This window comes from Antechinus flavipes, chromosome 5 (genome assembly GCF_016432865.1).
Source record: "Antechinus flavipes isolate AdamAnt ecotype Samford, QLD, Australia chromosome 5, AdamAnt_v2, whole genome shotgun sequence".
NCBI lineage: Eukaryota > Metazoa > Chordata > Mammalia > Dasyuromorphia > Dasyuridae > Antechinus > Antechinus flavipes.
Genome location: NC_067402.1, coordinates 229,175,008 through 229,247,096, shown reverse-complemented (window position 1 = coordinate 229,247,096; position 72,089 = coordinate 229,175,008).

Below are 72,089 nucleotides of genomic sequence, written 5' to 3'. Positions count from 1 at the left end.
GAGTATCCTTGTTTTAGCTTCTTAGAGATGAGTTCCGTCCCTCAGAACAAGGCTAGATCTCCCCTTTAGGGTTCTAGGGTTACATCTGAAAGGGTAGGGATGTCTTTTCCCTGATTATATCAACTTAAGCAAGTTCTTGTTCTCATTAAATACAAATGATTACTGCTTCAGTTTCATTTAACCAATTAACATCCTTTTTTTTTTTTTTTACAAAGTGAACTTTACTGCAAAGATGTAATAAGAACAGAATAAAATATTTCTTCCATTTATTTTCTATTTTCTCACTATGATCATAGCACAAAATGTGCTCCAAATTATCTTTAAACATTTTGTCCACACAGAAAACTTACAGTGGATGAGCAGAATAAGACAATATTGATTTTGAAGAGGTAACCCCCAAACTGAAAATCCTTAAAGGAGAAAACCTCCTTCGACTCTGCCTCAGTGAGGGGACTCACCCCAAACACAAACAGCTTCATCTTTGTTATCTGGGTGGGGTCGGCTCAGTCCCCAAACCCATAGAATTCAATTCAAATTCTAACCCTGGCTGAAACCCAGCGAGGAGCCAACTTGGGACTCCACCCACGAGCCCCCTTCAGCTTGTAGACAAAGCCCCTTATTATAAAAGAGCCAGATTGGAGCCCTCTCTTTGCAGAGGGTCTAAACATGCCAGCACGATGCCTGGCACTCCAAGGATTCTCTGTCCACTGGAAGGTTTCAAGTGTCCTCTTCTCTTTATCCTCATCTATTTTCTTAACTAGTTTAACCTTACTTCCAATCCCCATAATAAACCTCTTTTATCAATCTAGGTTTTCCGGTCTGTAAATTCCTTTACAGAAAACTGCTTAAGCCACCACTAGACCTCATTTTCATTTGGGTATCCCAAATCTAAACCTCATCAATTTGATGTAATAAATCAACTTTCTAAAACTGCTGCTATATTTAAACCAGAAAATGTCCTAATCTAATGTATTCCTCTCTTTTGCTGTTGTGGCATACTATGTTGGGTTTGATGAATATTCCAACATTCCAAAATGTATTGAATTAAAAAATCAGTGAAGGGGCATCTAGGTGGCTCAATGGATAGAGCATCAGCCCTGAAGTCAGGAGAACCTGAGTTCAAATTTGATCTCAGCTACTTAACACATCCAAGTCACTTAACCCCAATTGCCTCAGCAAAAAAAATTTAAAAATTAAAAATCAGTTCTTATACTTATAGATAAAGTAAAATGCATGTTTTTCCTGGAAAAAATTCAAATAAAAAGAAAGTACTGCTAAAAAAATTTTTCTCATCCAAAATGAGATAGATAGCTACACTCTCTATCCCCTCAGATCTTGGAAAGAGTGGACTCAACCTTAAAGCATTTATTACAAAGCATTCAAATAGCATCTAACTGATGGATGAGTCCATTTCTCTGCTTCTCCTAGATTGAATCAAGGAGGTACTTTTCTGTGTCTTGGAAAATGTCTCATCCATGCTCAGCCCTTCCACAGTTCCTCACATGGACTCCAGCTCTGACTTTTGGAGTTTGCTATCCTGACTTTTGAAAGCTTACAAAGTTATAGCCATTTTCTTCCTAAAAGCAGGAAGAATAAATATAGCAGAGAAGAAAGCAACAAATGAATTATGCATTCACAAACCATATGGCAGTCATCCCAGCTTAAGAGCAAAAGCTTAAGAATTTTCTCCTTCCTAAAGGCTTACATTAGTCCTTGTCTCTTCATTTGAACACATGCAAAAGGAAAGAGTAGGGCCAGTTAGTGCTTTTTGAATGCAAAATAATAAGCCAATTCCTACTGAGTAGCCAGTTAAAAGTCTGTCTCTTTACACTATGGTTAGCAGATGGGAACTGGCTACAGAATGCTCCAAAGTCCATTTGGGGATTCTATTAGCCCATGCACACTGTACATGCTCGCTCATCAGTTCTGGTTTGCAGTTCCACTATACAAATCATCTCTACTCTTGGACTAGTCCTTACAATTAACTACTCATCCATTTAACCAAAGACAAAGAATCTGTATTGTGTAAGTACTGATTTAATTTCCTCCATTAACTTTTTAGTTTCTCTGCAGATGGTAGACTGATAATACTTTTCAACAGATATTTACAAAACTATGTTGACAATAATTAGACATACAAAAAATGATATTTGTAAAATGCTTATCACAGTGCCTGGAACATAATAGGTGCTTTAAATGTTTTAAATGCTTTTTAAATGTTTCCTTCCTAAAAAGTTTTGTAAATGATTTCCTGGTAAATGCAAAGGAAATTAACTCAATGTCAGTAAATAAGCATTCGGATTCTGGCTTTGTAGCTAAATTTGTTCAATCATTGTTGGTTGCATCTGATTCTCCATGACCCCATTTGAGATTTTCTTGGCAAAGGAGTAGTTTGCCATTTCCTTCTCTAATTCATCTTACAGATGAGAAAACTGAGGCAAACAAGGGTAAGTGACTTTCCCAGTCACATACTTAATAAGGATATGGGGACAGATTTGAACACAGCAAGATTGACTCTTCCTGATTCCACCTAGTTGTCTTGTGACTAACTAGTTACGTAATATTGGGCAAATCTTCTAACTTATTTGAATCTCAAATTTTCATCATAAAAATGATCAAAGAATTGGATTCAATTATCCCCAAGGTTCTCTCCAGTCCCAACATTCTTAGACTATTTATTCCAGAACAAATAGTATTTCCCAACTTCTCCCTCATTCAAATGAGGAGACTAATGCAGTTATGCCAATCTAAAAATGACTTATTAAGCATCTACTTTATTCAAGGCATTGAGAATACAAAGACAAAATTCTAAATTTCTTGTTCAAAAGGAGCTTACATTTCTTGGACTAGGACCTAGGTCTCTCCCAGCCACCATCCCATCTAGGACTGACCATAATCCAAGTCTTTCCACAGCCCCAGGATACCAGCCTCTTTACCCAGGACTTCCTTGGGTCCAATACCCATAACAGGATTTACAGGTTATTAACAGAGAGAGCTCTCCTAATGACCACTACATCCAGCACTCATGGCCTACAACTCAGGGCCTCTTTTGGCTTTATTAGTTTCGTCATATGTCCTGATCTATGGTCTGTTGGTCATAACTCTAAAGTCTAACCTTCCTCTTAGAGATGATTTTTATTTTAATTACACTTACCAATTCTGGACACTACATATTAGGAAGTTTATTGAAAAGCTAGAGTTTTTAAACACAGTGTAATTCTTGATCCAGATAAGAATTGAAAAATATGCCATCTTCCCTTCATTTCAGAGATAGAAAAGCATGAGTGTGGAATAATGTTTAAACTGTAAGATATGACTGGTTAATTTGGCTGAATAGCTTTCATGTCTCACCCGTTCTGCAAGTGCTGCTGTGATGATGAGAGACTTAATCAAATATTATCTCCAAAGTCACCAGTTGTTCATGTGTTTAAACATGGACTTCTGGGACTATGTTTTGGAGACTTAGGAAGTGCTGTTAAAGGTTTCAAGTTCCAATTGCTTAAAGGTATCATATTGCTGAGATAAAATGGTAGGCATTGGAGCTTTATAATGCTGTCAAATATCAAATTAAGACTGATTCCATTTATGATACCAGAAAACTGCTGATGATTATCATAGATGGGTCAATAGTTATTGTTGAAGGCCAGGCCTGATTCAGGTCAGCCTGCTGCTTCAGGTATAGAACTGTAAGGAAATAAGACACTCATAAGATATCTAACAGTTAACAAAAGGAAGTTTATTCAACCATAGCATGGAAAGAATAGCCAGCAATATATATAGCATTGAGAGTTGGGTGCAGCTTTCCTATCTCTGTGATGGCTATGATACTGTGCTGGTCAGAAGATTGAGGGAAGAGCTCCTGACGACTTGTCAAATGGCTTTTGTACTTTGGTCAACTGAAAGACCAAGAGAAAAATAAAGTTATGATCACAAAAATGAAAGCAGAAACTGTCTCTTTCAGACTGCTATGACATCTTCCTTCTCCAGCTCCTCAACATATCAACGGGGTATCTTTGATACATTTGTTCATTTCTCCAATTCTAGAAAAATCTTTGGGTTCCTGGGAAGGAAAAATCATTATTCCTAATTCCAAAGATTCCCAACAATATTCATATAGCATAGTTCCTGATGATCTCTCAAATATGTAATAATAATAGCTTTCATTTATATTTCTACAGTCATAGGCACTTAGTTCTTAGAGCAGTCTTTAGATAATACCAACATTTGAGTTTTTAGAGATAACACAGGCCTGCTAGAGCTGATAGATCTGGAAATCTCATATTCTAGTACAAAAAACAGGCAAGTTCAACAAATGACCTTTGCTAGCAATAATCATCTTTAGTGTATTGTGGTGTTTATCTTCTTTAAAATAATAATGGTTCTCTCTAGGAGCAGGTTTTTTGGGGAGGTTTTCTGGAGGCAGCCTTAGTTTCATTTAAAAGTAATAATCACCCAAATTCAGCCAGGTGCTAAAAGTTCAAATCTTTTATTATGTCCTTCAAAATAGTCCGATTAGTTTTCTTAGAGGCCTCTCTCTCTCCTTGGTTCTAAGAGCTCTTGCAGTTTTGTCCTTTGCTTCTGCCTCTGCTTTCTTCAGCCTCCAGCCAACACCAAGGTGAAAATTGAAATGAATCTCTCTTGCCTTGGAGAGAGGGCTTGTGGGCTTCCTCCCAGAGTGCTTCTCTCCGACCCCTGACAATGTTCTGAAATAACTCACTAACCCGAAGCTAAGAGCCTCTTTATATCTGATCTCCCAAAGGTTGACTCCTGGAGGCAGGGATTAAGGCAGGTGTGAATTTGGATATCTCATACTAAAGGCTGAAATCTCCCAAATGTGTGAACTCCAATGAGTCCTTAAATATATTAGTGAGCTAGAGGATTTGCTAAGTATCCTGCTAAATTAGCACTTTGTAAGGATTCCAACATCTCCCTTTTTCTTTTGATTTAGAACATAGGTGGTCATGACCTCCCTGACTTCTCAAGGAGATGAGAACCCCAAAAAGAAGGTGATCACGCCTTCCCTGACTGCTCAAAAAAAGGAGTGAAAATCATAAAAAGAAGGTGGTCACGCTCTCCCTGACATTTCAGGAAGGGAGATGAAAACACCAAAGGAAATAGGAAGTCAAATCAAATTAGCGGGTTTCTAAAGGGGCTCACTTGAAACAGGTATGAAACAAGGTGTACATAAATCCATCAATATGGGAGGCATTACACATAATTACATAAGCACATAGTAATATAACACAGGCTAGTAGTAATGTAACAAATAACATGAATCAATATGAGAATTTGTACATGTCCACAAGTCCTAGAAATAGTCCAAAAGGAATCCATTGTCCATTAGTTCATGTGCTAGGAATCCAATAATTCCTGTAAGCTCTGAAGTACACACTTTTTCATCTCAAGGAAACAACCTCATCTTGTGTTAGGGAATCCAATGATTCCTGAAGATTTTAAAGTTATTTTAACACATTTGTCAGCCATGCTCTTTCAGTGTAAGATATTTCTTAAATCTTCTCCTTTGTATTGAGGCTTTTCTCTCTTTCTGTTTCTCTCTGATGGACATGTGAGTCAAAAAACAATTCTGGAGATAATAAGAAACAGATTTTACTGACTTAAGATGGTAGCAGATATCACCAAAAAGTATGTACCCAATGTGTGCAAAGAAATGTGACAAATGGTGTGACAGATTTGATGACTATAATAAAGCTTATGTGCATTGACTTGATTCCTGGAAGAAGACAGTAAAAGGTATAAATCATACTTCAGTAATGATTGATGATCTTACTTGATATGCACAAGCATATCCAACCAGAAATCAGTAAGCATCACTGTATTCCCTGCCAGGATGCACTCTGACTAAAGCAGAGACTTGGAAAGCAATCTACTCATAGAAATGGGCCTACTATTTATTATTTTTTATAGCACACCAGCACCCCATTTATGTACCACAGTTTATTTAATTATATTCCAATTGAGGGGGATCTACTCTTTCCCCCACAAAAAGTGCTGTTACAAATATTTTAGTATGTATAGGAATTCTCTTCTTATCCCTGGCTTCACTGTAGTATAGGCACAGTAATGGGATCTCTGGATCAAACAATCTGGACATTGTATTCACTTTATTTGCATAATTCTAAATTGTTTTCCAAAATAGTTATTGTATGTCTTCTTAATGCACATTTGTTTTCAACTTTCCTATGATTACCAGGAACATGAAGATCTAAACCTTTTTCATCTCAAAATGTTAAAAATTTCATTTGCTATTTGTGCTATATAACTATAGGTTTCAAGTACATCCCCGCTTTTGAATCTTGTATATCTAATTTGTTCTACTGAGAAGTTTTTTCTATTATTTACCTAGAACCTAATAGTTTTGATTATTATTGCTTTGCGGTTTAAGACCTGGTACTCCATCTTCCCATTTTGTTTTTCAATGTTTCTCTTTCAATTCAATTCAATAAACATATATTAAACACTTACTATGTGCCAGGTACTGTGATAAGTGCTAGAGTTATAAAAAGAGGCAAAAGACCCACCCTGCTTTCAAGGAGTTTACAATCTAGATTCTTGACCTTTTGTTTTTCCAGATGAATTTTTAAATTACTTTTTCTAGTAGTATACAGAATCCCTTAAGGTAATTTAATTGGTATGGCAGTGAGTCAGTAAATTACTTTAGATAGTATTGTCATTTTATGCCAAAGTTTAATAAGGAACACTTGTCTCTTTATTAGAATGTGCAAGTATTTCATCATTGTTTAATTCTCTCCAATTGCTTAAATGCATTTGCCTTCCTAGGTTTGTCTATATTTGTGGTTCAAAGTTTCTAGTCTTTTCATTAGTGATACTTAAAGACACTTGAATTCATGTTCCATTCCTCCTCCCAAAGGATCACATTCAGTTTTGCAAAGTAAGTTATTCTTGGTTGTTGAACTTTTGGACTATAATGTAACATAATTTTCTCGATGATTTTGTGTTTCTTGGTAACGGAATTATTTTAGCTACTTGAAGTATTTGTTTTAAAGTATCTGAAAGCTTGGGACTTTGGCTATAATATTCCTGGTACTTTTAATTTGGGATTTCTTTCTATTTTCATTTTCCCATTCTATTTTGCCCATAATGGATTATGGCAGTTTCCTTTGATAATTTATTCACCTGTAGTGTCAAGAATTTTTGTTTGATCGTGGTTTATGTGGAGTTCATTGAAGCTTAAATTATCTCATATTTTTCAGCTAAATTACTTTGATTATAGATATGCTAAATTTCTTCTTTAAAAAAATCTTTGATTTTTTTCTAATATTTATTATTGAGTTTATTGAGTTTATCCATTCTGGTATTCAGGGAGTCCACTATCTGACTGAAGTTTTCCAACTTTTGTTCTAAGCTATTTATTCTCTTTCAATTTTTTCCTCCATGTTAATAGTTTTTTATTTCTTAACTTATTTCTTCCAATAATTTTTGTGATTTATGTAACCAAGCCATTTTTTCTTTCCTAGATTTTTTCTGTACTTATAGTTTTATCTCCTGATCTTCTCTTAAGCCATAATATTTCTTCATTGTGTTCAGTGCCTTCTGATGTTTACTCATATTTGCAGCTTCAGTTGTAAGATTAGGACTTTATATCACAACCAGTCTCTATCCCCCCTAATGTTTATGTAGGCACTATGATCCAGTGCCCTCTGGAATCTGGAAGCTCCTCTTACTGCCACTCTGGATGGAGTGGCTAATTTCAGACCTCATCCTGTATCTTAACCCCTGGCTTCTATTTCAGTATCCAGGTGATCCATTATGGATCATGGCTTCCTTCTACATCCTTCTGCAGAAAGCACAATGGTGAATTGGTTTTATTGGTTTTTGTAACCCTAACAGATAATTGATGAATATTGGGAAATTACTTTGGTCTCAGATCTCTGCAAGTATTCTAGTTATCTGAATTCCCTGAAAAACACTGTGGCTAAGAGGCCATATGATAGACTCTCCTGGAGTCCTTCAATGTATAAGTTCCCCAGCTGACTTGTTTATTTAAAAAACATTTTATTATTTTTGTAAATGTCTTTTGTTTTATATTACATTTATCAGGAAAAGTTAATTCTTCCAATTAAAGTCTTTTTCATCTTGCAATTCACAGACAATGTCAGTCACTGGTAGTCAATAAGTTCCCTGTTCCCTATCAACAAGTGATTGGAAAACATATCTAGTGGGAAAGGTACTCATAAGACAAAGGTTTGTCTTCTGTAATGTTATCAAATTGATGAGAGAGAGGCAGGGTTCATTCAATACAAGGGCTCCCATAAATCAACCCTCCCCATCTCTTTATATATCTGATATATATAAATCTAAATGGAAAGTTAAGATATTCTCATGTTATATTGATACATGTTTACATTTATCTCCAACACTTCTCAACTTCTCAACATAAGCCCAAAAGAACATTTGATATACACAAAATATATGTAAAGTGGGTGGGTTTATTTCCCTTTTCACAGTGATAGTTAATATAATTATAGGAGGCACTGAGTTGTTAACAGAGATAATGAGATGTTAATGCATTCACAAGGTGCCTATCTCTTTATGAATGTGAACACCTTTTTTAAAACACTTTACCGTGATGCCTGGCATATAGTAGTTTTTGGCTATTTGTTGATGCAATAGATTATTACATTTTTATTAACTGAAAACTTAAATTATATTTAAAGAATTTTTTCAGTGGTTTGTTCTACTAGTGGGATGAAGAGGAGAAAAAAAATAATGTTTTTAACTGGAAAAAAAATTTAAAATAAAAAAATGAATATGTTGAATCCTCATCAGGAGGGAGTGTGTTTTGGAAAGAGAGAAAGATACAAAATGATGAGAAACAAATGTAAGAATCATGGAAATATAATGAAAAATCTCTTCAGCAGTATTTGGCATTTCAGCAGAGAGAAAATCTGGACAAATACAGGAAACTATTTTGCTTTTCTAGGACAAAGTTTATACAACAGATTTCCTTATGTAACATTTGTCATGTGGTCATACCAGGCCTCCTTTATGAACTATGGGCTCTCAGAAAAACTAACAAATAAATAAATAAAATGGATAACAGATTAAAGGAGCCACAGTAGTTAGTTTAAATGCCAGAGAAAACAGATCTCTCAGAACAATCAGTTCAATAGTGACTCAGCTGGAAGGGCTTGCTTAGGCAGTTTCTGAGAACTGACTCAGAAGTCTTCATTCCTCTTCACAGAGAACACTGCATTCAACCTCATATACCCTTGTTGTAAAATGGAAATGAGTAATGTCTACCTCAGAGCATTCACATTAGACTAATGAATGTTTTTGAAGTGACTTTGAGAGCTATTGATGAAAGATATAGCATTTTACAAAATAGATTGGCTATGTTTCTGTTGGATTAAAAACAGATTTTATTTTGGTTATCATTTGAATACCTGTGTGGTACCATGAAACTGCCCTGTGGTTTGTAGTCCCATTCCTTGAGATCAGAAGAGCATCCAAATGGGTCTCTGAACATGGGTTGCCTTTGTACCATGTGGGATTCAAGAACCATTAGCAAGAGCTCATTCTCCCTGTTGCTGAGACAAAGAGCAATCACTGGCTTCAGCAAATGTTTTTGTGAAATGGAAGTTTTATCTGGGATTTAGAAACCCTAAGAGGTAGTATGCTATCTATAGTGGATAGAAAAATTGCCCTAGTCCTGTTTTCAATATGTAGGGTTATATGATTCTGGACAAGCCACTTAATCTTTCAATGATCCAGGTAACTAAATCTGAAGAAATGAAATCATATATTCAGCCACCCCAACTCTTCCCCAAAAAAAAAAAGAAAATGGAAAAGGAAACATGAGAAAGGTAGCTAGCATCCAGATATGTAGGATAACACGTTTAGAGGACTATTGAATGTTACTTTGCCTCAAGTTTCCCATGTGAATGTGGGTTGCAAGAGAGGAGAAAATTGCTTCAAGGAAACTAAAAAAGGATAGTGGGGGAGCACTGAAGCAGTGAAAATGTCTTATCTATTAGATATGTCTTTTTAAAAAATCTATCAAATATGAAGGACATAGAAGTCATTCTGGTAAGAAAGCAGATGGGAGAAGGGAGATTGATTTCTGACCTCCTGGAGAGAGACTTTTATTGTTGATGGTGCTTCTGAATAAGGGCCAACAGGCATATCCCAGAGGAATTTTGCTGCCAAGCAAGACTGCAAAAAGAAAGCTGACCCAATCCTTTTTTTTTCCCATACTGACTGACTGCTCAGAAATAATATCAGAGGATCATATTGAGAGACTCAGCCTTGAAGAAAAGGGGAATTGTCGATAATTTACAAGAGATCCTGATTCTAAATAAGTATTTAAAGGGAAATGGGAGGTACAGCAAACAGAGAGAATCAGTATATTCATTGCCTCTGTATGGAACTATTGTTCTGATTTGTGTCCTTTTGCCTGCTTTGGAGAGTTTCTCCCTGCCAGCTATTCAGGAGTAGACTCTTTGTACTTTGTAGACCACCAAATTGAATGGAAACAGTGGGCAAATGTCTCCTAAAGTAGTACATACACACATTTTTTTGTGTGTATCATATGTGTGTGTGTTTGTGTGCATACACACATACATACATATATATGTATATATATATATATATATATATATATACACAAAATTATTTGCAGTAGATATTTTTAGAGTGGTATTATTTTCTGGTATATTGCAGCTCCACATTCTGGAGTTTAAAAGATGTATATATATTTTTAAAATTATGATGTATTTTTAGGGAAAGATTAAAATAAAAACTAAATGATCCTTAACATTTTGATGCATAATATAAATGTTTTTTAAATCTTTAAGAGAGGAAAAAAACCCAGGTGGGTGTGATGTAAGGCAATCTTGTGACTGGATCTTTATTCCTTGAATCTTCTTGCTGGAAGAAAAAATAAGAAGCATTCCTATTTTTTAATATTTCTCAATTATTTTTGAATGTTTTAAATTGGAAAAGAGCCCATCCAAACAGGAGGGAAAAGGCCTTATGGGATGGGTTTGGAATGCAACTTGACAGTCTATTTCCCTCAAAGAAAAGCAGAAAATTTTCTTCCAACAGACCAATGATTGAGGGAGCATTCTACCCATCCTCTCCACAAGAGGAAATGGATGGAACACCTCAGGATACAGAATGAGACCAACATTTTTGGATGTTGTCAATAAATTTGTTTTGCTTGACTATGTATATTTGTTACAAGGGTTTTGTGGTTTTTCCAATTTAAGAGATAAGGAAAAAATAGATTTTTGCTTTTTGAAAATATTATGTGAGTATATTTAAAAATAGACTTTCAATTTTTTATCTTTGTATTTCAGCATCAAGTACACAGTATTTGATATATAAGTACTTATTGACTGTTCACTTGATTAGGATTGATTTGAAACACTCTTCCATATTAATTTTCTTCTTTATGTTTTTAAGACACAGCATGTATTCCTCCTCTGAATATAACACTACAATCCTCAGATGTGAAGTATCTTCCCTTGTGAAGTCTCAAAGATTTCTCTGAAGTAAAATAGAATCTGTTGCCAGTAGGCCTTCTCATGGAATATGGCTTAAAATGAGAGTATTTTTATGTGGTCCACATCAAGTATTAGTCATAGTAAAAGGATCAGAAATTTAACTGAGTGCTCAGCTCTGCTTAGGACCCTTAGAGACACTGACAGCCTAAAAGATTTTCAAACTATGCTTGTTATTGTTGTTGTTTTTCTTTTGAACTTCAAGAGCACCAATGACATCAGAAAAAATGATGTCTTGACTTGCACACAAACTGAATTTAGATGAGCAGAGTTGTGAAAAGTCATGAGCCTCCGCCTTTTCTCCAGAGTCATTGGAAGTTCAATGGCAAGACATAGGTCAGAATAACTGGCAATGAATCCTTCAAATTTTGAAAACAATTCTTATCCCCAATAGTGTTGAGGTTTCCCCTGTTAATAGAACATTTTGCCATTAGTCAATTCAACTGGCATTCTAAGAGAGCAATCAAGCAATTAACAGGCATTTATTAAGCACTATATACCATGAACTGTGCTAGGTGACAGAGATACAAATATAAAAGTGAAAGAGCTTGTGCTCAAGGGACTTATATTCTATGGAAGGAGATAATATGTGGATAGGATATGTATTTGTGTATACATATGTACACATGTGTATAAAACATACAAAATAAACATGTACATATATGTATATATTTGTGTGAATATATACAAGTATTTATATCTAACATATAAATATCTAAAATAAATACATAATTATAGAGTAAGAAGCACTAATAACTGGCTATTGGCCAAAGATGATGAGGAGGATAATTGTATATGAGTAGAGAAAAGGGGAGATATAAAAAACATTGAAAAGTTAGAATTGATTAGACTCAGCAATTGTTTAGATATGGGTAAGTGAAGAGACAAAGTTAACTCCTAGGCTGCAAATGTGCAACCCCCTGAAAGGATGATGGTACTCTTAAAAGGAATTGGCAAGTTAGGAGGGAAGATAGATTTAGGAAGAAAGATAATGAATTCTGTTCTAAACAAGTCAAATTTAAAATGTCTGTGAGATGTCCAGATAGACAGAACAAGCAGGGAGTTGGTGATGTAGAAATGGAGTTCAGAAGTAAGATAAGGGATGGTTATGTAGGTTTAAGGAATAAGTGAATAGAGATGAAAGTTGAATTACTTCTTGGGAGCTGATGAGATCAAAGAGAGTGATGGAGAAAGAATCTAAAATAGAGCTTTTGAGCAAATCCAGATAGGAAATAGAACAGAGATGAAAAATTTACAAAGGAGACTGAGAAGGTACATATAAGAAGATAATCATGACATGAAGAAAGTTTAAAGTATCAAATGCTGCATAGAGAGCAAAGACAGAGAGATGAATAAAAAAAGATAATTGAATTTAATAATAAAGAGATCACTAGTGATTTTGGAGGGAGTAGTTTTAGTCACATGATAAGGAAATATGTTAGATGTTCAAGAAAATGAGAAATGAGTAGAAAGTGAAATAATTTATCCAGTGAGTAAAGATTTTCAAGGCATTTGACTGTAAAAGGAAGAGGGATTAAACATTTTTAAGGGTGGAGAACACCTGAACATTTTTATAAGAAGCAGAAAAAAAGATAGTGGATTAAAACAGGTTAAAAAATTAGGGAAAAAATCTTTTTTTATAAAGGATAGGGGAGTTTTAGATTGCATAGAGAAGGAATACAAAGAAAAATTTAGGTGATATAAAATCAAAATATATCAATAAAAATTATCTTAAAAAAAGAAAAATTAGAACAAAATATAATCAATAAAAATTATCTTTAAGAAAAGAAATTAGTGAAATAAAGGAAATAAGTTCCTAGAGATGAAGCAACCAAAGGCACAAGTAAAGAGATTGACATTGCCAAGGAATAGGATTGCTTCCTCCTCTGTACCTGCAGTAAAAGAGAAAGAGATGAGAGATTTTCAGTGAAGTATGAGGCCAGGTGCTCTACTGAGAGGAAAGGTAAATGATAACATAGGTGACTTGAGAAGAAAAACTTTGGAACAGACATTGTAAGAAAACTCAATCAGAAAAGAGTAATATAATATGGTTAGCATGAAGCAATAAAAACCTAAATGAGCCTGGCTAACATACATTCATAGAAGGGCCAGTTGGCTCAGTCATATGATTTCTCCCAAAAGCATTTGGCAGAACAGAGAAAGCAGATGGTAGAATCTGATATGTTGTTATTAATGAAATTCCAAGATAATGGAAGAGAGTCTGAATTTTTCTCAGGTATGAATGACCTGTATCTGAGAGAACCTGATGGAATGAGGGAGGAATAAGAGTGTATGATAGCAATAATCTTTCTAATGGTCTGGGAAGCACCAAAGGTGTCCTGGACAGCACTTGTAAAAATTAAAACTTCCCTCTTCTAGAGGAAATGAACATTGGGTAGCAGGATAGAGTTGGAGATAGTTGGAGTATTTTCTGAGTTGTTATCATTAGTGATTATTCGATAATAAGCATTCTCATTGGTCATCCCCATAATAATCTGAGTTCTAAGAATTCTGCTCAGGATTCAGTTTTTACTGGAGGCAATATAGAATATCAGATCAAAGTCTTTGGGGGTAAGCCATTTAGTGAGTGGTGGATCTTTATTCCTCAGAATAAAAAGCAAAATCTTGTTCATGGTCAGTCAGAAGGAGTCATAGAGGTGGGGAACAAATCTCTAAACTTCTTTTCTTTTTGTAACCACTATAGAGCCCTTCCTTCTTGGCATATAATAAAAATAAATGGGGATAATCATAGACTCTATCTGGGAGTTGCCTTTTAATGAGCTTCTCCTCTTCTTTGTGGTACATTGGTATGGGCTGGCCACCTCCACTAAAAGGTGCTCAGGCACCTATCAAGTCAATTATGCTTTGGAGATAAATACTAAATACTAATTAAAAGACAGAAAAATGATCACACTATTTTTATTGAGTACCCATTCCATGCTAGATAGTGTAAGGAACATGGAGTAAATAAATATAAGGCATGGCCTCTTGCCTTCAGGAGTATGCAATATAGGTGGAAAAGCATGACCAACACATATGAAATAATGGTTAGTCATATAGGACACTAACAAAGTCAAGTATTATCTTGGAGAGTAGACACTTTAAAGAAGTCCAGCACTGATTGAAATTATTGAAGAATGTAGAAGACATGAAAGAAAAGCAGTACAACATTCCAGGTAACATGCTAAGTGCTTTAAAAACAAACAAACAAATATTTCATTTGATTCTCACAACCATTCTGTGAGGTGGATCTTTTATTATTCCCATTTTCAGACAAGAAAACTGAGGCAGAGGTTAAGCGACTTGTCCAGGTTCATACAATTCATACAATAAAAGCTAAGATGGGATGAAAGCAAAGATATTAATTATTCAACAACGGAGTTGAATGGAGTGAGTGAATAGAGGTAGGGATGCCTTTTCAATGAGGCATCTAGGCTGATGAGAATAGAGGAAGGAAGACTTGTGGGAAGGAGTAAAAGATCATAGGAAAATATATGGAAGGAAAAGGATGCTGGATTGTAATCAATTTGATTCCTGGTTCCACCACTTATTAGCTATATTACTGCCATCAGTCATTGGTCATTGACAATCATTTTGACTTTCACCTTGACACCAGATTTCAGTGACTATGAAGGAGTCAACAAAGCTGATGAGCTTGCACAGCTCTGCTTCTCTTAAATCCAACTCAAGACATCAGCTTCATGATGCAATTGTCTTCTTTGAAAATAAAAAAATGAAGAACAATAATATAACTGGTAAGCCAAGAGTGCCACTGTCTGGATAACATGAAAGGAACCTATCATTACACCTTCTGGTTTCTAGAAATGTCATTTAGAGAAAGGGAACAGAAGGAAATAAACATTTATATATTGTCTACTACATGCCAGGTACTGTGTAAGTACTTTTTACATATGCCTCATTTGATTTTGAAAACAACTCTGTGAAGTAGGTGCCATTATTATATTATTATTATTTCCATTTTTCAGTTGAGAAAACTGAGGCAAACAAAGGTTAAATGATCAGGGAAAGGTCAACTATTTATTTCATCTACATAAAAGATATGTTAAAAACATACCAGGAGATAGATACTTAAAACATCATATATGAAGCATTTTCTAGGACTGTTAAATTGGCATTTTATATTTAACCCTAGTTCTACTTTTTGAATAACTCCCTCCAAATCTCTACATTCTAGTAAAGTCTGCTAAGGTCCCTATATTCTCACCTTCTTGGTAGTAACTCACTCAGATGTAGAGATTCCTCTTACAGTAAGTCAATTCCAAATAAGGGACTTGGGATCATCAAAGCTTTCAAACTCACAAACTTGCCACAAATATGATAGAATTGTCTATTTACTGTCCAGTCACCTATTTTCAGAGAAAGAAAAAAAAATCAGAAGAGGCATCTAGAGGCCCAAGCTCCAAACAGGCTTGTCCAAGTCAATTCATGTACTTTAACTGCCATATATTCACAGTTCACCACTTCCACTGGAGGTGGGAAAGGGTGACTCCTTTGTCTTAGACCCCTACGTCCCCCTAATATGAGGGAGAGAATTGAATTGAAACAAGAGAGGAAAAGAAGGTCAGCCATTCTTTTCAAGGTTCACCAAACTAGTGACTCTTCCTTCTTAGTTGTCACTAAGGAGATTAATTTTGCTCAAAGTTATGCTCCAGTACAGAGTCATATGGGTTCCCAGGAATTTGCTCTGGATTTTGGCCATGACATTCCTTGGTGAACTCAATTTTAGGATTTTTTTTAGAAAGTAATTCTAATAGAAAGTAGTTCTAATAGAACTAAACAGTTTATTTTATGAGTGCTAGGTTTTTTGTTTGCTTATCAGAAAACCTCCTGATTCTTAAATGATCTCTCCTTAATCTATGTTGCAGATTAGCTGGTTTTGGTAGTAGATGTCTTAAATTCAATCTGTTGACTTTGTTGTAATATTTCTTAGAGCATTACGGTGTTGTTGAGTTTTGTTTGTTTCATTTTAGTTTTAATGGAGTCGACAACTTAGATAAAAGTTTCTAATCTTCCATTCTAATTTATTCTTTTTGTAATTCTTATTTCTAGAATTCCTAGCTTAAAATTTAATCTTAAATTGGAGGATGGTTGAGTAAATTGTGGTATATGAACGTTATGGAATATTATTGTTCTGTAAGGAATGACCAGCAGCATGAATATAGAGAGGACTGGCGAGACTTACATGAACTGATGCTAAGTGAAATGAGCAGAACCAGGAGATCATTATATATCTCAACAACGATACTGTTTGAGGATGTATTCTGATGGAAGTGGATCTCTTCGATAAAGAGAGCTAATTCAGTTGCAATTAATCAAGGATGGACAGAAGCAGCTACACACAAAGAAAGAACACTGGGAAATGAATATAAACTGCTTGCATTTTTGTTTTTCTTCCCAGGTTATTTATACCTTCCGAATTCAATTCTCCCTGTGCAACAAGAAAACTGTTTGGTTCTGCACACATATATTGTATCTAGGATATACTGTAACCTATTAAACATGTAAAGGACTGCTTGCCATCTTGGGGAGGGGGTGGAGGGAGGAAGGGGAAAAATTGGAGCAGAAGTGAGTGCAAGGGATAATGCTGTAAAAAATTACCCTGGTATGGGTTCTATCAATAAAAAGTTATTTAAAAAAATAAAAATAAAAATTTACTATCAAAAAAAAATGCATGTGTAGGACTCAGCCTCCTCTATTCTTCAGATAGTCATCTTAACTGGAAATCCAGAGTTTTTTGTTATTAATGTTCAGTTAATACTTAGCTGCCCTAGGCACCCTATTTAACTTTGTTCTTCTAATTCTGATGGTACTTGTATATCCACACCATCATACTTTGGAGCACAAGCAGCTGCTCAGAGGGTCCATCTTTTTCCACTTCAAGAAAAATTTCTTATCTTTTGTTGTCATTTAGTTGTTTGCAGTCATGTCTGATTCTTCATGTCCCCATTTTCTTGACAAAGATGCTTGAGTATTAGCAGTATTTTTAATTTGTCACCTTTGAGTAAACATAAGTGCTGATCATCTATTTCTGTTATTTATGTTTACACTTCTAAGAGTTATTGGAGGTATGAATTGTTTGGCTAAGGATGAGACCTAGATACTCCCTCTCTCTGACTCCCACCCTTGTGTACAAAGTTGTAGAAAGTTATACTCTTTCCTGGCTTCTTGATTAAAGAATCCCCACGGATATGACTTTCCTTTTAGTCAGTGCCCTCATTAATCCCCTGGGTAAGGGATCTTTCAAATCGACTTTGGGAAATACACTGGGAAGGGAAGTTGATTGAGACAACTGCCTCAAGATAGGACTAATTCACACTCACGAATCAAACCTTTCACCAGAAGATTGTTGCTGTATCCTTTGTCCAGAATAGCTTAGGTTCATTTATTCTTCTCTGTTTTGAGGGAGCTCTAGTAACAAATACAAATACATATATGTGTGAACAAGTGAGTTCATACAAATATATATATTCAGCTTAAGTTGAAGCCCCTATCTTGTAGTCTTATCATTTAGAAAGAATGTATTTCTCTCTTTTTCTGTGTGTTTTTCTCCCATCATCTTTACATTAAATCCTTTAGGGATACATACACATGCATGCAAGTATAATGAACATGTATTAGAGAGACTAATTTCTTTTGAAAACACATGCTAAATACAAAAAATGAAAGAAGTCTTGATCAAATGAATATTAGAGATAGAGGTTTATTGTGAGAGAACAATATACAGGACAAGGAAGTAGAACTTTTTATTCTCATTAAGAGGGTTAGTGTGATAGGGCCAGCATTTTTCTAACATACCTTCCCTGACTTCCCCAACTTCTCTGATAGAAAACTTCCTCTTCCCAAACTTAGGTGACCTGATTGGTCCCAGCTTGTTGGTTTCCAAGAATGTGTAGTTTCCTCATAGTTCAGTTATACTCTATTCTCACTCTTGGTCTTGCTCCTGGTTTTGTTCCTGATTAAGAGAAAGTAAAAGTAGCAGCATTGGAGCAGTGGTATTGGATGGCTTCCCAACACAGTAAGTCTCCCATCCTTGCCTATTCTTTCTCTATATTGGTTGAAGCCACTTGTAACCTTTTTAGAGCTTTCAAATTTGAGCACAAAACTGTACGGGCTGTTTTCTGATTTCCACTCAAGTTATTGTCTTCCATTTATAAAATGAGGGCTAAAAAACAGAAAAAAAAATACAGCTATTCTACACCTCCTTATTGGATTTCATTACCCCATTTTAATGTGCTAAGTCTCATAATAGCTTTTAATTCAATCTAATTCAATATTTGTTGGATCAATAAACATATCTGATTTATGGCTGATGAACAAAAGCTAAACATAAAAAGTTAGAAAAGCACTATGTTATAGTCAAATCTATAACCCATCAGAGTTTCTCATTGGTTAATGTCTTAGGTTAATATTTTTATTCTACCATGCAGGTTTCCTGTTGTGTCCTGCTTTTTAGAGCTCCCAAGTTGGGGTGACAAAATATACCATTGCTTTATAGAGCCCCCATACCGTGGTGATTAAAATATACCTTCCTAGTGGAGAAGTGATGAAACAGGACTCCTGAGGGTGGTGGAAAAATGGATTCTATTTATTTCAAGGACTTTCTCCTTTATATAATATAACAAAAACAACACTGTGCACTTGGGACCACATAAACAACTCACTATTGTATGTAGTTTGCCACCTGGTATCACTCTGTTTCAATCTCAGCACAGGTTGTCACTCCCCCTGACTTCTCAGGAAGGCTGAGAGCCCTTAGGGGATATGGGGAGCCGAACCAGACAATGTTAGCAGGTTCCCTCTGGGCTGAAAGGTCTTATATCTCATCCAGAGTTTCTCCACTGACTGTGACCCTTTACAGTTTCCTATATATAACAATCCTACATTTGCAGACTTTTAAAGTTGGTATGAGCCATACAACATCATTTTACACAGTGAAACTAAATCACAAGAGTGACTTGTCCAAATATTATATATAAAGATTAGAAACTCCAATAATATAGGCCTGTGTTACTTCTTCTAAGATGCCTGGTATAATATCATTTAAGACTTAATCAATTCTTTTGTGCCAAGATGATAGTGATCCCTTGTTGTTCCACAGTTCTCTTTTAAAGTCCTGACTCAGTTTCCCTAATTGTCCTATTTAGTTACTATGCCTCAGGTTATAACCATTCCCTCTTCTTAATGTTTGATAGGATAAAAGTCTTATATCTTAGACCTTAGGCTATACTTATTCCCTCTTAATATTTAATGGGATAAAGGTCTTTATCCATTTTAGACATCATTAGCATATCAGGAGCCTCTCTAGTACCTTCCTTCATTATGTCATCCTAGATGCCTGCCCCCATTATGTCATCCTCATCCTAGGTTCCTCTCCCCATTAGGTCATCCCTATCCAGGTACCTCCCCCATTATGTCATTGGTCTTGTAACCCTATAAAAGAATCTTGTATCCAACATTCAGGGCTGAATTCTTTGAGACGATAGTCTCATTCAGCCCTGGGACCAAACCATGGATCCATTTGGTCCCAGTAAATCTCTCCATTTAATAAACTATTAAATTGTTCTCTAATCTCTATCTTGCTCATTTCTCCAACATTACCCCCTGATTTGTTGAATGTCTTTTGGCTAATCACAACATCCCTATGCCTCAGTTTTCTCTCATAAAATAGGAGTAACAACTTCCTATTTTTTGTTTTACATCTAACACTTTTGAATAACAGGTATATATACTTCTAGCAGTATGTGACATGTGAAGAGTTGGTGAACCAGAGAAATAGTTATTCTTTCTTTTCAGGGCCCCACTTTCAGAATAGCATAGTGTTCCCAATTCTTCCCTTTAAACCTAACTTTCTCCCTAATTACTACTCTACTAGTAGTAGGGCAACTCTACTAGTTGGGGGAAAAAATTTCCAGTAAGCCTTGAAGAGAAGAACAAAGAGATTGAAAGTACCTAAAACACTGATTTCAGAAGAAATAATTCCAACCATCTCCTCTCTACTGAAGGCTAAGTTATGCTGAGATTTCTTTTGGTCTGGATTCATTTGCTCTTTCTCTGCTTTGAGGAAGTTATTCGATATGAATGGGACTAAATAAAGCTTTCTCAAAAGGTCTGTGAGATAGAGTAGGTCAAGCCGAAGTCATGTGATCCCTATTCTCCGAGGTCTGCAGAGCCAGAAGATCAGGCCTTAGACCCCAAGTTGCAGGAAGTCATAGGATCTCTGAGCCAAGAGGTCTTTAAAGGTCAGGCCCTACATCAGCTATAGGAAGTAACATGCCCCCCAGGAAGCAGACAACTTCCTGGGTAGTGGCCATTGATCAATGGTGGTTACTTCCTTTTAGTTTATCCAATGAAAAGACTTGGGTCTTTGGCTATTTAACCAGATTTCCTGTTTCTGGCTTGTCAGGTAAGCTCATGTTGGAATCAAAGATCCTTCCCAGGTGTGTTTGGACCTCTCCCTGCAGGGACTAAATAAATGCTTTCTCTTTGGACCTGAAGATGCTCTGATTAATTAATTTGGGGAAAGGGGTCTAGCACCCAACCCACACAGATATAAATCAATAAAAGCCTCTTTTAGCTTTTAGTTTAGCTCTAAGACCTCAGACTAGTAATATTCCCACGGTTTATGAAATCTCTCTTCTTCTCCCAGGATACATAACCACCCCATCTGCCTCTAAAGATACACACAAACCTCTATTGTAATAATGACACCATAGTCTTAAGGACAGTGGTTTATTTTAAATAAAGTGTCAACAAATGAAATAAACAGGCTCTTAATTGCTAATACTCATTTATCTTTCCCTGAAGTGGGAATGGAAAAAAATTCATGGCTGTTGGGAGGAAGAGACAGAGGATAGAAGTATTAAATTCGCTAGGTTCTGGCTTCATAGAACAGACCAAGGAGTCTATATCTATCTGTCTGACTTACACTCAACCCCAGACACACAGCTCTGACATCCTTCTCTCCTTTCTTCTCACAGAATTATGGCTGAAATTACTTTGTTTTGGAGACTGTAGCATGGGTAGATAGTATATGTCCCTCCCTCTTCTCCCCCCCCCCCCCCATGTTATATGTGCACTTTCCTTGTCTGTCATAATGGTGCTGAAATTTCTCCCATCTATGCTGCCAATGCTCTTAGATGAACTAACCCTGCTAGGGTTACTTTACTGCTAGGGTTGCTTGCTTACTTTTCAAGAGTTTTCAGTTCTCCCTTCTCCTTTAACATCATGAGAAATGAGACTGTCCTTTCAGAAATAATCATGGGCCCCTTTAGTTCTTGAATCTCTTCTCTTTATATACCACTTCACTTAGTGATCTTATCAGCTTCCATGGATTTTATTATCATCTTTATATTGAGATTCTCAAATCTAACTATCCTGTTCCAAATTCTCTGTTGACCTCCAATCTCCTATCTCCAACTGCCCTTCAGAATCTCAACCTGAATCATTATCTTTCCCCTTAAACTCTCTCCTGCCTATTGCATTTCCTACCTATTCTTATTAAAATAAAGGGCACCACTGTTTTCCTAGTCCCTCAGGCTCACAACATAAGAATCATCCTAGATTTTTCACTATCTCTCAGTTCCCAATATTTCAATTTATTGCCAAAGTTTGTTGATTTCACTTTTGCAGCATCTCTCAAATATGTCTCCTTCTCTGCTTGACACTGCCACCATCTTGTGCTGCTCTCATTATTGTGCAATAGCAAGCTGGTGAGTCTGCCTACCTTGTCTCTCTCAACTTTATCCTCCATTTAGCCACCAAAATGATTTTTCTAAAGCACAGATCCAAACATGTCAGCCCCCTACTTAATAAACTCCAGTGGCTGCCTATAACTGCCAGCATCAAATACAAAATCTTATTTAGCATTCAAACATTTTATAATCTAGCTCCCTCCTTTCTTCCAGTCTTCTTATATCTTACTCCTTGAATATGACTTCCTGAATATGAATATGACCCTCTAGGGAGCTCCTTGAACAAGATACTCCATTTCTTACTATTGTCCACATGACTCTTTAGGCCACAAATTACAAGGCAACCTCATGAAAGATTGTTCTAAATCAGTGGTGTCAAACTCAAATAGAAACAGGGACTTAGAAAACCACTTATTAACATATTTATTTTATTTAAAAATTTCCCAATTACATTGTATTCTGGGTCAAGCAGTTATTTGAGTATGGCTCTCATGATGTCTGCTTGACACCTCTATTCTAAATCACTTAGTAATAAGAAAAATGCAAATTAAAGCAATTCTGAAGTTTCACCTCATATCCTACAAATTGGTAAAGTTGACAAAAAAAAAAAGCCAATAGTGAAGTTGAAGGGGTTGTAGAATGATTAATTGTAGTTTGTGCTGGTTGAAATGTGAAGTGATACAACCAAAACAATTTGAAATTTGGAAAACAATTTAGATTGCAAAAAAAATGACTAAAACATCTATTTCTTTGAATCTCCAACACTAGGCTTATACTCCCAAAAATCCATTGATAAGAAGACAATCTCCATATACAAGAAAATATTTATATTGGTCCTTTTTTAAAAAAGTGATTTATCCAGTCACATAGTTAGCAAGTATCTGAGATCAGCATTTTTTGTTATTTTTTTATTTTTTAAATAATATTTTTCCAAATTACACATAAAAATAATTTCAACACTAATTTAAAAAAAAATTTGAGTTGTAAATTTTCTCCTCTCACCTCCCCATCACTGAAATGGTAAATAAAATGATACAAGTTATGTTCAATGCAGCACTTTTTGTGATAGCAAATAATTGGAAACAAAGTAGATGCCCATTCATTGACAAATGGTTAACTCAAATGTGGTTCATTAATATAATGGAATATTATTGTGCTGTAAGAAATTATGTACATATTGACTTTAGAAAAGCATAAAGAGATCTACATGAACTAATGCAGAGAAAAGTAATTACAGCCAAGAAAACAATATACACAATCATAATAACAACATAAATAGAAAGGACAACCACATACCAAAAATTCAAAAGTGAGTATAACAAAATTATAAAGATCAAACATGACTCAAATGAAGAGATACGAAAGAATATGCCCTTCTTACTCCATTGTGGAGGTGAAAATCCATAAGTATTATTACACATTGCACATGTTTTAAGATTTATTCAATGTATCAGTTAGTGTACTGATTTTTTTTTCTCTTTAAAAAATGCTATTTATTCAATCATACTGAACCATGCTAAATTAGATAATTATTGTCTCTATCAATTCTAACGACTTAACACTTTGTAAGGATTCCAACAGTTTTAGAACTGTCAATGCTGAAAAATTACCCATGCATATATCTTGTAAATAAAAAAAAAATTTGGTTTCATTTTTAAAAAAATATGTGCAATGAAACTATGACATAATCCCAGAGAAATTCATGTGTTAGTTAACTTTAAAAGTATTACTAAATCATTATAAAGTGTGTATCTTAAGTATGTGATCATAATAATCATAAATGTATACTAACTTTATATTAAAATGATAAGGTAAGAAAGTCCTGTACAAAGTTAGGATGGCACAAAATTAGGACATAATGATTTGCAAAATGCAATCTTGCAAAAGCCAGCTTTTAGAGGACTTTGTTGACTACATGAGTCAAGAAACCTATAAATAACTGTGAATTCTTTATGTTGAGATCTCAAATGGTACTAGGAAGACTGTAGACTCCACCTTTGTTTTTTGTAATGTCTGGATCTGCTCACTGGAGGATTTTAGTACCAGCCTGAATCCTGATCATGGGTGAGGAGTGAACGGGCTAAACTCACATGGATAGTCAAACATGGAGTTTGTTTATTTCAAATTCTCTCTAATACACTTATATATCTATAGCACACTGCACATGCACTAATTATATACTGAGCATGTAGGATCACCTAAACAACTTGCTATTATTTGTAGATGTCTCTTGGCCACTTAGTATAACTCTGCTTTAATTACAACACAGGTTGTCACACTCCTTGACTTCTTAGGAAGGCCGAATTGTCCTTAGGAGAGATGGGGAGCCAAACCAGACAGGTCAGCAGATTTCTTGGCAGGGCTGGAGGATCTTATACCTCATCCAGAGTTTCCCCTCTCTCTATGACCCTCTACAGTTTTTTTCTTAATAAAAATTAGTTTCTTTACTCAGAGAGGCTTCCCAGTTTCTTTCTTTCTTTCTTTTTTTTTTTTTTTTTACAATAGATATTCAGTGGCAAAGCCAGTCTAAGAAACTAGATCAACTTATAACCAATCTATCCATCTATCTAAATCTTATCTGCTGGTTTCAATATACATTTATATTGGCCTTACCTAAAGATTTTTCACATCTAATCCTCTCAGCCCTGTAATAGATTGTCAACCTGTTCTAGGCAGACAAACCATCATCCCACAATACTTACTTTGGTTATTTTTAACTGAACAGCTTGCCTTCCCCTAGTTACTTTTAACTTTTTCTTCCTTCACATTCACTAAAAATTCTTATCTTTCACAAAATCTTCCTTAAAATCTGCCTTTTTTAGAGCTGAGAGAGTCCCTTAAATTCATTTAGTCCAACTTTCATTTTACAATTGGGAAAACTGCTGCTAAGGAGAACATGTAGTTTGCTCAAAGTCCTAGAGATAGTAAGTGGTAGAGCCAAGATTTGAACCAATTCCAAATCTAGTTCTTTTACTTGTACCACACTAATTCTGAGAATCACTAATTTCCAGCCATTCAGGTTCTCTACACTGGAGAGGTATCTATTCTCCCCTTTTATCACATTCACCACATCCAATCTGTTGCCAAGCTTTGTTTCTCTCGCCTTCACAGCATCTCACAACTATATTTATTATCTCTTTTTGTCCATCTATCCCCCTAATTCAGGCCCTCATAACTTGTGCATAACTTAAAACATATCTTCTCTCTAATTTTTTCTCCATGTAGTTGACAAAATAATTTTCCTAAAGAACAGGTCTGATCATGCTCCCTCTCCTGAAAACCTTCAGCAGCGTTTTTTCCCCTCTGGATAACATTACAAACTCCTTAATTCTTTGGCATTTAAATCCTTTAAGAATCTAATAATCTGCTTTTCCCTACCTATTTCCTTTCATGTATCTTATTTTCCAATTCAACTGGCCTATTTGCTGATCCCTGAATTTAACATTCTATCTTCTATACTCCTGTCCTATATTTTTGCATAGGCTCTTTCTCATGCCTGGAATATTCTCTATGACCAAATTTACCTTTTAAGATGGTTAGTTTTTCTTTAAGTCTCAACTTAGAATCAAAAGTTTTAAATGATGAAGATGAGCTCAGTTTTTCACATGCTGAGTTTAGGATTTCTAGCTTGAAATGCTCAATACATAGTTGGAGGTGGAAGACTAGAAATCAGGAAAGAAATTAGGGCTGGATAAATAGATATGAGAATCATCTACATAAAGATGGTAATTAATCCCATGGAAGGTAATGAGATCACTAAATGCCATAATATAAAGAGAAAAGTGAAAACGATAGAACACAGAGACTTGAAGGACATTCATAGCTCCTGGACATGACCTGGGTGAAAAACCAGAAAAAGAGAATTAAAAAAAAAAAAAAAAAAAAAAAAAAAACAGCTAGACAGGTAAGAAGAAAACCAGGGAAGAACAATGAGAACCAATTTATGGTTCATAAAACAATTTATGAATATCTTTCATAAAATGTCCTACATAAAATGCCACATAAAATGTGGCACCTGAAATTAAACTAAATAATTCTCTCAATATGTTCTTATTAAGACCAGGTATACAAGGATTATCACCACCTTATTCCTAGAGGCTATTAGGCTCCTAATGCCATCAGAAATTGCATTAGTTTTTCTGGCTCCTACACAGACACAAAGACTTCATAACAAACCTGCAACCCATTAAGACTCCCAACTTCTTTTGAGAAAAACTGTCGAGTATGCTCATCTCATCTTGTATTTATATTTTAATTCTGAATTTAGTAACCATCCCACCAAAAAGAGTATATTTCCACATATTAAACAGAACAAAAAAAGAGTATCACACATGAATTATATGAATTGTATGAATTACATAAAGCTTGTTTTTTTAAAGGGTAATGTGGAGGTCGACTGCCAATGATCCTTATGAGCTTACACAGACTGTATTAACATATAAATTCTTATGCAGTTAGAGATAGGGGACCAAGCTTCAACATAAATTGGAAAATGTCTTGTAGAAATTTTTGAGCATGTGAAGACATTGTGTAGATGGTTCTGGTCTGATAACTACATGATGAACAGTAGATTTTTAAATTTGCTGTAGTAATGGAAATGGAACTTGGGAGTGCTGTCAAAAGGCTTTTGTTGACCTCAACACTTTCCTTTCTTGATTATAACTTTCCTCTTGGTTTGACTCCTTTGCTGATAGTGTATGATGAGAGATACAATTGTAAGGCCCCATGAATATGAACCACTTTCATTTTGGGTAAAGGTGATTAATCTGAATCTTCTATCTTTGAGTTTCAAAAGATCAGGGGAGTGAGCCTCCATGAAGTCCATTAATTTGTATGATTTCAAGGTCACATCTGAGAATCAAATTCATGTCCGTTTTTGCACCCAGACCAGCATCAATGGCTAGAGGAGTTATAAGTAGGAGAATTCATAGTGGTAGCTAAGATAAGGAATCATTTGGCAGAGATGCTGAATTTGGATTCAAATGTGGTGGAATTCTATGTAAAAACTTTTAGATTTCAGTCTACTCTCCCATTTGAGATACTCTCAAATGTATCCAATTGACTAAGGTATAAGGGGGACTATGCTCCTGAGATGTTGGGGAGAGGAAATGTTTTTACTTCTTTCTATATTTTTGAAATAAATATCTCTTTAAATCAAGCTATTCTCCAATTGATAGTTAATTGGTCAAATAGTCAAAGGATATGAACAGACAATTCTCAGATGAAGAAATTGAAACTATTTCTAGCCATATGAAAAAGATGCTCATTATTAATCAAAGAAATGCAAATTAAGACAACTCTGAGATACCACTACACACCTGTCAGACTGGCTAGAATGACAGGAAAAGATAATGAGGAAGGTTGGAGGGGATGTGGGAAAACAGGGATACTAATACATTGTTGGTGGAATTGTGAATACATCCAACCATTCTGGAGAGCAATTTGGAACTATACTCCAAAAATTATCAAACTGTGCATACCCTTTGACCCAGCAGTGTTACTACTAGACTTATATCCCAAAGAGATCTTAAAGAAGGGAAATGAACTTGTATGTGCAAGAATGTTCAGGGCAGCCTATTATAAAACTTGCAGTTGAGGTGAGAGGAGAAAGGAAGAGAGAGGGAGAAAAATATGGAACATAACATTTTGCAGTGGTGAATGTTTAAAATTATTTTGTTTTTTGAAAAATAAAAAATACTATTATAAAAAAAAAAGAAATAAATATATTAATTGGTTAAGTGGAACTGGGTGTTTCATGTCTGAAACAGGGACTTGAGTATATACCGTAGAATATCTTTGTTATCTTGATAGGGAGAGGTATCTAGCCTGGCTTTAAAATTGCAAGTCAAAAGTATATAATAAATTCAACACACTATTTTCAAAGCTGTCCTGTTTCTTTTTGAGCTTCCTTTGCTCTGTGTACTTTTCACTTCAATTATCTTTTTTGTTTTTGCAACCTATCATTAGCTTCTTTCTCCTATCCAAATTTTAAAAAGACAAGGTCCTCACAACAAATAAGCAAAGTTAAGTAAAATAAATGTATACATCTGCTGTATCCAAAATATATATATTCCATTGTGTACCTCTATGTCAGGAATTGGGTAATATGAGGCATCTGGAATTGTGGTTGGTCAGTCTAAAGATCAGAGTTCTTAAATCTTTCAATTTACAATGTTATTATCCTTGTATAAATTGTTTTTCCTAGTAACAAGTTTATTCTTAGTTTATACAAGTTCTTCTGATGAAAGGAGAGAAAAAGGAAAGGATGGAAGGAGAGAAAGAAGGAGAGCCATTTCTGCTCTCAAAGACTTTATTTTTTATTGGGAACAAAATAACATGTGCCATTACCTAACTAACCAGATTCTTCTACTTATCAATACTTTCTTTCTTTTCAAAGTATCTTGTATTTGAATGGCTAAATAAATAATAGTATATGAAAGTAATGGAATATTATTTTTCTATAAAAAATGATGAACAGACTGATTTTAGAAAGGCCTGGAAAGATTTACATAAACTAATGCTTAGTAAAACAAGGAGAACCATGGAAACATTGTACACAGCAACAGCAAGATTATGTGATGATTAACTATGAAAGATTTGGTTCTTCTCAGTGATCCAAGACACTCCCTATGATATAAACTGATATCTTTTTGATAAAAAATGATATGACCTTTTTCAGGGGAAAGGGGGGGCTGCCCCAGATGTAAACTGTTTCCCCTTTGGGGAGACTCTCATACTCTGGGAAAAGCATACCTTTCCCAGACAAGCCCTTCCCAAGTTAAGTGGTTTCATTGATCGGAAATGTTAGCCAATCACCCTCCATTGATTTGCCACAAACAACTCTCAGAGGTTCAAACTTCCAGTTATTCAAGTGGGGATCTCTAATGGTCCTCTATTGAGTAGCCCAGACATCTCCCAAGACCCAGGCCAAGATGTATCCCATATAATCATAATTTGTCAATCCATCCCTGCCAAATTCCTAATCAGGAGTTTTGCCTGCTAAGAAAGTTTCCTTTTTAACGAACAATAAAATTCCCTTTTTGCCATACAGATTTCGGGTTTTGTGAATTCTTTCGCCTTGGAACCTGCAATGACCAGAAGGGATTCCCCACCTCAATTCTAGCACCTCTTCACTACCACTAACCTCATCATTTGGATGAAAAATTTCATCCACATCCAGAGAAATAACTATAGACACTAAATGTAAGTCAACACATGCTACATTCTCTATTTTTTTTCTTCTGGGATTTTTCCCTTTTGTTTTGATTTTTTCTCCCAACATGATTCATATGAAAATATGTAAAAAAAGAATGTACATGCATAACCAAAAAAAAAGTTGTTTTACATGTAACTGGGGGAAATAAAAATAAAAAAAAAAATTACCTTGTATTTATTGATCTATTTACATGTTATACCCCTAGTATAATGTGAAGTACTTAAGGACAGCCATTTCTTTTGTTTTGCCTCTATATTCCTGCTGTTTAATAAAGGTTTATTGAATCATATTTCTTATTCTATTTATTAAATGTTGTATATAAATAGTAATGAAAATATCATCTATGAAATCATTGCATATGTATAGATCCATTGATCCATACATATCCTTTAAATCAACCTTTTCAATCTTATTCATGAATTGATTAGCATGACAATCAAGAGTATTGTAAAAGTGTAGACTGAGTTTGGATTCTCAGGGCAACATTTCCTCCTCAGGTTTGCTGAGGGACTAGGAAAATATCTCTTTTCTCCACTGCAATCCACTAGCTGTTTTTCCCAGTTAGAGGGTCAGTAATTAGCATTTTGGTTTCATTTGACAACATCAATTGGCTTTCACAAAAAGGATATTTACTTCAAAGACAAACAGAATAAATGTATAAACATTATTTCCCAACTCATACACATACCTTACAGGCATACTTTCTACAATTACTGAACTTCCACTACCTCCCCAAGTTCATTTGCTGAGAGGTTATTGGATATGCCAGATGTGGGGTCCTGAAGATCATTCCTTGTTCCTTGATACTGCACTAACTACAAACCCGAATTCTGAAACAAAGAATATTGAGAAGCCTTCTGGGCCTTTGAACCCACAAGATCGCAGGCTCTACTCCCTTTGATGAAGTTCTAGTGGTGATGAAATGTGAAGCTGAGCTCAGAGAAAGAGGAAAAGAAAGAGAGACAGAGAAACAGAGAGAGAGAGTATAGCAAGCCCACGTGACAAGAATTCACCAACTCAGTTATCTGTGGCAAAGAATAGGAAAGCTTATTTCTGATTTCACTAAGAAAAGAATTCTCTTAGTGGACAAAAGACTCTAATTCAATTAGGAGGTTTTGTGAAGAGATTTCTTTTTTTTTTATATTTTATTTTATTTTATAATAACTTTATATTGACAGAACCCATGCCAGGGTAATTTTTTACAACATTATGCCTTGCACTTGCTTCTGTTCCGATTTTTCCCCTCCCTCCCTCCATCCCCTCCCCTAGATAGCAAGCAGTCCTATACATGTTGGATATGTTGCAGTATATCCTAGATACAATATATGTGTGCAGAACCGAACAGTTCTCTTGTTGCACAGGGAGAATTGGATTTAGAAGGTATAAATAACCCGGGGAAGAAAAACAAAAATGCAGATAGTTCACATTCGTTTCCCAGTGTTCTTTCTTTGGGTGTAGCTGCTTCTGTCCATCATTTATCAATTGAAACTGAGTTAAGTCTCTTTGTCAAGGAAATCCACTTCCATCAGAATACATCCTCATACAACATCGTTGTTGAAGTGTATAATGATCTCCTGGTTCTGTTCATTTCACTCAGCATCAGTTCATGTAAGTCTCTCCAAGCCTCTCTGTATTCATCCTGCTGGTCATTTCTTACAGAACAATAATATTCCATAACATTCATATACCACAATTTATCCAACCATTCTCCAATTGATGGGCATCCATTCAATTTCCTGTTTCTAGCCACTACAAACAGGGCTGCCACAAACATTTTGGCACATACAGGTCCCTTTCCCATGAAGAGATTTCTTGATGGTACTTAGTTTTTGGTGGGGGCTGGGAGCACTTTTAAGTTAAAATCAAAATAGAGAATCTTAGAATTGAATGAGAAGTCCAAGACTAATTTTCAACTCAATAGAGAGTGTAATCAGCAGTGAGTGTTATCAATGGGAGTGCCAGTCTCACATGATAACAGAATGAAGCTTCTTATCCTGTTTCCCTTAGCAGGGTCTTTTATAGAGGCAAGAATTCAAGGAGACTCTTTGAAGGAGTTTCAGAGAGAGTTTCTGGGTTCCCCCTTCAGTTTCAGGGTTCTCACGCAGAGTTGTGGGAACACTTCTTTGGTTGGTGCAGGTCCAACATGAAAAAATTCATGAACTTGAATTAGACTAGCAAAAGGAAGCTTATTGGCACTGAGAAGTCAGTTTTTGCTAGGAGACTGAGTTCTTCAATGGCAAGGTCTTGACAGAGATATAAAGGTCCTACCGTGTTTCCCCGATAATAAGACCTATCCCGAAAATAAGCCCTCCCCTTACTGTGTAAGATTCCTCTAAAATAAGCCCTCCCCGAAAATAAGCCCTATCGAGATTGCTACTGTACTGAAGGTGATCCCCTGCGCTACACAATACCCTCTGTATGCACCATTCCCCTCCCTCCCCCCGCCTGGTGAAACGCTCCCTGCGCTCCGAGCTGCATCTAATCAGAGCTGCATCAGTGAGCGCGTCATCCTGTTCTTCCCCAGTGATTTTTTTAAATAACTTTTTATTGACAGAACCCATGCCAGGGTAATTTTTTACAACATTATCCCTTGCATTCACTTCTGTTCCGATATTTCTCCTCCCTCCCTCCACCCTCTCCCCCAGATGGCAAGCAGTCCTTTACATGTTGAATAGGTTACAATATATCCTAGATACAATATATGTGTGCAGAATCGAACAGTTCTCTTGTTGCACAGGGAGAATTGAATTCAGAAGGTATAAATAACCCGGGAAGAAGAACAAAAATGCAAGCAGTTTATATTCATCTCCCAGGGTTCTTTCTTTGGGTGTAGCTGCTTCTGTCCATCTTTGATCAATTGAAACTGATTTACTTGCTGGCGCCATTGAGAGCAGTGCCGCGGAGGAGAGCTGAGGCAGGATGACATAAAAACCCAGTCTATAAGTGGGAGTGAGGGGGCATGATGGAGGATAAAAGGGGCATGATGGAGGATAAAAGAAGAACTCAGGGGGCATCATGGAGGATAGAACGAGCACTCAGGGAGCATGATGGGGTTAAAACATTATTGAGGGACATGATGGAGTGAAAAGAAGGACTGATGGTCATAATTTTATTATTCTGTCTGCACGGGTCACCTGTGTTTTGGCAATTCGTTTGGATGGAAAGAAAGCCACACCTCTAATCATCAGTAAGGGCAAGAAAGATAAGATTGAACGTGTATCAGGCATTTACATTCTTGAAACCGAAAAAGCCTGGTGTACACAAGCCTATAAGAAAGTGGGTTGATTTAATGCTGCCACTTGTTATGCGAAGTAACCAAAGAGGTCTGATAATCTGGGATTCAGCCAGCACTCACCGCGCTAAAGAAATGAAGAACTTCCTTGCAGAGAGAAGAATAGATCAAGTAATGATTCCTGCAGGAATGACTGCCTATCTCCAGACCCTTGATATTGCAATAAACAAGCCATTCAAGGACCATTTGCCCATGGAAGTCAATGACTACATTGAAAATAGAATGGAAAGAAATCAGCGTGGAAACTTTGTGAAGCCCTGTCTGCAAGAAGTCGTGACTTGGGTGAAGAAATCATGGGATAAAATTACTGACAGCTGTGTCACCAAGGCACTACGAGCAGGTTGCCTGGACAAGACATGTTCATTTAAAGAGAGCTATATTGCTGGACATGACAGATTGGGTCCGCTTCTTCTGAAGGAAATAGAGGCGCAAGACATCCAGGATGGAATTCAGGGTATGGACACTTATGATGATGTTGTTGAAGAAGATGACATGATCATTATTGAATAAAGGTACCTTTTTTTGTTCACATTTACCTGTTTATTAAAATTGCTGTCAATGTTCATTAAAATAAGCCCTCCCCTGAAAATAAGCCCTCTGGTGTTTTTCTGTCCAAAAAAATAATAAGACAGTGTCTTATTATCAGGGAAACAGGATAGCAGAGAAATCCTGGCAGAGAGATAAAGAGGGTTAATGCTGAGAAGAGAATGTCTTCACAGCAGGCAGGGGTCCTGGCAGGCAGCTATGCAAAAGAGCGGTCCCTTGCATGGCATCATTCCTGCTTTTAGGCCTCTGCAAAGAAATGAGCCCCAAAATTTCCTTTAAATAGGAAACCTGAAACTGAAGTTTCAATTGGATGAAATTACTGCCCTCAGGCCAAGATTTCTAGTAGAATGAGACTACTTAAGTTCAAGTTAAGTAGGAGTGGTCTTGGACTAATTTTCAACTCAATAGAGGGTGCAGCTAATCAATAAAGATATCAAGTCCAGATCTCCAGCTAAGTAAGACCGCTTAAGTTTGAGCTAAGTGGGGAGTGATCCTGGGCTAATCTTAATGAAAGCACATAAATACCCTAAAGGGTAGATCTCTGTCAGAGGAGAGTTTCTCAAGAGTTCAAGGAGAGTTTCTTCCCCTCCCCCACCAAAGTCAGGACAGTTTCAGAGTTCCCTCCATCATCTTCATTAATCAACAAGCTCCACTAGGAGCAATGAAGCAAAGTGACCTTAGCTGGAACTGACGCAAAAACCTCCACTGCAACATGTTAACTGACCAGAATCACTCCTAGAATGTATAGGCATATTTCATAGTTTAAGGAACTTTTCTTATATGTAATTATAACTCTCCTAGAAATAGCTTCCTAGTATTCTCTATGTAGAATGAAGCCATCTTCTCCCCAGTTTCATGCACATGGAGAAGCCATCTCAGGCACTCTGGGCATGGGCCAAATCTACATTACAGGAATTTAAAACAATCTCATCACTACATCTCCACCCAGTTTCTTGGCAGTTTTGCTGAGAGGAGTTCCCAGAATGCTTTGAAAGGGACCAAGGGATATGACTGAAATTAAAAGGAATTTTAAATTCAACAACAATTTGGGCTGAGAGGGTTGGAGAAGCTATAGGAGTTAGATTCGTTCAAAAAATACAGCTAAAATATGCAAGTATGAATAGGGGGAAAAAAAGGTATAATACATTTATAGGAATCAGATAAATAAAAAACAATGTATTTATATAAAAAACTTTCTGCTGGCAATGAGATGAACCAAATCAGTTCCAATGGAGCAGTAATGAACTGAACCAGCTACACCCAGCAAAAGAACTCTGGGAGATAGGACTAAGAATTATTACATTGAATTCCCAATCCCTATATTTTTGCCTGCCAGCATTTTGGATTTCCTTCACAGACTAATTGTACAATATTTCAGAGTCCGATTTTTTTTGGTACAGCAAAATAACTGTTTGGTCATGTATACTTATTTTGTATTTAATGTATACTTTAATATATTTAACATCTACTGGTCATCCTGCCATCTAGGGGAGGGGGTGGAGGGAAGGAGGGGAAAAATTGGAACAAAAGGTTTGGCAATTGTCAATGCTGTAAAATACCCATGCATATAACTTCATAAATAAAAAGCTATTAAAAAAAAAAAAAACTTTCTGCTGAATTGAAATGAGATAATTCATTTTTGCTTGTGCTTATTTTTAGATTGTGTAAGATGAGTAAAAACACATAGACCTGAACCTTCTCCTTAAAAGTTATCATATTCACTGACTTATGACTGATTACTGAATTGTTAAAAATATGTATCTTTCAATAAAAAAAAATCAAAAAATTTACAAATCAAATTAAAAAATTAATCACTAACAAATATATTCTATCATATTGCTATTTCTCCAAGCCTCTCAAAAATCATTCTCCTGGTCATTTCTTATAGAACAATAATATTCCATAACATTCATATACCATAACTTATTCAGCCATTCTCCAACTGATGGGCATCCACTCAGTTTCCAGTTTCTTGCCACTATGAAAAAGGCTGCCACAAACATTTTTGCACATGTGGGTACCTTTCTTTCCTTTAAGATCTCTTTGGAATATAGGCCGAGTAGAAACACTGTTGGACAAAGGGTATGCAGAGTTTGATAACTTTTTGAGCATAGTTTCAAATTGCTCTCCAGAATGGTTGGATCCATTCACAGTTCCACCAACAATGTATCAGTGTCCCAGTTTTCCCATATCCCCTCCAACATTTGTAATTATCTTTTCCTGTCATCTTAGTCAATCTGAGGTGTGTAGTGGTATCTTTAGAATTGTCTTAATGTGCAATTCTCTGATCAATAGTGATTTAGAGCACGTTATCATATGATTAGAAATGATTTCAATTTCTTCATCTGAAAATTTTTTTGTTATATCCTTTGACCATTTATCAATTGGAGAATGGCTTGAATTCTTATAATTTTGAGTCAATTCTCTATATATTTTAGAAATGAGGTCTTTATCAGAACACTTAAATGTAAAAATGATTTCCCAATTTATTGCTTCCTTTCTAATCTTGTCTGCATTAGTTTTGTTTGTGCAAAAAGTTTTTAACTTAATATAATAAAAATTATCTATCTGGTGTTAAATTATGAGTTCCAGTTCTTTGCACACAAATTCCTTCCTTCTCCACAGATCTGAGAGGTAAATTATACTATGTTCTTCTAATTTGCTTATATCACTGTGTCTAAATCATGAACTCATTTAGGTCTTATCTTGGTATGTGGTGTTAGGTATGGGTCAAGCCCTAATTTCTTCCATATTAGTTTCCAATTTTCCCAGCAATTTTTGTCAAATAGTGAGTTTTTATCCCCAAAGCTGGTGTCTTTGAGTTTGTCAAACACTAGGTTGCTATACTTATTGACTATTTTGTCCTGTGATCCTAACCTATTCCACTGATTGACTATTTTATTTCTTAGCCACCAAATGGTTTTGATGACCACTGCTTTATAATATAGTTTTAAGTCTGGCACAGGTAGGCCACCTTTATTAGCATTTTTTTTTCATTAATTCCCTTGAAATTCTTGACCTTTTGTTCTTCAAGATCATTTTTTCTAGATCTGTAAAATAATTTCTTGAGAGTTTGATTGGTATGGAACTAAATAAGTATATTAATTTAGGTAGTATTGTTATTTTTATTACATTAGCTTGGCCTACCCATGAGCATTTGATATTTTTCCAACTGATTAGATCTGACTTTATTTGTGTGGAAAGTGTTTTGTAGTTGTGTTCATATATTTTCTGACTTTCCCTTGACAGATAGAATCCCAAATACTTTATACCATTGACAATTATTTTGAATGGAATTTCTTTTTGTATCTCTTGCTGCTGGACTTTGTTGGTAATATATAAAAATGCTGATGATTTATGTGAATTTATTTTGTATCCTGCAATTTGGCTAAATTTGTGAATTGTTCCTAGTAGTTTTAACAAACGTTAACTCTCTAGGGTCCTCTAAGTATACTATCTTATCATCTACAAAGAGTGAAAATTTGGTTTCCTCATGACCTATTCTAATTCCTTTAATCTCTTTTTCTTCTCTTTATTGCCAATTATTGTCCATTATTTCATGTGTCAGGGAATCCAATGATTCCTGTAAGTTTTGAAATCCTGCAATAGGCTCATCATGTGTCAGGAAATCCAATGATCCTGCGGGTTTTGAAGTCCTGAATCAGTCTTATCAACAATTTTTGATGTTCATGACTCAATTGCCATACACACTGGGTTAACAGTCATGCTTTTTTCAGTGGCACATGTATTCAGAGATGGAACCACCCGATGTTTCTTGAATTTTCTCCTTTGTTTCAAGGTTTTTCTCTTTTTCTGTCTCTCAGATGGACACGGCAAATATGGCTCGTTCTCCATCTGTAGAGATACAAGCAAACCCTCTCCCCCAAGCAGTTAACCTATCCGGTTCCTTCCATGCACCACTTTCTGGATCTCTCCACATCACCTGGCAATTATCTAAAGATAGTGGAGCTGCTAACACTGGACACTGCCGGGTTAAGATGGCGGAGAGGAGGCTCACAGCTGTGTAAGCTCCACGCTTTCTCTCACTATCCACTTCATTACAAGCCTCTGAATTAATGCTTGACTAAAAAAAAACCCACATATAGTTACCAAGAGAAGCCATCCTTGAGATTCGCCAAGAAATGTCTGTCTTTACTGGAGGGCTGGGGCGATTTTAGATCGGGCGCAGGCGGCGGGCAGCGGCAGTGAGAGCACGGGAGCAGACTGGAGAGGGGGTGGGGAGTGATCGCAGCCGTCTCTGCAGGGAGAGCTTCGCTACAGGTTTGGATACTTTGCTCCGGCAGCAAGTCAGCAGCCCAGCAGAGAAGCTAAAAACACCGGGGCTGAAGAATACAACCCCAAACAGCTGGAGTCTCTCAGGACCTGGCCGCCGCCCCCCCTCCCCCCCCCACAGTGACTCAGCACGCTCTGGGACCTCAGAGCGCAGGCGCACACAATCCTGCTACTGCCTCACTGCTGCCCCCTGCAGTCTGTAGAGGAAGCTCGATAACATACCCAGCCCCTCCCCCAAAGAAAGACTCCAGTTTTTTCTGTTTTTCTTTGGTAGTTTGTCTCTGATTATTAGACAGAATGAGCAAGAAGCTGAAGAGGACTTTAACCCTTGACAGCTTCTATACAGATAGAGAGCAGACTCTAAATCCTGAGGAGACTAAAAACAGACTGTCTCCAGGTGAATCCCCAAAGGAGAAGATCATCTGTTCCTCAGCACAGATGAACCTCATAGAAGTAATTAAAAAGGCTCTCACAAGGGAGCTAGAAGAAAAATGGGAAAAGGAGAGGGAGGCTTGGCAAAAGAGCCTGGAGAAGTCAGTTAAAGAGAGAGTGGATAAAGAAGTAAAATCCTTGAAAAATAGGATTAGTGAACTGGAAACAGAAAACAGCTCTCTAAAAAACAAAATTGGCGAAATGGAAAAAAATTCCACAGAACAAAAGAACTCAATTGGACAATTAGAAAAAGATTTTTAAAAAGTGAGTGAAGAAAATACTTCACTGAAAATCAGAATTGAACAAGTGGAATTGAATGACTCGAGGAGACAAGAAGAATCAGTCAAGCAAATCCAAAAAAATCAAACAATGGAGAAAAATGTGAAATACCTTCTGGGGAAGACAACAGACCTGGAAAACAGATCCAGGAGAGACAATCTGAGAATCATTGGACTTCCAGAAAAACATGATGAAAAAAAGAGCCTGGACACTATTTTCCAGGAAATTATCAAAGAGAACTGCCCAGAAGTCATAGGAACAGAGGAAAAAATAAACATTGAAAGGATTCATCAATCACCCACTGAAAGGGATCCTAAAATCAAAACACCAAGGAATATAGTGGCCAAATGCCAGAACCCTCAGATGAAGGAAAAAATATTGCAAGCGGCTAGAAAAACCCAATTCAAGTATCAAGGAGCTACAATAAGGATCACCCAGGATCTGGCAGCATCCACATTAAAAGATCGAAGGGCCTGGAATATGATATTCCGAAAGGCTAAGGAACTTGGTATGCAACCAAAAATAACTTACCCAGCGAGAATGAGCATCTTTTTCCAGGGAAGAAGATGGACATTCAACGAAGTAAGCGAATTTCATCTATTTCTGATGAAAAAACCAGAACTTAACAAAAAGTTTGATCTACAAATATAGAACTCAAGAGAAATCTAAAAAGGTAAAGATTAATCTTGGGAACTATATTTTGACTATATAGATGTATAAAGAATACATGTATACCTTGTTCTAGAAATTGATGTGGAAAGGACATTGTATCAGAAAAAGGGTAAAGTGGGGGTAGTACATCTCATGAAGAGGCATAGGAAACCTATTATATCTGAGAGAAAGAATGGAGGGGGATGAATATAGTGGGTATCTTACTGCCTTCAGAATTGGCTTTAAGTGAAAAATCTTAAGACATATTCAATCTATGGTGAAACTTCTCCCACCTCATTGAAAAGTGAGAAGGGAAAAGTGAAAAGGGAAGGAATAAGCTAAGCGGAAGGGAATACGGGAACTGGGAGGGAAAGGGGTAAGATAGGGGGAGGAACTCTTAAGGCGGGGGGAGGGATACTAAAAAGGGAGGGCTGTGAGAAGCAAGTGGTGCTCACAAGCTTAATACTGGGAAGGGGGGGGAAAGAGGAAAGAAGGGAGAAAAGCATAAACTGGGGTTAACAAGATGGCAAGTAATACAGAATTGGTCATTCTAACCATAAACGTGAACGGAGTAAACTCCCCCATAAAGAGGAAGCGGTTAGCAGAATGGATTAAAAGCCAGAATCCTACAATATGTTGTTTACAGGAAACACACCTGAAGCGGGGAGATACATGCAGGTTAAAGGTAAAAGGTTGGAGCAAAATCTACTATGCTTCAGGTGAAGTCAAAAAAGCAGGGGTAGCCATCCTGATCTCAGATCAAGCTAAAGCAAAAATTGATCTAATTAAAAGAGATAAGGAAGGGCACTATATCTTGCTAAAGGGTAGCATGGATAATGAAGCACTATCTATATTAAACATATATGCACCAAGTGGGGTAGCATCTAAATTCTTAAAAGAGAAACTAAGAGAGCTGCAAGAAGAAATAGACAGTAAAACTATAATAGTGGGAGATCTTAAACTTGCACTCTCAGAATTAGATAAATCAAACCACAAAATAAATAAGAAAGAAGTCAAAGAGGTAAATAGAATACTAGAAAAGTTAGATATGATAGATCTCTGGAGAAAATGTAATGGAGACAGAAAGGAATACACTTTCTTTTCAGCAGTTCATGGAACCTATACAAAAATTGACCATATATTAGGACATAAAAACCTCAAACTCAAATGCAGTAAGGCAGAAATAGTAAATGCATCCTTTTCAGACCACGATGCAATGAAAATTACATTCAACAAAAAACCAGGGGGAAGTAGACCAAAAAATAATTGGAAACTAAATAATCTCATACTAAAGAATGATTGGGTGAAACAGCAAATCATAGACATAATTAATAACTTCACCCAAGAAAACGATAATAATGAGACATCATACCAAAATGTATGGGATGCAGCCAAAGCGGTAATAAGGGGAAATGTCATATCTCTAGAGGCCTATTTGTATAAAATAGAGAAAGAGAAGGTCAATGAATTGGGTTTGCAACTAAAAATGCTAGAAAAGGAACAAATTAAAAACCCCCAGTCAAACACTAAACTTGAAATTCTAAAAATAAAAGGTGAGATCAATAAAATTGAAAGTAAAAAAACTATTGAATTGATTAATAAAACTAAGAGTTGGTTCTATGAAAAAACCAACAAAATAGACAAACCCTTAGTAAATCTGATTAAAAAAAGGAAAGAGGAAAATCAAATTGTTAGTCTTAAAAATGAAAAGGGAGAACTCACTACTAACGAAGAGGAAATTAGAGCAATAATTAGGAGTTACTTTGCCCAACTTTATGCCAATAAATTCGACAACTTAAATGAAATAGAAAAATACCTCCAAAAATATAGCTTGCCCAAACTAACAGAGGAAGAAATAAATATCCTAAACAGTCCCATCTCAGAAAAAGAAATAGAACAAACTATCAATCAACTCCCTAAGAAAAAATCCCCAGGACCAGATGGATTCACATGTGAATTCTACCAAACATTTAAAGAACAATTAACTCCAATGTTATATAAATTATTTGAAAAAATAGGGATTGAAGGAGTCCTACCAAACTCCTTTTATGACACAGACATGGTACTGATACCTAAACCAGGTAGGCTGAAAACAGAGAAAGAAAATTATAGACCAATCTCCCTAATGAATATTGATGCTAAAATCTTAAATAAAATATTAGCAAAAAGATTACAGAAAATCGTCACCAGGATAATACACTATGACCAAGTAGAATTTATACCAGGAATGCAGGGATGGTTCAATATTAGGAAAACTATTAGCATAAATGACTATATCAATAACCAACCAAACAAAAACCATATGATCATCTCAATAGATGCAGAAAAAGCATTTGATAAAATCCAACATCCATTCCTAATAAAAACACTTGAGAGCATAGGAATAAATGGACTTTTCCTTAAAATAGTCAGGAGCATATATTTAAAACCATCAGTAAGCATCATATGCAATGGGGAAAAACTGGAACCTTTCCCAGTAAGATCTGGAGTGAAGCAAGGTTGCCCACTATCACCATTATTATTTAATATCGTTTTAGAAACACTAGCCTCGGCAATAAGAGTCGAGAAAGATATGAAAGGAATTAGAGTAGGCAATGAGGAAACCAAACTATCACTCTTTGCAGATGATATGATGGTATACCTAGAGAACCCCAGAGATTCTACTAAAAAGCTATTGGAAATAATTCATAATTTTAGCAAAGTAGCTGGCTACAAAATAAATCCCCATAAATCCTCAGCATTTTTATACATCACCAACAAAACCCAACAGCAAGAGATACAAAGAGAAATTCCATTCAGAATAACTGTTGATACCATAAAATATTTGGGAATCTATCTACCAAAGGAAAGTCAGGAATTATATGAGCAAAATTATAAAAAAGTCTTCACACAAATAAAGTCAGACTTAAATAATTGGAAAAATATTAAGTGCTCTTGGATCGGCCGAGCGAACATAATAAAGATGACAATACTCCCTAAACTAATCTATTTATTTAGTGCTATACCAATCAGACTTCCAAGAAAATATTTTATTGATCTAGAAAAAATAACAACAAAATTCATATGGAACAATAAAAAGTCGAGAATCTCAAAGGAATTAATGAAAAAAAAAAAAAATCAAATGAAGGTGGCCTAGCTGTACCTGATCTAAAATTATATTATAAAGCAGCAGTCACCAAAACCATTTGGTATTGGCTAAGAAATAGATTAGTGGATCAGTGGAAAAGGCTAGGTTCACAAGACAGAATAGTCAACTATAGCAATCTAGTGTTTGACAAACCCAAAGCCCCTAACTTCTGGGAAAAGAATTCATTATTTGATAAAAACTGCTGGGATAATTGGAAATTAGTATGGCAGAAATTAGGCATGGACCCACACTTAACACCATATACCAAGATAAGATCAAAATGGGTCTACGACCTAGGCATAAAGAACGAGATTATAAATAAATTAGAGGAACATAGAATAGTTTATCTCTCAGACTTGTGGAGGAGAAAGAAATTTGTGACCAAAGATGAACTAGAGACCATTACTGATCACAAAATAGAAAATTTTGATTACATCAAATTAAAAAGCCTTTGTACAAATAAAACTAATGCAAACAAGATTAGAAGGGAAGCAACAAACTGGGAAAACATTTTCACAGTTAAAGGTTCTGATAAAGGCCTCATTTCCAAAATATATAGAGAACTGACCCAAATTTATAAGAAATCAAGCCATTCTCCAATTGATAAATGGTCAAAGGATATGAACAGACAATTTTCAGAGGATGAAATTGAAACTATTACCACTCATATGAAAGAGTGTTCCAAATCATTATTGATCAGAAAAATGCAAATTAAGACAACTCTGAGATACCACTACACACCTGTCAGATTGGCTAAGATGACAGGAAAAAATAATGATGAATGTTGGAGGGGATGCGGGAAAACTGGGACACTAATGCATTGTTGGTGGAGTTGTGAATGAATCCAACCATTCTGGAGAGCAATCTGGAATTATGCCCAAAAAATTATCAAATTGTGCATACCCTTTGATCCAGCAGTGTTTCTATTGGGCTTATATCCCAAAGAAATACTAAAGAAGGGAAAGGGACCTGTATGTGCCAAAATGTTTGTAGCAGCCCTGTTTGTAGTGGCTAGAAACTGGAAAATGAATGGATGCCCATCAATTGGAGAATGGCTGGGTAAATTGTGGTATATGAATGTTATGGAATATTATTGTTCTGTAAGAAATGACCAGCAGGATGAATACAGAGAGGACTGGCGAGACTTACATGAACTGATGCTAAGCAGAACCAGGAGATCATTATACACTTCGAGAACGATATTGTATGAGGACATATTTTGATGGAAGTGGATTTCTTTGACAAAGAGACCTGAGTTTCAATTGATAAATGACGGACAAAAGCAGCTACACCCAAAGAAAGAACACTGGGAAACGAATGTGAACTATCTGCATTTTTGTTTTTCTTCCCGGGTTATTTATACCTTCTGAATCCAATTCTCCCTATGCAACAAGAGAACTGTTCGGTTCTGCAAACATATATTGTATCTAGGATATACTGCAACATATCCAACATATAAAGGACTGCTTGCCATCTAGGGGAGGGGGCGGAGGGAGGGAGGGAAAAAAAATCGGAACAGAAACGAGTGTCAACATAAAGTAATTATTAAATAAAAATTAAAAAAAAAAAAACACTGGACACTGCACTTCCAGTGGATTATAAAACCTATTATATATGCTATTGCAATTGCATCATTACAGTATACTGAATATAAACCAATCATTATATCACTAGAGAGCCATTATTTGTTATAAGATTAAATCAATCATACTGAACTAAAGAACTCACATGCTAAACTAGATAACTATTGTCTTGTCAATTCCACTGAGTTATCACCTTGTTGTAGGATTACATCAATCATATTGAATTCCTGCCCTTTACAATCTGTAGTATTTTGATGTGTGTTCTCCCCCACTGGTAGGATGGATGGTAGCATGAATCTTTCTTGTCATTCATTTTGCTATGCTATTAAATTTATTTTATTTTAAACTAATGTATTCTCAAGATTGATTTAGTATAAGAAATGTATTGATGAGGGCTTTTGAGTTAGGTTTTTAGAGAATACAGACTTAGAAAATGCCTTCAGCCTCAAGTAGCTTCCAATATATAAAAGAGGCCTGAACATTATAAATAATTTCTCACAATGATCCAAGTGCTTTACACATCATAAAAGGAAGTAGACCTTTAAAACTCAGACCTTAGAAAAATTTAGTTCAATACTATGGTCCAGGGAGATTGTTGTTTGCCATAGTTACTAAGTGAAGATCAGAATCTCCCAGGTTTTTAAAGTCCCGTTGCAATGCTCTTTCAACTATACCTAAATAATTTTTCAAGTAGCATCTCTTTGACAATTCATTTTAAAAATCAGATTTTGAGTTGCAAATTTTTCTCTCTCCTTTCCTCTCTATACTGCTCCCCAATACAGCAAGCAGTCAGATAAAGATTATACATGTATGATCATGTAAAACATATTTCTATGTCAATCATGCTGTGAAAGAAGAAATAGGACTAAAGGGAAAACCACAAAAAAAAGTGAAAATATATACTTCAATCTTCATTCAGACTCTAGTTCTGTTTCTGAATGAGGACAGCACTTTCCATCATGAGTTTTTTGCAATTGTCTTGAAATTGTATTGCTAAGAAGAGCTAAGTCAATCATCATTGATCATCACATAATGTTGCTATTACTGTGTAGAATATTCTGCCTCTGCTTACTTCACTCAGCATCAGTTCATGTAAGTCTTTCCAGGTTTTTCTGATATCTGGCTGCTCATCATTTCTTATAGAAAAATAGAATTAAAATCTTTTTAAAGCAGTAAAATGGAAAGTATCCTAAAAAGCAAAACAACAAGATTTTATTTGTTCTCTAAGGGGAAAATCCTCTGTAACCTCTAAAATCTTGTCTGAATTCCAATAGACTTGTGATGGAAAGTACTATTCACATCCAGAAAGAGAACTATGAAGACTGAATATGGATCAAAGTATAGTATTTTCACCTTTGTTGTTGTTGTTTGTTTTCCTTCTTATGTTTTTTCCCTTTTGATCTGATTTTCTTGTGCAGAATTATGAATATGAAAATATGTTCAGAAAAACTGTACATGTTTGCTGTCTTGGGGAGGGAGAGGGAGGATGAAAGGAGAAAATTCAGAACACGAGATTTTGCAAAGGTAATTATTGAAAACTATCTTTCCATGTATTTGGAAAAATAAAACACTAAAAAAAAAAAAGTTGAGGGATTATGGGTAAGGAACATTGAATACAACAATACAAACAAGTGTTTGATGTGTTTTTAAAAAATGATAAAGTCTTGCCCAAAGCATTGAACAGCTTAAATGCACATGGCCACTATGTGTCAGGTAAGATTTGGACCTAGCTCTCTGAGGTCAACTCTGTTCATTATGATATTGGTAGTGAATGGTAAGCAATTTCCAAGAGAAAGAATGGCCATTTAGTTTTTGAGCCAGAATTCAAACTCCATCTTCTTTCTGCTACATGCATTTTGTTCCATTATTAAATAATAACTGATATTGCCCTTCATTAGTAGCTGCTATATAATAATGATTCAAGACAATTCCAAAGGCCTTATAATGATGAAAATTTTTATCCACCTCCAGAGAAAGAACTGATGGAATTTGAAATAGAATGAAGCATATATTTTTTAACTTTCTATATTTTTCTTGCACCTCCTTCAGCCTCAAGTAGCTTCCAATATATAAAAGAGGCCTGAACATTATAAATAATTTCTCACAATGATTCAAGTGCTTTACACATCATAAAAGGAAGTAGACCTTTAAAACTCAGACCTTAGAAAAATCTATGTTTTGAATGATTGCACATATATAATCTATATGAAAATGCTTACCTTCTCAAGAAATGGAGGGAGCAAGTAAGGGAAATTGGAACTCAAAATTATTTTTTTTAATGTATGTTAAAAATTGTTTTTACTTCTAACTGAGAAAAAAAGGTAAAATAAAAGCATTCTTTTAAAAAGTAATTGTTTGAATGGATGCCTATCAGTTAGGGAATGGCTGAATAAATTATATTTTATGATTGTAATGAAATATTATTGTTCTGTAAAAAATGATAAGCAGGCTATTTTTAGAAAGGCTTAGAAAGACAAGAATTGATGCTGAGTGCAGTAAGCAGATTCAAGAAACATTGTATACAATTTCAACAAGATTATGTGATGCACAATTATAACAGACTTGATTCTTTTCAACAATGTGGTGATTCAAGGTAATGCCAATAGACTTAGGATAAAAAATGCCATCTATATCCAGAAAGAGAACTGAATCTGGATGTGGATCTGGATGTGGATCAAAACACTTGTTTTTGTTGTTGTTTGTTTGTTTCCTCTTGTTCTTTTTCTTTCTTATGGTTTTCTCTTTTGATCTGATTTTTCTTGTACAACATGGAAATACACTTAAAAGAATTCCATGTATGTAACCTATATCAGATTGCTAGCTATCTTGAGGAAGGGGGAAGGTAAAGAAAGGGGAAAATTGGGAACACAAAATTTTACAAAAATGAATGTTGAAAACTATCTTTACATGTTTTTGGAAAATATACTGTTACTATAATTGTAAAAAAAAGGTTTTCCTTTTAGAAATTGCATTGTTATTTTCTGCCAATTTATCAATTGCCATAATGAGAGGGAAAAAAATCACTGTTGTTATTTTCATTGTTGTTCATCACAAAAGCATTACTTATTCCACACTCATGACTTTTTTTAAAGCTTTGAATCTTTTTTAACCTTTTAAAGTAAAAATTTATTTTTAAGACTGTATACTTTTATTTTTTTAATAATAGCTTTTTATTTTCAAAATACATGCAAAGATACTTTTCAACAGTCACCCTTATAAAACCTTGTGTTCCAAATTGTTCTCCTTCCCACCCACCCCCCACCCATCACTCCACCCCCCAGTAGTAAGTAATCCAATATAGGTCAAACATATACAAATCTTCTAAACATATTTCTACATTTATCATGTTGCATAAGAAAAATCAGATTAAAGGCGGAGTGGGGGGGGGGGGAAGGAGGAGAGGAAAGCAAGCAGACAGCAAAAAAAAGAATGGAAATGCTATGTTGTGATCCACACTCAGTTCCTACAATCCTCTCTCTGGATACAGATGGTTCTCTTCTTCAGAAGTCTATTGAAAACTGGAAAAACATTTTTACATTCAAAGGTTCTGATAAAGGTCTCATTTCTAAAATATATAGAGAATTGACCCAAATTTATAAGAATTCAAGCCATTCTCCAATTGATAAGTGGTCAAAGGATATAAACCAAGGAAGAAATTGAAACTATTTCTATTCATATGAAAAAGTGCTCTGAATCACTATTGATCAGAGAAATGCAAATTAAGACAACTCTGAGATACCACTACACACCTCTCAGATTGGCTAAGATGACAGGAAAAAATAATGACAAATATTGAAGGGCATGCGGGAAAACTGGGACACTGATACATTTTTGGTGGAACTGTGAATGGATCCAACCATTCTGAAGAGCAATTTGGAACTATGCACAAAAAGTTATCAAACTGTGCATACCTTTTGACCCAGCAGTGTTTCTACTGAGATTATATCCCAAAGAGATCCTAAAGGAAGGAAAGAGTCCCACATGTGCAAAAATGTTCATGGTAGCCTTCTTTGTAGTGGCAAGAAACTATGGAAGTGGATGCCCATTAATTGGAGAATGGCTGAATAAATCGTGGTATATGAATGTTATGGAATATTATTATTTTGTAAGAAATGACCAGCAGGATGATTTCAGAGAGGTCTGGAGAGACTTATATGAACTGATGATGAAGGACCAGAAGATCATTATACATGGCAACAAGACTATACGATGATCAATTCTTATGGATGTGGCTCTCTTCAACAATGAGATGTTTCAAACCAGTTCCAATTTTTCACTGATGAAGAGAGCCATCTAACACCCAAAGAAAGGACTGTGGGAACTAGTGTGGATCACAACATAGCATTTTCACTCTTCCTTTTGTTGTTTGCTTGCATTTTTTTTTCTTTCTCAGTTTTTTTTCCTTCTTGATCCGATTTTTCTTATGCATCAAGTTAACGGTATAAGTATGTATACATATATTGTTTTAAACATATTTTAACATATTTAACATGTATTGGAACACTACATCTAGTATTGCCATCTAAAGAAGGGGGTGAGGGCAAGGAGGGAAAACATTTGAATAGAAGGTTTTGCAAGAGTCAGTGTTGAAAAATTACCCATGCATATGTTTTGTAAATAAAAAAGCATTAATAAAATTAAAAAAAAAAACAAGTCTATTGAAATTGCCCTGAATCACTTCATTATTGAAAAGAACCAAATCCATTATAGTTGATCACCACACAATCTTGTTGTTGCTATGTTCTTTTGATTCTACTCAGTTCACTTAGCATCAGTTCATGTAAATCTCTTCAGGCTTTTCTGAAATCATCCTGCTGATCATTTCTTATAAAACAAGAATATTCTGTTGCATTCATACGCCATAACTTATTCAGCCATTCCCCAACTAATGGGTATCCACTCAGTTTCCAATTCCTTGCCACTATAAAAGGGGCTTTGTAGTAACAAAGTAGATAGAACACTGACCCTGAAGTCAGGAGGACCTGAGTTCAAATCTGGCCTCAGACACTTAATACTTCCTAGCTGTGTGACCCTAGGTAAGTCACTTAATCCCGACTGTCTCAGAAAAAAAAAAAAGAAAGAAAGAAAAGAAAAGAAAAGAAGAAGAAAGAAAGAAAGAAAAAGACTACCACAAACATTTTTGCACATGTGGTTCTTTTTCCTTTTTTATGATTTCTTTGGGATAAAGATCCAATAGAGACACTGCTAGATCAAAGAGTATTGTTTACAGTTTGATAGCTCTTTGGGAATAGTTTCAAATTGCTCTCCAGGATGGTTGGATCAGTTCACAACCCCCTTGACAATATATTAGTATCCCAATTTTCCTACATTCCCTCCAGCATTAATCATTATCTTTTCCTGTCATCTTAGCCAATTTGAGAGGTTTGTAGTAGTATCTCAGAGTTGTCTTAATCTGCCTTTTTCTAATCAATCCAAATTTAGAGCATTTTTTCATATGACTAGAAATTGCTTTAATTTCTTCATCTGAAAATTGTCTGATTATATCTTTTAACCATTTACCAATTGGGGAATGGCTTGTATTCTCATAAATTTAGTCGGTTCTTTATGTATTTTAGAAATGAGGCTTTTATCAGAGCCCTTGGATGTAAAATTTTTTCCCCAGTTTTCTGCTTTTCTCCTAATCTTGGATGCATTGGTTTTGTTTGCACAAAAAAACTTTTAATTTAATATAATAAAATTATCCATTTTGCACTTCATAATGTTTTCTAGTTCTTCTTTGGCCATAAATCCTTCTTTCCTTCTCCATACATCTAAAAGATAGACTGTCCTTTGTTCTTCTAATTTGCTTATATCACCCTTTATGTCTAAATCATAAATCCGTTTTGAACTTATGTTGGTATAAGGTGCTAGATGTTGGTCAGTGTCTAGTTTCTGCCATGCTATTTTGCAATTTCATCAACAATTTTTGTCAAATAGTGAGTTCTTATTCCAGAAGCTGGAGTCTTTGGGTTTATCATACAACTAGATTATTATAGTCACTGACTATTGAGTCTTATGAATCTAAACTATTCCACTGATCAAGTACTCTATTTATTAGCCAGTACTAAATAGTTTTGATGATCACTGTAAAGTTTTAAATCTTAAATTTCATTCATAAGTGTATAGAAGATGTGGAAGGAAAGCTGGATATTGAGGAGGAATAGGATTTTGAAGTTGTTGGGGTGATATTTAGGTTGGTGGTTGGCCTAATGAATAATGAGAAGATGCTAACCAGGTTCTTTTCTCTCTCTTATATACTTGGAAAAAACATGTTAGAGTTATTTGCCAAATCTAATTAATATAGAAGAAAGTGAGCAATAGGCCTGGAGCTATATATAATCTACACAATGATAAGCAATTAAATAGTTACATGCAACTAAGATGTATCAAATAATAGAATAAAATTAATAAATTTCTCTTGTCAGTAGCTCTTTAAGGCACTTTGCATATATAACCTATTTGTTAATATAACTATGGGAAAACAAATTTTAAAATCTGAGATATAAGTTCTATATGTTCTAAGATTTAGGGATCAGGTAACTTTGTTTATAGGTCAATCCTTGAGCTACTATCTTGATTTATTCCCGTATTATACCCAATTCTGGTGTAATTCAGTGATATGTTTGGATTTTCCTCATTAACTAGTAAAATTATAACATCCTGTTCATTAATCAGCTCAGAGGATCCATTCCAATTCCTTAGATATTGTTTATTTTACTCTCTTCTCAATAGTAATTACTCATATCTCCAGAAAAATTAAATCTCATAGGCCTGGAGAGACTTACATGAAGATGCTAAAAAAAAGTGAGTAGAACCAAGAGAATGTTGCATACAGCAACAGCAAGATTATACAATGATCACTTCTGATGGACATGGCTCTTTTCAACAGCAAGGTGAATCATGCCAGTTCCAATGTTCTTGTGATGGAGAGTGCCATCTGCACCCAGAGAGAGCACTGTGAAGACTGAATGTGGATAACAATATAGTATTTTCATCTTTTTTACTGTTGTTTGCTTGTATTTTGTTTTCTTTCTCATTTTCTCTCTTTTTGATCTGATTTTTTTTTTGTATGCAGCATGACAAATGTGGAAATATGTATAGAAGAATTGCACATGTTTAACATATATTGTATATGGATAGTTGGATATCTCCAATTAAAACTGGAGTTTAAATTCATTTTTGAGACATTCCCATTGACTCAAAACCACAGCAACTATAGCCTCTGTAGGAGAGGATTTTGAAACAGATGCTACATTTATAAATATAACATACACACATATATGTATACCTACATATATAATTTATATCAACATATATATTTTATTATACTATAACATATTTTATGTCTTGTATATACACACATACATACACACAGACGAGAACTTAAGAACCTTATGGGCAGAGACTTTTGTTTTTTGTGATTTCAATGTTTAGTACAGTGCCTAGCACACTGAAGTTACATAATAAATATTTATTAGATTGATTAATAGTCTGTTGTTGTTATTTGTACCTCGTTCTTGAAGGGGACCATGACATCAGGGAGGTGATGCCATGACATGCAAGTGAATTGGATTTAAGTGGGGGAGGGCTGTGCAAGGTCATCTGTCTCACATTCCTCTCCAGAACCAGTTAGTAGCAAAATATAGATTAGGACAAAGGGAGCTGTCCCTAGATGCAGTGGACGATCTTGGCCTTTTTAAGCTAAGGTCTTTAACAGATCTTTATTTGACTGAGTCAACTGCCCAATCAGAAATTAAAGCTAAGTAAGAAATATGGCAAAGAATGGCTTCTTTTTCCTAGTCAAAAAAAAAAAAAAATCAATCTGGGAAGGGAAAACTCTCAGGGTTTCTATCCCCAAAAGGAACAATTAGTATTTAGTGACTCTGAACTGTTCATGTTTACCCACTATTTGGTATTATTATCTGAGTAAAAATCAGAACCAGAAAAAATACAATGTGATGAGAATTAAAGCCATAGGGATAGGATCCTTTTTTTTTTTTAAATCTTTCTAGCTGCTCTTTTATCTATGCCAAAGAATTGAAAGCTGAAAGGGTGTTCCTCAGTTAGGTAATAGTTGAAAAAATGACTATATGTTAATATAATGGATCACTATTATACTATAAGAAATGATAAAGAGGATACTTCAAAGAAAGGTGAAAATTTGGTATGAACTATGTGTGAAGTGGTATGCACAAGTGATCATAACTAAAACAATTATTGAAAGACATTCAATTTTTGAAAGACTTTAAAAGTCTTACAAATGCATTGACCAGCTTTGATTCTAAGGGATTGTTCTATCAATCTCCTGATAGAGAGGTGCTGATCAAGCCTTTTTAAAAAATATATGGCCAATGTGGGAATTTGTTTTGCTTCACTATATATGTTTATAAAAGTGTATTTGTTTTTCTTTCTTTCTTAATAGAAAAGGGAGAGGAGGTGAGAGGAACAGAAGGTAGATTTTCATTGATTAAAAAAATAGGTTAAAAAGGAATGAGAAAATCTTGGGGTACTCAAGACAAATTTTGAAAATCAAAATAGTCTTAACATTACTAGAACATTGGCAGTTCTTCCAAAGTATTTTCAAGTTGGTACATCATTTTGCTTGTTTGTTTCTTTAGTAGCCTATTATAGAAAAAGGTATGAGTGGAATTTTAAAAATTCTGCCTTTCTTAGTTGTAGCTTAAATGTGTTGTAAATTCCCTTCCTATGATTTTTTTCTGTAAAATATTGTCATTTCAGAGAGATTTAAGATAAGCTTCCAAGCAGTGATCTGAACATGGATGACATGGGTAATAGTACTGGTAAGCATTAATTGTGTACCCCAACTCATTAAACAACAAATTTAAAAAAAATAGAATTAAACAACAAATTAAAAAAACAAATAAAACTTCCCAACCATGAAGTATTTATTGACTGCTTATTTTGTGTCCAATGCTGTATTAGGCATTTTGTGGAGTGCAAATGAGCATCTTGATCTCAAAAATCTCATGAGCTAGCTAAACTTAGATTTTCACATAAAAGGTATTCTTAATTTTTTATAGGATATATAGACACAAAGAAGTATTATTATGTATTCTGAATAAAATAGCCTTTAATAACGCACCTTATTAAATCTAGAAGTTTGCCAGGTAGTCACCTTCAAGATTTGAATTATCACATCATTTCTTCTAAATTCAAATACACTTAATCTTTCTGTTGTAGAATTGCTCAAATTTTCTGATGGAAAATGCTAGAAGGAATGGAGTATCTGACTGTATAGAGATGAAGCAGATATAGAAAGGTTCTGTATTATATGCAGCTCAATGCAAAATTATATAGAACTAAGCAAATAACCAGGTTTAGAGATGCTGTAGAGCAAGATATTTAACTTGGTGATAAGCTCTAAGGGGGGAGGGGAAGGGGAAGGGAAGGTTGGGAATGTAGTAAAGTCAGAGAATATTTTATTTTTACTAATTTCCTTGACCAAGAAAGATAGTATTCTTTGTCCATTACTTAGTACATATTTTCTGCCTAGTTGATTTACTTATTTAAACTTCTTGGAAGCAGGAAAACTTCCTATTCCTTTCATGTGCATAGACCAGTCCAATGTGACCAAACTGAAATTTTGTTTATATATATGTATATATAAAGTTGACCCCAACTCTCAAGCAACAGAGGCTGTGTGAGGAAGTTCTGGGTCAACAGGGTCCAGTAAGGTTGTGGTGTTCCTATGGAAAGAAAAGAACCTTTGTCTTTATCCAGATAAATCAGGAATAGACAATTTCTGTGTATACACACACACACACACACACACACACACACACACACACACACACGAGATAGATTAGGCAATTCTTGTACATATATATGTGCATGAATGCATGTGCGCATACAGAAATATAAAGAATCTATTTATAATACACATTAAAATATACAAATTAAATTTAAAAAATATATATATATATTTTTATGTATATAAATATACCCATGATAAAATCTTTAAGGTAAAAAAAAAATCTTACAATGGGTAAATATGGATCTTTGGCATGAGAACTGTTAGATGGAATAAAAGTACTGCCTTGTGCTTTCAAAGACTTTAAGCGATTCTCTTCAAAACAAAAAGTTATCCATAAAACAGTCTTATTCTAGGTGCACCACCAGCTTCAACCTCTCCTATAGATTATGGAAACTGTTACTATCTCTTTAAGTGATAAGGAAGCTTGAAGAACAACAGCTTAACTGTCATTTTGTGAAGTGTGATTCTAGACTTAGAAATAATAGAGATTTCTTGAGAGAACTATGGAGAAGATAGAAAGAAAAGGGATGAAGAAAAACAATTATTTTGACAAAGCTCTTTTAACCTTAATCTTACAAAAATGAAGAGAATTCTTCAGAAGAGACTTTAATTGACATCCCGAGTGGATTAAATACTGGAACTGTATTTCCAGAAGGGGAAGTCAACTACAACAATTACATTTATGACTTTAGGTGACTCATGCTGTGAATTTTTCACAGCTTAAAACATTGTAAGTAATTATCTATGTTCTGATATTCATGCTTGTTATATTGTAAATAAAGTCCATAAGCAGGAATTTTAATTCAGAGATTATACTTTTTGATATATATAGAGTTGAGTAATTGCTTTTGAAGAAAGAAGTTTCTCTAATTTATAAGTAAACAATATTTCAGAAACTAGGGCAGGGGCTCTGAACTTAATTGATTAGTTAGTAACATTATGTAATTTAATAATGAATGAATAACTATCCAAATAAATTCCTGGATTACCCTAGAACTACATATGATAATGATGTAAATTGTGTCTCCTTTAACTTTTGGGAGGGGTCCTGAAACTTGTTCCCTTTAATCTATGGAGGAAAGGTGATTCAAGGTCTCAAGCTCTCCCCTTGGAAAAGCACATTTTTCCCAAACCACACCCTTTCCACATTAAGTGGTCTCATTCAATTAGAGATCTTGGTCAGAGACATAATCATCATCCTCTTTTGAATTGGAGATTCATTCCTGGGAGCAGTTGCTCCAAGCTCAGGGCCTGGGGAAACTCCAAAAATGCCTCAGAAAGCTAAGTAAAAGGCAACTCTGAACCCTAAATCTTCACAGATGTTCTAACAGGACCTTGCCCACTGATGAAGATATTTTCTTTTCAGTGTAACCCACTTTTGCTATATTCCTTACCCACTAAGAAGTCCTAGCAAGCTGGCTTCTTAATGTGAATAAAATCCCTTTCTCTGCCACAAACCTCGTGCCTGTATTCATTGGGGTTTCAGAATTCTTTTGCAAAGCCTGCCACCAGCCAAGGGGATCCCATTGCTGTTAGGGAATCTCTTTCTCTCTATTCTCAGAGAATTTGTACCTCATCAATAATAATAAATATAGTAACAAATCAAGTAGTTGGCTAATATGTGATCTCTAAGTGCGTGTACAACGTCACATCTCTGTTATGTTTAACTCAATATTACAGAATCACAGTACTAAAATGAGAGATTGAAGATTATCTAGTCCACTTGTCTCCAAAGTGTGAGCATGGGGTATCTGGGGTGGGGGAGGGGATAGCCTGACTTCAAGGGGCATATGATAATCAGTCAGTTGGGGAATGGGAGATGGATCACATAGCCAATCGTGGTATTTGTCTTCTAAACAACCAAACCTATAATTATCTCCCAATAGCGACCCCCCCCTTTTACTTCCTCTTTTACGTTCCAAAGGTCACAATCTTCCTCTGCTTTTGCGCCAGGACTCAGCCTGAATTCAGAGCTTCTTAAAACTATTCCCCAGGCATTCATAGTAGCAGCTATATAGGTGTCATTGTCATCATTCCCCTTTTAAGAAGCTCACTCCTTCTCTCCTGGATCCCCTAATAGCTTTGGCCGGTACTATCTGGAGAACGAGGTCTTTGATTGGTGTATATGAACAAGATTAAATGAATAGTAGATTCTAACCTCATTTTTTCATTTTGGATTGGACAATGAATAAGCATAGCTGAGTTTTTATCTATATTACAGATCTCCTATTATCTTTCTCTCATCCTACTCTCTTCTTCCCCAACCCCAACCCCTTTCTCAACTTCCCTATTTCTGCAAAGGGCATCACAAGCCTTCCACCCTTCAGTTCACAACCTTGGTATCTTCAGTGTTTCATTCTCCCTAAAACCACATAGAAAATTTTATTTCTGTCGCCACAACATCTGTCCCATTTTCTCTACTAACACAACCACCACTATAATTCAGGTCCTTATTACTTCTCTCTTGGACTATTGTAATAGCTCTGATTTAGCCTCGTTTCTAGCCTCTAATCACTTGAATCCATCACTCATATTTCTTACTATAGTGATTTTCCTAGGACTGAATATGTCACTCTCTTACACAACAAATCCCAGTGATTCTCTACTGATTCTATAAAGAAAATATTTCATCTTTATCTCATCCTTTTAAAAATATCTATTTTTCATGAAAATTTAATAACCTATAAAATTATATAAGTAGCACATTATATATAATATATAAATAAATATGCATATACATATAGAATATGCACAGTCAATTTTTTTTTTAATCAACAGGCCTGTCTGAACAAGGAATTTTGGAAACTACTGCTCATATCTACATGATTGTACTTCTTGGATTAGAGACAATTGAATGGATCTGCCTTAGTCTCCCTCTTTGATGGAGAATTTTTTTTTTTGAAATAATAAAGGAAAAGAAAAAAATCTGAAATACTATGGAAAACAAACACAGAAAAGAAATACACTACCTGTAATTCATTTTCTTATCTGTGCTTTTCTTAGAATTCAGGGCTCTCCAAAGTGCTGTCCAAAGCAAAACTGGACATATTTATTTAGGCTTCTTGCAGGATATAAAAGCAGCTGGAATATGAGAAAGAAGAGTCCCCATGTTCCAAGGAAGAACAAAGAGAAAGGAACTCCCCTCCCCCTCCCCCTCCCCCTCTTCTAAATGCTTTTTTTCTTTGTCTGAGCTTGATTCTTCTCTCCCAAGACTGCAGCAGTGACTGGGGAAGCGCCATAGCTGTGCCAGCAATGATTGTTTCAGTAACATTCTTGCCCTAGACTTCCAGAAGAAACAAAAACAGATAATTCAAAAAATGTAGGGGATTTGTGCCTGTGTAGCTTCAATATTATCAGCTGCTAGAGTTTGTGTTCTCTAATAATTCAATACTGTTATAATAAAGTAACCATTATGAGGATATTCTGCTTCCCCATTCCCCAATTTTTTAAAACGTAAAAGCCAGAAAAATATCAGCATTTTTAACTCTATTGATGTAAATTGTGTCCCCTTTAATCTTTGGAGGGGGCCCTGAAATAAACTGTGTCCTCTTTGGGGGAAAGGGTGCTTCTGACTTTCAAACCCTCCCAGCCTCTAGGATGGCCACCCCCAGATAAATAATCTCATTCAATTGGAAATCTCAGCAGGGGGCATAGTCACTCAAACTGCTCCCCAGCTCCAGGCCAAAACTAATCCAATATATAACCATGGGTTTGTCAACCCACCTTTGGTAAATTCCTAATTAGGAGTTTGCCTACTAAGAAAGCTGTCTTCTTAGTGTAAATAAATCCCCTTTTGCCACAAACTCCACGCCTGTATTTATTGGGGTTTGCAAATTCTTTCGCAAAGCCTTCCACCAGCCAAGGGGATCCCATTGCTGTTAGGGGATCTCTTACCCTCAATTTTCACACTACCACCAATTCATTAAGTTATTTCTTCAGTTGCTCCTGATTCCTTCTAAGCACTTACCCTTTAATGCCCATCTGCTTGGATCCAAATAATAATCGAAGCAGATCTCAAAAGGCCTAATCTTAGCTCAAGAATGGTAAAATCTCTCCTCCCTTTTCTAAGCCCTTCTAAAAAGTGCCTATAGTGTTTAGGTGTGAGAAATGAGGGTTGAGTGATCTCTTGATCGATGTCACAGGTTCTTTGCAAAAGAATTCCCAAACCCGAATGCCAAAGTTTGCGCAAAAAAGTGGGTTTATTACATTAAGAAAACAGCTTTCTTAGTGGGCAAAATCCTGTTGAGGATCTTTGCAAAAGTTTGGGCACACAGTATTTGATTATATTGGTTTTTTTTGTTGCCCCGAGGCAGCAATTTGAGGGACTAATTTTCAATTCAATAGAGTAGCAATTATGCCCCAGGCCAAGATCTCCAATTGAATTGAATGAGGAGATTACTTATCTGGGAGTTTCTCCTATAAACAGGAGGGTGGAGCTCCTCCTAAAGGCCAGGAGGGGTTTTGATTCTAGGCCTTTCCAACCTTTACCCCCATAGATCAGAGGGACAATTTACATCAGTAGAACTTGGTAAATTAAATTTATAGAAAGTAATCCTGAGGGGTTTATTACGGGAAAGATACAGAATCTTTGATCGTTGCCATGATCTCAGTCTCAAATTACTTTAAAAATAAGGTGCATAATCAGCTTGTCTGAAGTTTTTTTCTCCTTTATGGTAAAAAAGGAAAGGAACAATGGAAATGTTAGGTTAAAAGCAACAAAATTATGCTAATCGTGAATACCATACATCATTGGAGAAAATTTTGATTCAAATACTGTCTGATACATACTGGCTAGGACTCTGGGCAAAATCACTAGCTTTCAGTGCCCCAGGAAATTCTCTAATGACCATTTCCAGAATAACTGCTAATCTCAAATGCATTGATTCCTCACCTATAGCCCCTTCATCTGTCTGTGCATGTGTGTATGTGTATGAGAGAGAGAGGGAAGGAGGGAGGGGGAGAGAGAGAGAGAGAGAGAGAAAGAGAGAGAAGCAGGAGGAGGAGGAGGAGGAAGAGAAAAGAAAAAGAAGAAGGAGGAGGAGGAGGAGGAAGGAAGAGGACGACGAGGAGGAGGAGGAGGAGGAAGGAGGAGGAGGAAGAAGAGGAAGGAGGAAGAGGAGGAGAGGAAAGATAGCGATAAGAGTGCACTGCCCTACTCCCTAAGAGGAGCTGGTAATACCCTCTTTTCAACCTTTGGGACTTAAAGAAAACAACTCCACATAACTCAGGATCCCCTCCAAATTCATAGATTCCATTCACTGTCACCCACTCCCACTTTATTCTTCCCCCTGCTAATCAGACCCTATGACTCAAGATAGAACTAGAGTTGGATAATGGCACAGATGTTATCCTTAAAACATTTATAGATATAACAAAATTGGAAAGTATAGCTACCACAGAGGAATCAATATCCAGAAGAATATGAAAGAACAAGGTTGATGTGGGAAAGATTCCTTTCTTTGTGACTCCCAATCCCTCCTCCCCCCCATAATGTAATTACCCTTTAACTCACAAATCCTGGTCCCTTTGTATTCCAATAGAAGATCTGAGCCTATACCAGCCCCACCTGGATCTGAGCCAACTTTGGGGCTACACCCCAAAGCCCCTCTAGATAAATCTCCCATTATAAAAGGGACACACTGGGACTCCCTCTTTGCAGAGATCCCAAACATGCTAACCATGTGAGGACCCTCTGTCCAGTGGACCCTCTGTCTGGTGCCCTCCTTATCTCTATCTTCACCTATCTCCTTACTTCCAAACCCAATAATAAACCTCTTTTATCAATCTAGCTCTCAGGGTGATAAATGCCTTTATTGGGGACTCAGCTCCGCTACTAGACCTCATTTATCCTTGTGCTGAATCCAAGGGGGTTGCAGGGGAGCTCTGTTTGACTCTTTATACTCCAAACCTGCCATTAGACCTCAACTAAACCCTAATTCATTTATTTATTTTTTGTATTTTATTTTATTTTTTAAAAACTTTTTATTGACAGAATCCATGCCAGGATAATTTTTTTTACAGCATTATCCCTTGCACTCACTTCTGTTCCGATTTTTCCCCTCCCTCCACCCCCTCCCCCAGATGGCAAGCAGTCCTTTACATGTTAAATAGATTACAGTATATCCTAGATACAATATATGTGTGCAGAACCAAACAGTTCTCTTGTTGCACAGGGAAAATTGGATTCAGAAGGTATAAATAACCCGAGAAGAAAAACAAAAATGCAAGCAGTTTATATTCATTTCCCAGTGTTCTTTCTTTGGGTGTAGCTGCTTCTCTCCATCCTTGATCAATTGAAACTGAATTAGCTCTCTTTATCGAAGAGATCTACTTCCATCAGAATACATTCTCATACAGTATCATTGAGGTATATAATGATCTCCTAGTTCTGCTCATTTCACTTAGCATCAGTTCATGTAAGTCTCGCCAGTCCTCTCTGTATTCATCCCACTGGTCATTCCTTACAGAACAATAATATTCCATAATGTTCATATACCACAATTTACTCAACCATTCTCCAATTGATGGGCATCCATTCATTTTCCAGCTTCTAGCCACTACAAACAGGGCTGCCACAAACATTTTGGCACATACAGGTCCCTTTCCCTTCTTTAGTATCTCTTTGGGATATAAGCCCGGGAGTAACACTGCTGGATCAAAGGGTATGCACAGTTTGATAACTTTTTGAGCATAGTTCCAAATTGCTCTCCAGAATGGCTGGATGTGTTCACAATTCCACCAACAATGTATCAGTGTCCCTGTTTTCCCACATCCCCTCCAACATTCCTCATTATCTTTCCCTGTCATTCTAGCCAATCTGACAGGTATGTAGTGGTATCTCAGAGTTGTCTTAATTTGCATTTCTCTGATTAATAATGGTTTGGAGCATATTTTCATATGGCTATAAATAGTTTCAATTTCTTCGTTTGGGAATTGTCTGTTCATATCCTTTGACCATTTATCAATTGGAGAATGGTTTGATTTCTTATAAATTAGAGTCAATTCTCTATGTATTTTGGAAATGAGGCCTTTATCAGAACCTTTGACTGTAAAAATGTTTTCCCAGTTTATTGTTTCCCTTCTAATCTTGTCTGCATTTGTTTTGTTTGTACAAAAACTTTTCAATTTGATATAATCAAAATTTTCTATTTTGTGGTCAATAGTGATCTCTAGTTCTTCTTTGGTCATAAATTCCTCCCTCTTCCACAGGTCTGAGAGGTAAACTATCCTATGCTCTTCCAATTTATTTATAATCTCATTCTTTATGCCTAGTTCATGAACCCATTTTGACCTTATATTGGTGTAACCCTAATTTCATTTAGGTACCCCACATCTAGACCTCATCAAGGTGTTGGACTGACTTTAATGAGACAAAATTCAATAGAGAGAAATTTAAAGTCCTGCACCTGGGTACAAACAAATCAACTATATAAATGGAATATGGGGGAGTCTGTTTTGAAAAAGCTAAGCTTTTAGTGACCCGAAAAGCTCAGTATGAGTTAACAGCATGATTTTCTTCTTATGATTAATCTAAGTCAGGAAACTTGGATTCTTGTCTTGGATTTGCAAATAACTTTTTGTTTCACCATGATTTTGGTTGTTTCATTTCTCAGTCAAATGAGACCTGTTGAAGACCTTAGTTTAAAAAAGCCAAGGTCTCCCATTTCATGCATGGCCATTTCTAGTCATTCTGATTTACACCTGACCACTGGACTCAGATGGTACTGGAGGGGAGAGTGAGGCAGATGACCTTGCACAGCCCTCCCTCATTTAAGTCCAATTCACTTCCATGTCATGGCATCACTTCCTTGATGTTATGGTCCATTTCCAGAACCAAGGACAAACAAGAACAATCTATCAAAAGAAGGGGTTGGACTAGATCAAGGGTCTGTGTCCATGGACAAATTTCAGCGAATCTGTAAACTAGGAACTTTTGATATTTTAAAAATGCATTTCAATATAATATTTTCTTTGTAATCTTGGTCATTTTATTTTAGAATTTATTTAAATTTAAATAAATAAAAATAAAAAAAAATTATTTATTTAAAATCATTATTCTGAACAGAATCCATAGACTCTACTAGATAGTCCAAAAGTAGCCATGACACACAAAAAAGTTATGAACCCTGACTAGATGATCTGTAAAATCCTTTCAGACTCTAGGATTCTCTAAATCTAACTGTACAAGGTACAATCTGCATGATGATGCAATACAAAAATTCCCTACATTATTAAAAAAAAAATGGGGGGGGGGAGGAGGTGAGTTAGTTACAGCGTTGCCAGTATATTTCACAAAGAATACATTTGGCTCAAGAACAGAAGCATAAACTAGTATTTTCTTTCTGCGGCAGCACCCACGCTTCTAAAAGGCAGTGGAGTTGAGAAGGGGAGAGAAGGGTGGCGTCGCAAATCTTTCCCAGTGCATAAAGATGGCATGCTCTAAAAGGATGGGCTCCGGTCCAATGAGAGAGGAGAAAAAGGAGGTGGGGGGAGGAGGGGAATGTCGAGACTGCACTGCGACAAAACCTCCAAGAATGAGATAATGAGGGGCATAGGGCGGAATGAAAAAAAGGGGCCTTCTTGGAAAATCCCCCCCCTTCTTTTCTTCCTTCTTCTCTAGAGGCTTCTTTTATGTGGATCTAATATCATTTAATGTATAATGGAGCCCTCTTAGGAGGATTAAAAATCCTAAGGCAACTATCAAGTTTTCTATTTCTCATTTTCTCTTTTTTCGCTGTTTTAAATATCATACTGTGAAAAATCGAAGGCTGATGGAAAAATAATTGGATTAAATACCTAATTAAATGTTATTTACCAAAAAGGATACACGCCTCGGCATTTTTTTCCCTCATTCAAGAAAAGCTGATATTCAGTATTCTGATTCTCCGTACTGTTTTTAGTTTTGTTCGTCATGGGAAACAAATTTCGACCCAGGATCCAGTTCGACCCAGCGACATCAGGGGACATCATTGGATACCCAGGTTTCGGGGCACGTCAAATAAAAGGTTTTCCTTTGTTTTTTGGTTTGGGTTTTTCTTTTGTTTTGTTTTGCAAGCGTGATCCTCCCTTCCGCAATTTCAAGTTTTCACATTTTCAAGTAATTCTTGTGACCAGTAGATGGCGCTTGGCCTCCTAAGACTAGACAAGGGAGCTGCACCATTACCGAATTCACTTGCACTGCAGTGCGGTTGCAGCCATGAAAGGGCTGTGTGCAAACGTCCTCGCCCTTCCTTTCCCTTCCTCTCATCACTTTTTCTTTTAATAGCTGCCCTTTTCCCTTCAGCAGCTCTATTAACATCTCAGAACACAAGTTTGTGAAATACAGTGCTATGCACCAGATCCTTGAAAGATAATCAAAATATTTTTAATAAATTTAGGGTTGAATTTGTCAAATGTTTTTCAAATATTTTCATTCCAATTGTAACTGAAGCATTTAATAAATTCTGACAGTTGAAGTGTTCTATTTAAAATTCAAATATCTCTTTCTCAAAAGACAAAAAAAAAGGTCACAAAAGTGTTTTCTCCTTTTGTCTTCCTCTTTAAGCCAGAACAAAATGACTGGCTCAGGAAAATTTAGCTGGGGCTCCATCTGCTGGGAACAACTAAAAGTGACCAGGGGAGCAAAGGGAGCAAAGGGAGTTTCAAAGGTGCAGGGGAACAGGCACAACACTATAAATCCCAAGTTTTGAGGAACCAGTAACCCTTAGATCCCAATTTTCTTCCAGAAGAGACAGTAGGCCAAGACAAGATTGGCTGGGTAATTGTTTGTTGTATTATGAGAAACCAAACTGGATCTTCTTAAGAAGGTTGTCTTAATGTTTAAACCTATTTTGGATTACTTGCTGTCTAGGGGAGGAGGGAAAGGGGAGGAGAGAAAGAAGGAAAAATTGGAACCCAAGATTTTGCAGGGGTGAATGTTGAAAATTATCTTTGCATGTATTTTGAAAAATAAAAAAAAAATTATTACAAAAAAAGAAAGTTGTCTTGGTTTTAAGGGCCCCTTGGTTCAAAGTGATTTGAATTCCATTGTATATTGAAGGGACATAATATCTTAGAGAAACTAGTATTTTAGAGGAAATGAAAATATTGCTGATTGTATTATACCAACTTGTCCCAGGTTCAGGAAGCAAACTGAAATTTTTTTATTTCCCAGAATTGGGCAAAAATTCAATGTATGTATGAGTATCAAAAGTATGTATCAGTAACAAAAGTCACAAGGGATAGTGTACTATTTCTGAGCAGAGTTACATTTCAATAAACTAATTTTGCTGCAAATCTGTAATCCAGAAGGAACTTCAAGGGTGAGCAGTGTGGTAAAGAGAAAATTAATCTGAAAACACAGCTTTGTTGTTATGTGTTATTTGTTCTGGACTTAATATAAAGATGGCAGGTTCTGCTTCTGCTAGCATTTGCCATATTCAAAATAAGCCAGTTCTTATTCAGCTGAAGATTTTTATTTTACTAAACTTAAGGCCCTTTCCACTGGAGAGTCTAAATACATTTTCAAACATATCTTCAATATTGTAACTTAAACCTATCCTCACTTATCACTGTCCCAAACTATATTATGGACCATAAACAGAAACATTGGTGAGACTGAGAAACAGCATGATTTATTAGCAAACTTTTTGAAAATTCATGTACGGTACCAATAACCAGAAGTCATAGATCACCTGAGACTGAAAACAGATGTTAAACATAATATGGATTATTCAATGCCTAGCCTAAGTTCAACCAGCCTGATAGAGGCATTGGATTAGTGGCCCTATATAAGTTTTCCCTTAAAGGGATCAGATTGCTTTACCATCTGAAACCTCACTAATAATGCCATTCTTGAGCTCCAAAGCACAGGTTTACCTCAGGAAACAACTCAATCTCCTTATCTACAAAATAAGACTCAATCTACCTATTTCATTGGTTGTCATGAAGAAGTATTTTATAAATTGTAAATCAGTATAAAAATGAACTATTAGTATTATTAACTATATGATAATTCAATTCAATATTTATTGTCTGCTCCACACAAGGGAATTATATTTTAAAGAAAAGATAAGTGTGATACAATGGAGAAACCTAGGTAATCATATTAGAAATTTGAAGAAGATAATATCAATTGCATTAGGGGGATAAGATGAGACTGGGAGTGGTCAGAGAAAGCTTCTTGAAGTGGGTAGAGTAAGGTATTAATACATTAAGATGAGGGTTAAGTAATCCATTTCAGGCATGGGAGAAGGTATGAATAAAGGTCAGGAGGTAACAAGTATTTCATTCAGTGTGACTAGAATATCATATATGTACTATCAAGTTGAAGAGATAGTACAGAGCCTGGCTGTAAGGCAGCAAATAACGGCTCCCTGAAAAAATACAGTCCACGGGATGGTGATGTAAAGACCAATTCATCATGGGTTCTCTGATGTAAAATGGCAGCAACAAACAGAAGCAATAACAGAAGCACCATTAGTAATACCCACCACTGATATTGAAACAAGTATCCATGATATTATCCACTTCTGGGACCTGTATCACTGCCCACTGCTGGTCAAAGATTGTAAAGACCTGGAGGTGTGGGGGAAAGAGCATAAAATTAGATTGTAGATTTCATTCAGAACTGAGAAAGAACAGTAAAGGTATATTGAACTTCCCAGGTGAAAGAAAATTGCTTAGTCTCATGCATAGACTTTCATGCCCTTTTAAAAGGGCACTGAAAAAATCTACAACTCTTACTATTCACTCTGAAGCTCACTATCTTGTCTACTACATTGACAAGGTCAAGTCCAACTGCCACTAATGACATGACAACTTTATTCAGCTTTCTAGAATCCATTGTAAATTGTAAACCACCAGGTGTCATCTGTCTTCTTCTTTGGCCACACAGGGTTGTTGTAAGGCAAACATATAGAGAAGTACTCTAACCTCCTCTAACTCTTTGATTAAGGAAGAAAAATCTTTTACTCCTCTTAGAACCTAATATTGTTTGATATTAACTACACAAGAAGGCTCAGAAAACTCCAAAAGTCTCTATTTGACCCTATCCAAAATAGATGCATGCAGATTGATATAAACTATGCAGATATCTGTTCTGCAGTACTCATGATGCCTCTTCTTTTATTGATCTCCCCTTGCCAAAATCTCCTTAGAAACAGGGGTACTCTAATGACCTTATTGGGGACCCCTCTCTTTTGACTGTTAGTATGTAATAGGCCTTTATAGCATACATAGTAGATAGAGACTTTGGAACATGCCTTAAACTTAGGATTCGCTGAAACACCTTACAGACTCACTATTAAATATTCCAGTGTAATTTTACTAGCACTCCTAAAAGCTGGTAGCGCACCATTTTCTTTTCAACCTTGAGTTTCAGGACCCACACCCAAAGCTCTTTAAATTCTCCATTTGCAAAGCAGTCAAACAAGTCAATAAGCATTTGTTAATAACTTCTTATGTAGCAGGCATTGTGCTAAGTGCTGAGGTTAGATGAAAGACAAATCGCTTTCAACAGTCTAATGAGGAAAACAACATGTAAACAACCTTATACAAACAAGCTATATACAGGATGAATGGGAAATAATCAACAGAGGGAAGGTGCCATTCCTTAAGATGAGTCATTAGAGGCTTTCTATAGAAGGTCACATTTTAGTTGGCATTTGAAAGAATCGAAAGAAGCCAGGAAAGGGAGATGAAGAAGGAGAAAATTTCATGCATAGAGAATAACTAATGACAATATCCAGAGTCTAGAGTGGAAGTGTTTATTCAAGGAATAGTAAGGAATACAACATCACTGGATTAATGAGTAGATGCGGAAGAGTAAAGTATAAGAAGGCTCTCAAGGTAAGAGACCCTCAAGTTGTAAAGAACTTTCAATGCCAGAGAATTTTATATTTGAACCTAGAGGTGACAAAGAGGCACTGGAGTTGGAAAAGAAATGACATGATCAGAGATTCAATTTAAGATTAATTTAATAGCTGAGTGGAGGATGGACTAGAGAAGGGAGTTGAGGCATAGTGCCCAATCAGCAGGCTATTGCAAAATCTCAGGTATGAAGTGGTGAAGATATACAACAGGATGGTGGTAGTGTCAGAAGAGAGAAAAGGGTATTAGAGAGATGCTGCCAAAGTAAAATAAACAGGAGTTGGCTTCATATTGGGTGGGAGAAGTGAAAGAGGAGTTGAAGATGATACTTGGGTTCCACTCTAAGTGACTGGAAGTTTGATGGTGTCCTTGACAGAGATAAGGAAGTTTGGAAGAGAGGAAGGTTTGTGGGAAAAGATAATGTGTTCAGTTTTAGAATGCTGAATAATTTAAGTAAATCAATGTGACTTTCCCCTCCTCCCACCTCCAGATGATACATAGTCATATTGGCCAAGACATCAATGTCCACATATATCTCACCTGTTTTTCTATTCAGGTCTAGATAATGATATGGTAAATGATTATGGTAAGCCATAATTAAGGCCTGAGATCTCTTAGAAAGTAGTTATCTAATTGCTTCCAGCATAGGTTGGTCACAGTAGTAGTAGAAAACATACATCAAGCCTACCAAATCCTTGTCATTTAAAAATTGTATCCCTTTCCTTATTACCACCACTAGGAATTGGGGACAAAGGAAACAACTTTATAGGACCAAGAATGTAAAATTATCCATCTTAACAACTTAAAATGGGACAAATGACAGTTTTCAGTGCAACCTCTAACCCTAATATTAGATTATTAACTAATTTTATGTAATTGATATAATATGTATTGAACTACAACAAGACAATGCAATATATATATATATATATTATTATATATATTGCATATATATATATATATATCCAAATTGATGGAACTCTGCAGTCAGGAGGATGACCACATTCATCCCAGACCACAATCTTTGTTCCAACAACTCAGCAATCTATTCATTAAATGTCTGCAGCCTCTCAAGTTTTTTAGTGGTAAAAATCTACTTACCCCCATGGATACTAACAGTATAAACCTCTTACTCTGAGGTTCTCACTCTCAATTCTGCTTTCATTTATTTCCCTTATAAACCCTAATATAAGTGAGATTTAAGATATTTTCCATGAAGACTTTTGGATTGTGACCATACTTCCCATTTATAAATCCTTACTTCATATCAGCAACATGTTAGGAAACTTAATTGTCTTCTTTGAATTTTCTTAGATTCTGAAGATCAATTGGCAGGATAAGGTACCAGATACTGAAGTTCCTTTTGCCAAATATTCAAATTCTACTCCATTGCCAAATGTACACTTGCCTTAAAAAATATTTTTGGAAAACTCACACAAGGCAAGTGCTCACATGGAGGTCAGAAAAAGCGATACAAGAACACTCTCAAGGTCTCTTATGAATTTTTGAATTGATTGCATAACATGGGAAACACTAGCATAGGGCCACCCATCATGGCAACCTATCAAAGAAGGTGCTATAAGCAAAGCAGGAAAAAAAAAAAAGAATTGTGAGATGTACAAATTTAGAAAATCCGCCCCCAAAGTTCACATGAACTATTTGCCTGAACTGTAGTAGAGAATTTCAAGCTCATTGGTCTGAATCAGTCACAGTTGGACATTCTATTTAAAACAGTGATTGCTAAGGACCATGCCTAGGTGAAGGGGCAGGTCAATTCTCTTGAGAGCCCCCACAGCTGTGGATCATAACGTCTGAAAGTTGCAAAGCAGCTTTATTGACACAGGTATTCCTTGTGGCCTGGGAATGAAATAAATTAGAGGCTGAGGGAAGAGGAGAGAAGTCAGACAACATAACAAATGTTTTTGTTCTCACTCTCAGTGAGAAGTCAGAGAACAGCAACTGCTTCTCAATCTCCTTTTATCATCATCATCATCCTCTCACATGAAGAGATCCATTCTACAGGTCTGAGTTAGACCTCCAGTAGCCACTGGCAGGTGGCTTCCATATCACAAGTGATGTCATTTTGGTCCTTTTTGAGAACGAGGACAACTAAGCAACCAACCAATCCCATTTCTAAATCTAAAAAGCTGCCCCTTTGCCTTCAAAGTACAAGAATAAAATGTGCATTCCCAGATGTCTACAACTGCCAAGTGAGCAAAGATAGTTCACTTTAATTTTCCTAATAATGGTAATCCATCTTTTCTGAAATCACTACTCAAAATCAGGGGATACTAGTTCTTGCTCTTGCTTTATTCTCTGTCTCAGACTTCTTAATCGCCTATCAGACTAACTCTACAGAGTCAATGAAGGCTCTGGGTACTGACTGGATCCACTATAAAATTATGTTACATAATCTCAACTAAGGTGTCAATGCTGCTAGACAATTTTCTTATCAACTCATTATTCTACTCTCCAAAGGAGCTCTTCCAAACCTTTTCATTCTTCTTCAACAAGACTGACAGATTGACTTCACCAGATTTATACAGCTAGTGAGTGTCTGAGGTCATATTTGAACCCATCTTCTTGATTCCAGACACAATGCCCACCTAGCTCCCTCTTTTGTACCTGGCATATAGCAGGTACTCAATGTTTATTGACTAAGAAACATAAATAATGCAGATTAAATTTTCACAAGTATCATGAATACATTTCTACCACCACTATCCCCAGACCATTGTTAAACATTTATCAGCACGCTCCTACCTATAAGGGAGCCAAACACCTACAGGCTCTGTCAAAAGCATTTTTTTTCTCTGAACTCTCCCAAAATATATATGTTTTTAATAGCTTTTTATTTACAAGATATATGCATGGGTAATTTTTCAGCATTGACAATTGCAAAACCTTCTGTTCCAACTTTTTCCCTCTTTCCCCCACTCCCTCCCCCAGATAGCAGGTAGACCAATACATGTTAAATATGTTAAAGAATATGTTAAATATAACATATGTATACATATCCATAGTTATTTTGCTGCACAAGAAGAATCAGACTTTGAAATAATGTACACTTAATCTGTGAAGGAAATCAAAAATGCAGGTGGGCAAAAATAGAGGGATTGGAAATGCTATGTAATGGTTCACACTCATTTCCCACAGTTCTTTCGTTGGGTGTAGCTGGTTCTATTCATTATTGAACAAATGGAACTGATTTGGTTCATCTCATTGTTGAAGAGAGCCATGTCCATCAGAATTGATCATCATATAGTATTGTTGTTGAAGTATATAATGATCTCTTGGTCCTGCTCATTTCACTCAGCACCAGTTCATGTAAATCTCATTAGGCCTTTCCGAAATTATCTGGCTGGTCATTTCTTATAGAACAATAATATTCCATAATATTCATATACCACAATTTATTCAGCCATTCTCCAATTGATGGGCATCCACTCAGTTTCCAGTTTCTGGCCACTACAAAGAGGGCTACCACAAACATTCTTGCACTTCTTTAAGATCTCTTTGGGATATAAGCCCAGTAGTAATATGACTGGATCAAAGGATATGCAAAGTTTGATAATTTTTTTTGAGCATAGTTCCTTTTTTTTTTTTAAATAACTTTTTATTGACAGAACCTATGCTTGGGTAATTTTTTACAACATTATCCCTTGCACTCTCTTCTGTTCTGATTTTTCCCCTCCCTCCCTCCACCTCTTCCCCAGATGGCAAGCAGTCCTATACATGTTAAATAGGTTACAGTATATCCTAGATACAATACATGTGTGCAGAACCGAACAGTTCTCTTGTTGCACAGGGAGAATTGAATTCAGAAGGTATAAATAACCCGGGAAGAAAAACAAAAATGTAAGCAGTTTATATTCATTTCCCAGTGTCCTTTCTTTGGATGTAGCTGCTTCTGTCCATCTTTGATCAATTGAAACTGAGTTAGATCTCTTTGTCGAAGAAATCCACTTCCATCAGAATACATCCTCATACAGTATCGTTGTTGAGATATATAATGATCTCCTGGGTCTTTGAGCATAGTTCCAAATCGCTCTCCAGAATGGCTGGATGTATTCATAATTCCATCAACAATGTATCAGTCTCCCAGTTCTCCCACATCCTCTCCAACATTCTGCATTATCTTTCCCTATCATTCTAGCCAATCTGACAGGTGTGTTGGTATCTTAGAGTTGTCTTAATTTGCATTTCTCTGATTAATAATGACTTGGAGCATCTATTCATATGGCTAGAAATAGTTTCAATTTCTTCATCTGAAAATTGTTCATATCCTTTGATCATTTATCAATTGGAGAATGTCTTGATTTCTTATAAATTATAGTCAATTCTCTATATATTTTGGAAATGAGGACTTTATCAAAACCTTTGACTGTAAAAAATGTTTTCCCAATTTATTGTTTCCCTTCTATTCTTGTCTGCATTAGTTTTGCTTGTATAAAGCTTTTCAACTTGATATAATCAAAATTTTCTATTTTGTGATCAATAATGATCTCTAGTTCTTCTTTGGTCACAAATTCCTTACTTCTCCACAGGTCTGAGAGGTAAACTATCCTATTTTCTTCTAATTTATTTATAATCTCATTCTTTATGCCTAGATCATGAACCCATTTTGACCTTATCTTGGTGTATGGTGTTAAGTGTGAGTCAATGCCTAGTTTCTGCCATACTAATTTCCAATTTTCCAGCAATTTTTGTCAAACAGTGATTTCTTATCCCAAAAGCTGGGGTCTTTGGGCTTTGTCAAAAACTAGATTATTAAAGTTATTGACTATTTTGTCCTGTGAACCTAACCTAATTCCACTAATCAACTAATCTATTTCTTAGCCAATACCAAATGGTTTTGGTGACTGCTGCTTTATAATATAGTTTTAGATCTGGTACAGCTAGGCTACCTTCATTTGATTTTTTTTTTCATTAGTTCCCTTGAAAGTCTTGACCTTTTATTCTTCCAGATGAATTTTATTATTTTTTCTAGGTCATTAAAATAGTTTTTTGCCTCTCAAGACATCTTAAGGATCAGGCCTTAAACCAAAACCAATCTGATTCTAATTAGCCACTAATAGGACCTAGGCCAAGCCCCATTTGATCATTGTTTGGGTCCTGATTGACGCAGATCGAATGCAAATAGCAGTCTTTTCTGCTTTGGCCAGAAACTATGAGTGTCTTCCCTTCCCAGATTCATTCCTTCACTCATTTATTTATTTAGTTTTTTTTGGACTAGGTAAAAGAGGAGATTCTTTGCTTCAATTGCTACCATACCCTGAATCACTAAATGGGTGCAGGCTCAGTCAAACTGAGACCTATTGAAAGAAAACCTTAGCTTAAAAAGGCCAAGGTCTCGCATTTCATCCAGGGCCCCCAGGCATCTTATTCTATATCTTGTCACTGGATCCAGATGGCTTTGGAAGGGAAAGTGAGGCAGCTGACCATGCACAGCCCTCCCTCACTTAAATCCAATAAACTAGCATGTCATGGTCCTCTCTGAGAACAAAGGATAAACAACTTCTCTAATTAGTGAGTGTACCTACTAAAGAACTGAGGAAAATCCTGAGAAAAAGTCTATTTTTTCTCTGGTATATCTTTTTCTCCACGTAATCTATAATATAATCTACTGTATTACCCCTGGATTTTTAATTACTTGAATTTTGCCTTAACTACAAAGAGGCCAAAGGTTAACCAGAGATAAAAAACGTAAATTAAGGCAGAGTCCAACATCTCCCCAATCCTGAATTCCCTTTCTAATCCTCTAAAATATTAAGAATTGTCCTAAATGGGG